This window comes from Teleopsis dalmanni, chromosome 1, assembly GCF_002237135.1.
Source record: "Teleopsis dalmanni isolate 2A chromosome 1, ASM223713v2, whole genome shotgun sequence".
Taxonomy (NCBI): Eukaryota; Metazoa; Arthropoda; class Insecta; order Diptera; family Diopsidae; genus Teleopsis; species Teleopsis dalmanni.
Window position 1 is genome coordinate 19,380,211 of NC_051846.1, and position 72,089 is coordinate 19,452,299.

At 29.3% G+C, this 72,089-nt stretch overlaps 1 long non-coding RNA gene across 1 annotated transcript; it reads left to right on the forward strand.

Annotated features, from left to right (window-relative positions):
• The first annotated feature begins 25,607 nt into the window (after positions 1–25,607).
• On the forward strand, positions 25,608–26,146 carry LOC119673041. The gene is made up of 3 exons (XR_005251994.1): positions 25,608–25,647; positions 25,771–25,919; positions 25,978–26,146. It is a non-coding gene; the product is annotated as an uncharacterized LOC119673041 (long non-coding RNA).
• The last annotated feature ends 45,943 nt before the right edge of the window (positions 26,147–72,089 follow it).

Sequence of the window (72,089 nt, forward strand, 5' to 3'; positions counted from 1 at the left end):
TGGTGCAGTAATACAAAAATTTATTTAGTGTGGAGAATAAAACAGTATAATAATAAACACCCAACCATTTAACAAAGAATATTCTACTGCATTTTAACGTCAGTTATGATGGCAGTGACGATTTTAGTTAATAGAAACTACTGTATAGAAAGAATAGACAGAAAGAATAGACAGAAAGAATAGAGAGTGAATTTGTTAATGAACTTTCACAGCAAATTAATTAAACTCTAAGACTTTGGGTCAGTTGTCTAATAACACCTAATGAGTCTGAGTTTCAAATTTGGCAGGATACGGGTTCAACTCTTGGTACTTGAATTTAAAAAAAATTATATAAAAATAATTCAATACAAAAAATAATTCCAAGAACACTAATGATAATGGGTATTTGGCAATACTCGAAACATTCTAAAATTCAATTAATTAAAATAATAAAAATTTTTGTTGTTGTAATTCACTACTGTTCGAAAGTTCTCTGAAGAATATTCTATAAATATATTAATTTTTAACTATTACTAATAATAAACTAACATAATAGCAGTCTCTAACAAATAATGTATTGGACCTAATATAGAATTGGGTTCGATTATGGATATCTTTCGCCTCTTCAATCAGTTGTGGTATTTAATCAGCTGTTTTCCTTATTTTTCCGAAAAAATAAATTTTTGTATTATTGCAAAATAGTAAATTTATGACACAATACTAAATAAATAATATTCTATAATTTCGGAAATATTAAACGTATCACTTTTTTTTTAATATTATTATAAAACTAACAATAATAATCTCTAACAAATACATAGACCTGGGTTAGATTCGAATTTCTTTCGTTCTTAAATGGCTTTTGTTATTCATTTAATCTTCCAAAAAAAAAACTTTTTAGTCTGAAGGATAATAGGATATTTAGATCTTAAAATCCAATAAGAATTAACTATGAGTACTCTCTTAATTCGAAATCTATTCTTTTACTTGTTATTAAGAAATGCATGTGTATGACTCCAAAATCCAAACAATTCAAATATCATTCAAAAAATACATTTTTTTAAGGTAAATATGACTTTATTTATCGATAAATTCTACTTTATTACCATTAATGCTTGTGAAGACAAAGGCAGAGTGTACCGCAATAGCTTCTACAGTTTTACAAAGTTCACTCCGCACAATTTTTAGGTTTCCTGAAAGTTGCTATATGTTTTAATAACATATGCAAATGATATTCACTTACTGAATGCTATTATCTACGTGGTTCATAATATCGAATTTACCGATTTTGTAATACTTTTACATTTCTCTTATACAACTATTAATCAAGTTTTGTAGAAACGTTTCTGTTTCTATAATTAGTTGCCCATACGAGTTAAAAATCACTTTATATTTCCGAAATATTAACTTCCGGGAGTTAATATAAAAAGCAAGTCCCCAGCATCCATATTTTGTTCTGTGTTTCTATCGAAACATGTCAGGGTGTGTTATCTGTATATAAAATCAATTTTTTTATTCATATTTTATTTCTTTAAGACTTTATTCTTTAAATTCAGAAATAACATATCGATTGACTGGTCCATCTTTGTTTGGCCTTCACCGGTTGCCAAAAATTTTGTTTCTACTTACTATACCGCGCACACAAAAAATTGCTTGAGTCATAAACATGAATTTGTAAACAGCAAGCAAAAGAATAGTTTTCGAATGGTGTGAGTGCTCATAGTTAAAAAAAAAGGAGTGTATGATTTGAATGCAAACAAAAAATTGAAAAATCAATTGTCTGGTTAGTTTAGTACTTTGCTTAAAATCTTTGGCGTTTATGGTTTTAGTAATTTAAATAATTAATTTTTCAATTTCTATTTGAGACAAGATTTTGTAGATTTGATAAGTTTATTTCATTATTTACTTATTAATTATAATTAGAGGTTGCATTAGTGTTTACATTTCATTTGATTTCTTTGTGATTTCGTATTAATATGAACTAAATTTGTATTATACGAGTATTATCGCATTAGTATATAGTTGTAGGCATCACTAAATGAATTATTATTTACAGACCTAACTTTGGAATGTTGCAGAACTTATTTTTAGTTGATTTTTACTAGACAAAATGTTATCATTTCTATAAATGACTTTGATGAGTCATACGAAAGGTGTTGTAAAATTGCATGATATTCCAAATCAAAGAAGAAAATGTCATCATCCGATAACCTTATGAACATGACTGTATCAGTGCACAAAATAAAAAAATTGATTTATATTTTAAAATTATTATTTGTGAACTTTCGTTTGAAAAAGTTAATATTCGACTCCTACGACTTGTTAGATGAATTTGTATTTTTGTTCTAGTTTAATTAAAATAACTTCATTCAATAATATGAACTTAAGAAAATTTGTGCAAAATAATTACAAATTTCAAAAATTCGCAAAATATACTTTATTTCAAACATATGAATAAATAAATAATTGCAAAATCTTAGATAACATATATCCAAAGACAAATATCCATCTGTCTTTGTTTATTATTTATCATCAGTGGCGTCTCTAGGCGTCAGCGATGTCGGCGACCGCCGACGGTCTCGCGCCCGCAGGGGCCTCGCAAAAAGTTAACGACTGTGGATTCTAAGCACTTAATAAATATTTTGAGCAATTTGGTTTGATAATGGCATTAACTATATTCGAAGTATTCCCTAATGTTTATATAGAAATCAGATTCATGTTCACAGTTCCAGTCAGTATAGCTTCGACGAAAAGAAAGAAGCAAAGTTAAAATTGTTTAAGACGTACTAGAAAAGTATGATGGTCCAAGAGAGACTATCTTCATTATGATATAATTTAAAAAAAAATAGGTTGATACTAAAAGTAGGAAAATTCATTTATTTTAATTTGTGTTTATATTAAATTGATTAGCAATAAAACTTTCAATCATGCTTTGTCGTATTAGTGAATGTAACTTATTTACTTTTACAACTGGGTTATAAGGGGGCCTCGCAATTCTGATGTCGCCGACGTGCAGAGTTGGTCTAGCTCCGCCACTGTTTATCATATATACATATTCTGCTAACCCTAACATCAAGTTTCAGTTAATGTCGTCTTGATGTTTAATTAGATTTCTTGAGTGATGTTTGCATGTCTGAAATATAATATATGTGTTGATTTCAATACAAAATATGAGATTAACTTAAAGACTTTTTCTAATTTTAGCACAAGTTTAAAAAAATATTTTTTTTTTTTAGAATTTTTAAGCTTCTTGATGCTATCAAAAAAATAAATGACGACATGAAAAGTAAAGTAACTGCCACAAAGTTGTGTCGTTAGTGTACTAAACTTAAGAGGTATGTGACTAAAAATAAAGTCCGTGGGTAACGCCTACAGATTGCATATCTTGTTAAGCACTAACAATGTAAACAATTTTAATATTGTCTAGAGATTTTTCTAATTAAGTAATACTCATAATTAAATATACACTTAGAACATTATATACACTTCACACTTACGTATATACATATGTAGACATACAGGGCAATTCTGGCGAATATCGTTAAAAGTCTTTTGTAAGATCGAACGAAAGATTTTTGCTATTCTAGTAAAAAAAAGTCTTTTAAAAACGAGCTTTATCATTTGTAATTCGTGGTAGAAAGTTGCTTTGTATTTTATTTCTTTCGTGGTGAAATCAAAAACAGCTGTTAATTGCTATCATCGCATGCAAGTAAATCATTGAATTTTACCACAAGTCATATGTATTTTATTTTTATTATTATTTATACATAAATAATTATTTACTAATTTTAACTCTTATCATGAAAGAAATAGTAACAGCTATACTGTGCTGCATTAGCAGAGCAAAGGTAAAAAAATATTAATTACTTTTAAAACTATACCTTAAATATATATAACTAAATAAATCAATGTTAAATAAATACTAAAATTTAAATATATAAAAAATATATACCATATATAAAATATATATTTTAAAATTATTTATTAGGCCAGTACGTAAACACGTTACGTTTGCGTCATATAAGAAATGAAGTTAGAAATAATTTAGTATCAATCATACGACATCGATATAACGATATTATTGAACCACGATATTCGGTCAACGATATCCTTTATACATTCTATATCCTTCATATCGTTGTATAATCATATTCTTATTCTTATATGATCTTAAAATGATCATATTCTTATTAGGGGCGAATTGGTGACGTTAAAAACTATAAATCTAAAATGCTTGTATGTGTAATTTTTAACATACACCACTGTGTTATATACGATTAGTGGAAGATCTAACTCCTTTATGATATATAAATAAAGTCTACTATGCAAGGTGAAAGTTCGCACTATTCCGGCTTAAGCTACCAGAGTTTCGTAAGATGTACTCGTAAAAGAACTTCAGTTTTTTCAATTTCAACAGGTTATCATTGTATGTTACATATCTAACACGTTTATAGGGAATTTCTCGAGCCATGCTGATTGAATTTTTATTTTCATACAGCGTTTCCATACAGCGCGCTTAACAATTATGATTATTGCGAAATCATTTTGTTACCAACTTTATTTCCAGGAGTGATCCTATTAACTGGTACCCTCGATCGTACCATTTAACGTCTCTCGATTATTTTTTATGGTGCTATATTAAGTCATTGGTTTATGGTGTCAACCGACAAACCAGCAACTGTTGAAGCATTGATATATGATCACATTTATTGTAAAAAATAGTCAACAATTGAATTGATTAAATGCACCATATTACTTATAGCCGCAGTGGAAATCATATTCAAAAAATAAACGTCATGAAATTATCTATAATAAAAATATTTCATTCTAACAATATTTTTAGTTTTCACGCTGTTAAAAAAACACCTAATATAATTATTACTTAAACCCATTTATACTCGACAGCTATAAACTTCATATTATCATCTGTCACATACGTGCAACTCGACATAATGGTGAAGTTGAAAAACGTGTGTTATACACCATATATTATGTTAGAATTAAATAAAGAATATAATAATAAACAGTCAGTCATAAATTATACCTAGACTCGCGTGTTTCACACGAACAAAACAGTCATTCATCTGTTTAATTACCACAAAACGCAATTAATTTATAAATTTACACTGATGAGGTGGCAATTGTTCGGATTCTTGATATATGTTAGATTTATTCTTTCCTCGTACTTTATTGCATACAATATGAAATACTATCATTCATTCCAATTTCCCAACACGTACAGGTAGTCAGAGCCTGCATTCTGGTTACTTGGGACTGAAAATTAATAGGGGCTTATAACGTGTTACCCTAACAACAATATCAACTATAGATAAATTACTAAATATATCTATATGCAATAAAATCTGTGATAAAAGATTTATATTTCTACTTAAGAAAGATTTTATGTTGTTATAATATTTATATAATACATAAAGTGTAGACATCCGAACCAAAATGAAAGCTCTAGACCTTTTTTCAACTATTTTTCACAAGTAATTGTTTTTAATATTATTAAGTTTTAAAAAAGAGGTTCTCGAACTACAACAACAAAAATTCTTTTTTATATTATTTTAATTAATTGAATTTTTGGCTGACCATACAGCTGTTTTGAGTATTGCTAAATACCCATCATCAGTGGTCTTGGAGTTATTTCTTGTGTTTAATTATTCGTAAATAATTTTTTTGAGACTGGAATCGAATTCGTGCCCTGCCAAAGCTCAGAGCTCAGAGTCAGGACTCCTTAACCAACTGACATAAAGTTTCAATAAATTAAACTAAATAATTTATGTCTTTTCAGTGCGGAAAATATATTAACTAATAATTTAACTGCATACATACATATACATATATAAACACCTCACTTACATATATTTTGTTAAAAATATAATATTTTTCATAGAATTACAAAAAGTAATTTAATAGTGCAATAATGATGTAATAAATATTGTAATTTATGTAAACGATTCGATTATCAGATATAAGTGGTTGCAATTCTTGTTCCCAAGGCATTGATTGATTGTTGTAGTTGTTGTTGTTGTAATAATCCGTAATTTGAACTGAAGGCAGAACTACAAACGATTTGAGGTCATTAAGTACGTCAGTTAAATTAACTGTAATTTTGCAAGTAAATAAGAAAAATATAATAAAATAAAATATTAAAGAAAATTACTACCATAGCTCCGCAAAGGCAAGCCAACGACGACTATGGTTTCTAAAAGGCATTCACTTCACTTATAAGCCGGATTTGTCTCTACTTAAATAGCAGACACTTCAAGTAATCGGTTAAGTGTTTGAATTCCGGTAAGTTGGGAATAAAAACAAAATTCAAATGCTTCTTAACAGGTTCGTGACGTACTCACGACAGACAACAAAAAAAAAAAAAAAAAAAAAAAAAAAAAAAAAAAAAAAAAAAAAAAAAAAAAAAAAAAAAAAAAAAAAAAAAAAAAAAAAAAAAATTATTATTATTAAAAAAAAAAAATAAAACAAAAGAGGAGTAAAAACAGAGAGAATCACATAAAAAATAAATTAGGAAAAAATACTTGTACTTCAAAAACCAGATTTGCGTCAAAAGATATTTTTTTTTTGCTGATTTTCTTCAAATAAACCAGTTGACAAAGCTAAGCGATAGTAAATCATGAGAAAACATGAAAATACAGGGTACACCAATTGAACTGGGCTATACAAATATTTGTCCTTATTTGACAAAAATTAGTGAATTGTAAACATTTTCGTAACGAACTTTTTCAACACAAAGACACTGTCAGTTGCAAAATAGCAAAATTTCCAGAGAAGCCCGCCCTGTAAATCAGATGATAAATATTTGCTTAAAGCGGTTTTAACTTGAGTAAGCCAAACAGAAATGTCTAAAAGAGAAAATAAAAAAGTATTTAAGGCTTTGATGTGGTTATTTGGTTGGCTTACTGCATTCCTAGTCAACAAATAAACTGAAATAGAGTTCAGCCTAGCCTAACGTTGGCAAAGAGCAACTTTCGCTGAAATTGAAAACCAGACAACGACGAGCTGTACAAACGAACCAACGAACCAACCAGCCCTTGAAGCAAATTAAATTACACTCTAAACTCCTCTGTACATGTCACAACGCACAGCGGTGTATAGTAGCATTCATAATGGGTGAAATGTGCTCACCATGTGTTTGGTTCAGTTTTGAAAAGGAAGTGCTTGAACACAGCATTATTTTCCTATGGTGATAGAAGTTGAGTATATTTGTTCAATTTAATTTGCACGCAATCCGCAGCAGCACAAAGGCGTCGTAAATGTAAGATTTGCAGTTAATGTCACATTAAATGGATCCATGTGCTCCATAGTATTAGAGAGACATCGTATGTGTGTGGATTTGCATATATAAAAGCAACACATCCATTCACTATTCTAATTTGCATATGTCTTGCAATGTGAGAAGCGGGAGCGGTTACTGCAAGAGACTAGCATAAGAAATGAGGTCAATATGATGAACATTTAATTGAGATATTGTAATATTAATTTAAGGCGAGTGTGCCTTATTGTTGGTTAGTTAAATGTCACTAATGCCTGCAAGATATTACACGAATCATCACAGTAGATTTTCTAGTGAATGTATATTTTGAGCACGATTTCCTAATTTAAGATACAAATTATTTTTTATTGAAACTAAACTCAATCATATATAAAAAAACGACTTAAGCGATTTTTTCTTAATTTAAAGATATTAAAAGAAATATCAATTTTTTCCTTTTAATTTAAAGATAAAATTATAAATGGAAGATATAATATTGCTCAATGATGACTTTGCTTTTAATCCATCATATACAAGCAAAAGAGAACCCCTTCTTGACAACCATGATTCCTTGGAACCAAGGAATGAAAAATAAACCTGCCCCTACTATTTCTAGATTTCATTTTGCTGGCTAATGTTCTAACTGCGATAGAACAGTACGCATTAATATTCTTTTATATAATGAATCATAATTTTGAATATTGATCAGGATAATTTCTTATCATTGATTATACAAGAAGAAGAGAAGAATGATATTTCTCGACTAGAACAAAACGTTGTTTTCTGATTTTTTTGGCGCACAAACTATTCTTAACATTTGTTGTTGTTGTACCTTGCAAAGGTCTACAAAACAGACAACATGAAAGGAATACAACATAAAAAAGTATACATGGGTTAGGATTGTGGATAGGTGTTGGTAGTGTGAGAGGGGAGACGATTGTTAAGGAGTAAGAATGCATTGAAAATGATTCGGGTATTTAAATTGAAATCAACCACTTCAATGAGGCTAGCTTAAAGATCGATTGGATTCAAGTTAGTGTGCACATTAAGTCAGGAAAATAGATGGAAGGTAGAGCTGCAGTTCGGGCTCTCATTGGGAAATGACACTTTTATGAGTGCTAAGTAACTGTTCAACACAAGATTATATTCTGATCTCAATTCAGTTAGAAAAGTTATTTTTGTACGCGATAAGCTTTGTTTTTCCCAGGAGATTTTAGGCGAGTGCCTATTCAGAACTTTATTGCAGCGTAACAGTGCTTTCGAAGAGGTTATTGCATATGATGTTAGCTTCATCGCAATCAGTGTCGATATATCTATGTTATGAAGAAAGAGATCAACAAATCTATGTTTGAGGGAGGGCGCTACTGAACATAATGCCATTGGGAGTGCCCAGCTGTGGTGGAAGGTATTTAAAGAGGTATTGTTTGGACCGTAAGAAGCATTTTAGATACTACAAGAAGATGTACAAAATACGACATGTGACATGCCGTAAGAATCACATGTAATCCTTTTGGGTGTCTTTGAGTTAAAGCTTTAAAAACGACTATTATGACAGCAAAATAAAAACTGGTGAATAAAAGTGCCGTTATGGTTAAAGATTTTGACAGATAGCCTCTGTAAAAATATTTTAAACAGTGAGGAAAATGTCATTAATTGTAGTTACAATTGGAAGTTTAATTTTACCTTCGTCGACTACTGCATCCGCGTAATATTTTAACTACTTTAAGGCTTTTTCACTGTTTTACTCGTCACACAATACATCCTCTTTCATCCTTCCTTCTTTTCATCTCGTATCACTTTTGCTTTAAGGCATTAATGCCAGATATTTCAAAATGTTCTACTATTTTCCTGTTTCTTTCTCTTCAATTTCTTAAATAAATATAAGAGCGTCAAATTCAATCTACTGTGTTGGAAAGGAAATGGGATCATCTCCAGATGTTTTAAAACGTTTATCCGTATTCACCTTTTTCACTTTGTTAAATGAATAAATATAAGTACACCTAATCACATCTATTTGAATGAAAAGAAAATGCGATAAAAATAAATTTTCCATTACGTTGAAGCTTTTCTTGTCGAAATAAAATCCATTGAAAAATTTAAAATAAATTTTAATTTTCTACCAGGAACAAAACTTTAAATTATTATTTAATCATATTAACCCATTAGGTTCGAGTAAATTGAGGTAAAATAAATTGAAATTTTTTTGAATTTATTTATTCATTTATTAAACACCTAATAAAATTTTTACAATGGTAATACTTAATTTACCTAAACATCAACGTTCGCTGCCATACCGACATAATTTACTGTTTCCCTCAATTTACCATCAATTTACTCTAACTCGCACACGGCCTAAATACCAGGCAATTGTAGACTTGAAATTTTGCGGTGACATTTCCATAGTAAAAAGTAAAATAAATGAAAAAAGTTTAATATTTATTTGAAATATTTAATATTTACTTTTATTTTATCTTTACCTGAAATATGTAAAATATTCTTTGAATATTAAAAAATATTCTTTGAATATTAAAAAATATTCTTTGAATATTAAAAAATATTCTTTAAATATTAAAAAATATTCAAAACTAGTCTTGGTGGTCCGAAATGGGTTAAAGTTTATTATGGAATATTTTACAATTAGAATGCATTTAGTTTTCTCAGTAGTTACTTTTCTTAAATGCTTGTTTTTTCTGCAGAATTAAATAAAACCACTGAAGTTAAAAGACCAACAATAACAATTCCAACAACAACCATAAGAATAACAACGTGCAATTGAAATCTTCTGAGATGAAACACAATAGAAGCAAATAAATTTCATAATTTTTTTATTATTCTTGTCGTGTTAGTTGCTGTTGCTGTTGTTGTTGTTACATCAGCAGAATGACAGTAAAAGCAACAAGTGGAAAATATTTGAAATCAACTGAACCAAAAACTCAAACAATAACATTAAGAAGAATAACAATAACAATAACAACAACGAAGAAAACAATGAAGAAAAGAACAACAATTAAAAATTATAGTTTGGTCTCTGCTTTGCCTGTATGTATGTAAAATATTTGAATAGTAATTTATGGCGCTATGACGTCAGAGTTAGTTAAAAAAAAAAAAAAAAGTAAAGCTGCTGGCATTTGTTTGCGTGACAGCGCTGCTCGGCGGTTTGCACAAAAAGTGTCGGCCTAACTTTCAACCTTCTGTGCAAACAGCTGAAGTGTTTTTGGGATTTACGCTTTTTGTTGTTGTTTGAAGTGTCTGACGTGCCTAATTGCATTTACGTTGCTTGGGTTTAAGTCTTCTAAGTGGAGACTAAGCAAAAGTTTAATGAGATAATTAAAAGATAAAATGTTTTAGTAAAGTAAAGAAAATAAAACAAAAATTATTAAAGAAAATTAAAACAAAAATATTAAAGAAAAAACAAAAATATTAAAGAAAAAACAAAAATATTAAAGAAAGAAAAAATAAAATTATTAAAACAAAATATTTAAGAAAAAAAAAAAATATTAAAGAAAAAAAAATATTAAAGAAAAAACAAAAATATTAAAAAAAATATTAAGAAAAAAAAAAAGAAAAATATTAAAGGAAAAAAAAGACAAAATGAAAATAATTAAATTAAATTTTTTAACAAATAAAAACTGCAAAAAGTTTAATGAAAAAAATAAAATAAAAAATTTCATTAACGCGAATAAATCATGTTTTCAATTATTTTATATTTCCAGTTTCGTGCTTAAAAGCGATTAAATCAAAATAAGAAAAAAAAATGTATTTTAATAAATGAAAAGCTTCTATTTATTTAAAATGCTATGTAGAAATATAATATGGAAGTAGCCTTGGGCATAGTTCTAACATTTACCTTTGTACTATTTTTGTTGTTAAAATAATTTATGTATTTAAAATTGCTTTTATAAAATTATAAACTTAATTATAAATTATCGGGTGAGGAAAAGCAGCAAAGCAACACCGGTAAAAAGGAAAATTTGCCTTTTTCAAATTAATTTCATCAAAAACTTCCAATGCCACGTTGAGAGTACCGACCGATATGCGTCTATTACACGCATTACCTATTTACAGCTCACTTCTCCTATCCTATCCTACCCTATCCAATCCAAACCCAGCACACATTTCATGCGAAATAATCAAGCAAGCAGCAGAGTAAACATTTTTCGGCATATGTCGAAATTAAAACAACAAATGTACACGCTATGTTTGTGTACATAGAAAATATTAAAAACAGAAGAAGCAGCAGCAAGAAATATTGTACAAAAAAGCAACAACAAAAAAAAAAAAAACAAAAATAGAAGATACGCAAAAATTAAATTCAGCCACAAGGTCTTCGGCATTCTCTACTAAAATATTCTACACAAGACAAAATCTAATAAGAATTTTCTTAAAGCGGATTTCCAATTTGATTATTAATGAATTATGTGCGCTTGGTTCGTTCGAACAGCACCAGCAGCACAGCAGCAGAGTACCCTACATGCCAGCCTACCTAACCTACCTACTCACATAGAATTCGTTGAACATCAATTACGTGTACTTTTGTGGCATTAAATATTTTAAATATTTATTTGCTACGTAATCGAAAGTTTTATTTTATTTTATTTCATTTTTTTTTGTTTTTTTTTGTTTTTGAAATGTTTGAAATTTTCAATTGGAAAAATAAGTAACGAGATTAACCAAGGAGTTCGGTGAGTTCAAGTGCAAAAATTTCTAAGAAAATGGAAGCAAATGCTTTGAAGCGTTACGGTAGAGTTTTTAATACATATATAGATTTAAACTTAAGCTTCATTAAATCTATAAATTCGGTTTTATTTCATTTGCAGATATTTATTTTAAAGTCTAACTTTATTGCTCTTAAATATTTAGCAAAAGTATTCAACTTCATCTAGCAATGACCTGGAGAAGGGCAGTTCAGCAGGAGACGGGCAAATCGTTTAACGAGAATGGAAATAATATAATATATATATTTAACTTCATAACGTCGTAGTATTAAGAATGCTAGATTAAGGTATTTAATTTGCACAGCTGTGACTGTTTTCACACAAATACATGCGATTCAGATGGAATTAGATTGAAAACATATTTAATTTCACATTCCATGACGTACCAACCAAGAAGTCTTTCACAATCAATCGAATGCGTAAATGAATCCGAGTGTTTGCTAGATTTCTTCCATTGAGATATTGTGGAGTGACTTAAAGAAGAGTACGCATATACCGGGTGTAAACTGTAAAAGTTACGACTTCATCAGATGTTTGTTTAGCTTTTTGCAAATAATTGAAATAGTGCATATTGGTGATTTTTTATACAAGGGAAAAAATTTAGTAGCGTTCAGTAAAGCAATGAACAATGATGATGCAATCAAATGGGCAATGGATTCTGTTTACAGCAGGCAACCCAACCTTGCCCCATCATTAATAACAATAAAATATTGGAAAGCTGAATTTAAACATGGTCGTACGAGTGTTTTTGATGAAGAGCGTTCGGGTCATCCAAAAGAGGTCATAATTGAAAAAAAACATTCATTCATTACTTTACACCTAAAGAGAAAAAGGGTTAGAGCCCGGGCGTAATGCTCCCAAACGACCACGAACTCAACAATCAGCTGGAAAAGTTATGACTTTCCTATTTTGGGCTTCAAATGGAACAATTATCATAGACTATTTGGTAAAAGGAAAAACAATAACACGAGTCTACTATTGCATATTATTGGATCGATTGAATAAAGAAAAACAAGAAAAAACGTCTACATTTGTCGAAGAAAAAAATTTTGTTTTGTAGGATAACAAACCCGCTCACACGTCAATGAAAACCATGGCAAAATTAAAGGAATTATGGTACGAATTGCTTCCTATCCCACTGTATTATACAGATTTGACTCCCAGTGAGTATTACCTGTTTCCAAACTTGAAAAAATGCCTCCAGGAAAAGAGATGTGCTTCAAATGATAAAATTGAATGAAAAACTGAGGTATATTTTGGAGGATTTGATAAATCGTATTATTTAAAGGTCTCCAAATTCTGAAAGGTTGTTGGACTCGGTGTGTCGATCTAAAAAGGGACTATATTAAAACATAAAATATAATTTTCCAAAAAAGCTGCATTTTTATTACTTAGGACGGGTATTTATCAGTCCACCTATTTGGATTGAATCGGAATTAGATGAGATAAATGTTGACAAGAGCATAACAAGTGTTTTTCGAACATGACCTACAGATATTGTAAAGTGGTTAGCATAGTTTATTTTCAATTTGTTTAATACAGCTCATTATACTGTTCAGATTGATATTATTTAAAAAACTATTCATTTATATTAAAAACTTTCATCTTGTTCGAATATATAAAATTTTTAAATTTAAATTTAAAGTATGTGGGCAATGTTTTCTTGGATCTGACTTTCAGGCCTGTTGCTTCACATTTTTTAAGTAGAGTAAAATTTCAAAGTAATATTAAGTTGTTAGGCGAGGGTAGATTTGACTGGCGACATTGTGCCAAAAGCCTATTGTGCTCAGACTAGATACCAGACCTCTTAGTTGAAGCAGTTGACAGGTATGTTTCTTGTACTGTTTGGACCAAGTCGATCTTGAGAACTGACAGAAGGGTTCGTCTGCCTAATTTTGGTTTGAATGCCAACTGGCCATAGTAGATGGGACACAAATATCTGAAAAATTAATATCAAGTACCAGAGTGCTTATCTTGGTAAGCTCGTTTGTCCTGCAGTTGCCCGTGATGTCCCTGTGTGCAGGCACCCATGAAAATTATATAATGATACGCTTAGCTAACTAATTAAGAGAAGTTAGGCATTCTTGAGCTGTTAAGAATGTGGCTATAGCGCTTACCAACAAAGATTTGATGTCAACTGGGCTATCCGAAAAAGTAGGACTGGTATTTGGTGGCATTTGATGACCGGTAATTATATGATATAACATATTATTATTAAAAAATTAAGTTGTTTAAATGGAGACAAGCGTTATAATCTAAATATTTCTAAACTTAGAATTCTAATTGGTCTCATAACTAAACATAATAACACTTTTCCGGATTCAAACAGGTATTTTGTGTAAACAGCAATAATGTTCAAAAGTTTCGTAGTCAAAGCAGTTCCGGAACAATATTTTTTGTTGTCTAATAGAAAGAACGTTTTAACAGTTTCTAAATATAGGCTTGAAATGTAATGACCACTTAAATTCAGACAAGACATACACTAATCTATTTTCTACCTGTTTTGAGAATATTTTCATTATACAGCCAACAACGCAAAAGACCCTGAACGTGTGCAGCTAATACTTTTATTTGTCAATAGTCTTGAAGAGATCTAGCACCCTGATCTAAAGAATAATATAAGGCTTACGAATAACCTCAAATATTATTTATCTTAGATAAGGTAAGAGATCATTTAAGTCGATGCCTTTTATTTTTTTATAATATAATAGAATGTTTTCTCAGTTTACTCTACTTTTAATAGAATAAAATTTTCATGGCAACATTTTGGATTAATCTATTCACTTCAAATATATTGATATATTTTTTTGATAAAAATATTTTAAAATTTTATTATAAAAATGGATGTAAAACAATTTCAACTCTCTGGGGGAGAATTAGTTGAAGCAATAAAATTTTTTCACACTATAAACTATAAGTGGTGTTTAAGAAGTCTATTGACAACTCAAGAAAATTTTTACCTCATGTATGTTAAGACTGTTGGTTGTTATGTTCAAAAATAAATTATATATATTTTTGTTTTAATTTTAACTCAAACATAAGCAAATAATTAGAGCATAAAATCTAATTATACATAAAAAATTTGTACACAATTTAAATGATTCATTGTGTTGGTGCGATGAAACATTGCGTTTAATATTCTCTATTAACATATTAAGACCGTACTTTTTTTATAAATAATTTTTAAAATTTAAGTTAAAAATATTAAAAACAAAACTCAATTACAAAAATTGTTAAGTTAGCGAGAATAATGAGAAAATTTTCATTTGCTAACTTTTAAAATGGCACTTTTATTCTACAAAAAAAAAAAAGAATTTGATTTCAAGAGCTTAAAAGTGTGAGAACTGAAAAAGTGTTTTGATAAATTAAAATATTTTCAGGGAATTTATTTTTTAGTTTACATTAGGAATTCAGAGAATATTTCATTGAAGTTCTACGCCAGTTATGGCTTATCAGTTATCATTTAAAGAATATTAAATGATTCATTATAATTCCAGTCGTCAGATTTCAGTTTTTAATTTGACTAAGACAATTTCTTTTGAATCTGATACTCACATATGGTGATATGTGTAAGTAGAGTTGCATAGAGAACTTGACCATTATTTAAGGAAAAAAAACAAATATTTTAATAGCATAATTTCAAAAAATAAAGTTTATTACCTTTAGAAACAACAGCAAAGAATTCTTCATGGACCTTAAAAGACTTAGAAATCAGTACAGTGCATTCTATTATTATTTAAGTAATAGGCTATTGAAGCACGCCGACCTAAAAGATCTATTGTGCGCCTAAAGGCCCAACTAGGACAATTTTAGAATATTTATAAATCTTGTAATTGCTGTGGGCTTAATTTTACCTATTTGACTTGGGGCTAATATCCCGCTTCCAAGGTAATCGATTCTACGTCTTGCCACCGCTGGGCAGTTGCATAGAACATGTTCTGATGTTTCCTTCTCCTCATGACAGAGTCGACAGGAGTCACTTTCTACCACACCTATAATCTTCATGTGGTAATTAAGTCTACAGTGACCTTTAAGAAGTTCAGTGTAGATTTTAATATCGTTTCTGCTAAGGCCAAGGATAGCATCAACTTTGATGTGATCAGGATCAATGAGTCTTTTTGACTGTCGCATGCCTGTTTGGGCTCTCCAGTGTTCAAGTAGATGTTGTTTCTCCCGTTCACATAAGCTATTTGTGTTTAGAATGCTATATCAGTGCATTCTAAACTAAACACTTTATTCAAAAAAAAAAAAAAAAAAAATATTTATGGTCACGCTATCTATTGACAATTAATTGTTTTGGAGAAGTAGAACCAAAACCTGGTCTTTCTTTAAAACGAACTGTGACTTGCAAAATAAAACCTTCACTGGCTCTAAGCGGAAAGTAGTACTGTGTCCATTGCTTCCTTTTGAATAAAAACCAAAATCTTAGACATAGAGAACATTTTAATATCAGACAGAGGTAGAAATTTTCGGCAAATTAATCTCTTTTCGGTCCAGATAAAAGCTGGATATTCACAGAGAATATAACTAGAGCTTTCATCGGTCCTAAAACAGAGTCGACCCTCTGTTTCTTTAGACAGAGCCGCCCTGACAAGATGAATTATCTTTATCTTTAGTTGTTAAATAAATTTTTCGCCTTTTGTCAACAATAACAACTTTGTTCTATTGTTAGAAGACTCCTTTCGGAAATTAACGGAATAACTAATTCTATAGACTGACAGTTGCCTGAAGTTTCGATTTCAAATCACTTTGTTATCATAAACTTTGTTGTAATGCGAGTTATTTTACAATAAGGTTCTGGTTCACAGAATTCTACACTGACTTATTAGACATATTTCATTTAAATAATAGAAGCAAGTTATTATGGCTGAACTATAATCTTTCAGGACAGCGGTACAATTCCTTTGAATTGCTTTTCATCCTTAAAATGCTTCATTTTCATTTGCATATGATTCTTTTTTAATAAACTCTTAATACTCTTTATTTACAGTTAAAATAGGTTTAAAGTCAAATGTTTTAGTTTAAAAAAAAATAAATAAATATAGATAAGTTAGTGTGAACCGAACCATGCAGTTGTCCAATTATTCGGTCAAAATGCGGCCAAATTATGGTCTATTTCTATTTTCATGAATTTCAATTGATTAATAAAATTAATGTCCATTCCCATTTCCATGAAGATTCTGAAATTTGTGAAATCTGTACATCGTTTACCTCGACCCTATCATATATTATTTTTCTTTAAATAGAAACATTTTTGAAAATAACATCTATAAAAATTCTAATAATATTGTAATTATGAAATGTAATAACTTTTTATCTCTGAACATGTCACGAGCAACAGTTCTGTGTATCAATACACCATGCATGTACCACTCTATATAGGAAATACATATCATTTTAATTTACCAAGTATCATAAAACATGAAAGAGGAATATTATATACAGGGTATTACAATTTATTTGTTGAATAATTCTTGAAAGTGTAATAAACGTAATATTTTTCAATGTACAATGTATGGATTTTAACACGAAAACGATTTTATGCATGTAGACCTATTAGAGACCTATTACGGAATTATTTTAAACTATAAAGGATATAACGAGCTGGTTTGTTCATATAAATTAATTAATAGATTAATTGTTAATCAAGTGAGCGATGGTACTGAATTTACACTAACATACATATATAACCTGGATTCTACGAAGAGCATTGTCTATGAATATATAATCTCAGTCGATCTTTGCCTAATTTAGAAATTATTTTAGACTTAGTTGAAAATAGCACAAGGTTAAGCTATTTTTGTTTTTCTTTTTTTTGTGCTATTCCCTGACGAGTTTCGGTAGAGATTATAGGGGATACGTAATGTATATCCTAGGTATCTTTATTACCTTCTTTTTTTTTTATTAGTGTTTATATTCTCTTATTGCGTTAATCACAATTTTCTTAGGGTACGTCGCAGCTGTTATCAAAATGTGGTAGTTTTTGATTGATGTTACTGAACTACGTTTCAGATCATACTAGAAAACCATTTCATCGGATATATATTTATATAGATTTTAATTACTGTTGGTTGCCCATACACTGACTAAGGATACAAATACTATATTATGAATGGTCTGGGATATCATCTTCGGTTGAAAAGATTTTAGACTGTATTTTTAAATATATTAAATATTGGTGATGTATTGAACACTCAGACTTTAATTTTCGCAGTATAAATGTACAATCCAATACTTGCTTGTTTCTGTCTTTGTTCAAATCTTTAGTCTTATTCTGCATATACTTTTCTTACTAAGAACCATTACGTTGTTAAATCCAAATATATTATATGAGAATTAATTCATCAAAGAATCTTTTCATGTCTTACAGTCCCATTTCTTCAACATTGAATTTATTGACACCGCAAATAAAAATAGGGTGTCAATACCTACTATGCGTGTAGTAGGTACAACAGTACCGACTCTGTTCAAGGTAAAAAAAGGTTTTGTTGACATGCGTACCGTATAGAACTTTTAGGTTTTATTCATTTTATTCTATTCTAATTAGGTCAGAAATTTTTCTGTACGTCCTTTACCTTTCATTACTTCATTAAAATGTGATAGGGACAGTCTTTAAATCATTAAGTGGAATTGAAGAAATTAGAGTATGAATTGAAGATAAATAATAAAAAACAAAAAGTGACTAAAAATAATAGATAGAATAAGAGATAGTAATAATATATTATTGATAAATTGTATGTAGACTATATATCTTCAATATTAAAATAAGCTATAGTATGTCGGAGAGCAGATACTGACGCTTTTTAACATGATACTTCCCATAATTCTTCCAAGGTATATTTTATTTTTTGAGCATCCGAGCTAAGACGTTGAAAGGTTGTATATAAAAGATCTTTTGCATAAACTATCTTTAATATTAAAAAAATTATATGCTGGAGAGTAGATGGAGAGAAATTGATTTTTTTAAAATCAATTTAATTACTCAATAAAATCCATAATCAGTAAATTAGTGGAATTACAGCGCATTACAATTACTGAACTTTTATGTTAATTTGTAAACGTGATTCAATTTTTAAAAAAATGCGAAAGTTGAAGTTGTCTAACCCTTTATATGGAATCTAACTGAGCCTGAACAAACTCATTTGGTATGCATACTCATGTTCCCATCATTACAACTTAAGACATAATACTCAAGAGCTGCTGACGAATAAGAGCATTACAAATCTTCCAACAAGCTTAAGTGCTACAAAGACATAAAAATCACTGCCGCCGAAATTGTTTCCACAAAATACTTGTATCTACGCATATATGAATATATGAATACAGATAGATATGTAGTATATGAGTATGCCAGCGTAAAGATACATATATTTATGAGGCATTGTATACATACAGTATTGTGTATTGTATATGCGGAACGCAATAATAGCTTCTATAAACAATAAAAATTTATTATCAGCTCGCGCACAGTAAACGTAATCGTCGGGCAAATAAAATCGAATTTGAATTTGGGTGTTGCGGTAGGTTGGACCCTCGGGCACGCAAGTGTCAATAAAATTTTTTGGTGTTTTAGCTTCGATCTCTTATCGGCGATGGAAGTGACAATAAAATGCATAAAAAATAATAAAACACCGATAAGGAAAATAATAACCAATATTGTCACTTTAGATATTAAATATTTATTCACTGAACACTCCAATTAGGGTGAAATGATGGTCGAGTGTGGGGGTGAGGAAGGATGACAAACGAGAAGTTCGTGTTTACAGAGCTAACAAGTGGAATTTCTTTTGAAATTGCAGCGGTTCACTCAGTAATAACCTTAATCAAATGCTACGGTTTGCATGATGAGGGAATTGCATTGCAACCGTTTGCGAAATCTAATTTGAAAGCCTTTCGCAATTGCAGAGGAGATTTTCATTGAGATTTCAAAACACTTTACCGGAACATGCAATGGCAATTGCATTTCAAATGTTGTTCAGGGTGCGGTCACTCAAACGGAAGTATTTGTATAATATTTTCTTGTTAACTTCGCTTTAAGTGAACGAAATTATGGGAATTTTTACCTCCCTACGTTTAGGTATGCTCTAATATTGTGAGAAAAATTTAATAATCTCAATTCCGGAATAAATTTGACAACAAAGTGGATACAAGATACTATTCAAAGTCAAAAATGTCATTGTCGTTCATGAATTTTGTTGAAGTTTTGCCTTACGATTAACACAGAAGTATGAACCTAAAATCAGAAAACAAAACCCATAATGAATTCTTAGGGGGCACATGAGAACAAAACTGATTATTTAAACTGCTTTAAACTGCTTGTACCGATATATGCACAGAACGGAACACTGGTCACAACTGACTCTATAAATTTACTAGAGATTTGTGTCTTGAAGTTGATGACTCAGGTCTTGTAACAAATGTAATTTATAATTTAAAATCATAAAGCTCATATACCTTAAAATTATAATGAAGGTATGACACGTTAACCTAACGTTCTTCATAAATCATAAATCATAAAACTTAGGACTATAATGAAGAAATGACACCTAGCGGAAGTATGTGAAAAACTTAAGAGAGTTGGTTGGTTGCAGTGGCAGACAATTAGATAACTTTTATGTACCTCAATTAGCGATTTTTCGGCGTTTTGTTACCACAGTCCTCGCAAGAAGAGTAGAGACTAAATCCATCACGCCGAATTTAGATAATTTAATAGAACTTTTGTCTTCACCGATGAACAGTCTGATAAACTATCAAAGAAGTATCTTCCTATTTATGTTGAGGCTAGTTGAGTTGAGTCAGTGCACCTGAGCACTTTTACTCTCTATTAACTGCGAGGTTTCTACAAAACCCCTCTTTGCGCCTTGACTGGATTATTGTTTATCACTTCATTAGACTAAGTAATAATTGACCTCAGATCTGCATATCTCCCCGAGGAGCCTGTAACCATTTTGAGATTTGATAATGCGGTGTTAGTAAGTCTGTCAGATTTCGCAAATAATTTCAGGGCTCTATCCTTTATGTATTTTTTGATGGGATCAATCTTGAGGTCCCTGAGGATGTCATTCGTCCAGTATCTTCCTAAGAACCTATATCTTTTGCACGCCAAAGCCGGGTATTGACAGAGAAAATGTATTAGTAGTAACCCTTTCAGTGTTAAAACGGTCTCTTTTGATGGGATCCGAGAAGAGTAGTATGGATTAAATAATAATAAATACTAAAATCATTTAAATATTGTTAAATAATGCAAATAGACATTAAAAAACTACATTATTATTTTTAATTATAATTAAAATCTTTTTCCTAAATAATGAAATATAAATTGTGGTATTAAAAAAATTGTTAATTAATGATGACGATCGTCGAATGATCTTGAGAAGAATACTGTTAAGATATAATACATTCAACACAACCTGCTAAATGTTTATTGTTTAACAAATTTAATATAATTAATAACTTTTTAATAATAATAATTATTGAATAAAAAAATAAATAATTTTTTATTCAACTTTAAGATTTTATTGAAATATTCGAGTTGAGTTCGATATGAGAAAATAAATCCAATATTGCAGCGAAAGATGAATTCACAAGCCTTTAAGTTCGGACACTTTAGGTCGTTGCGTCGTCTGTCTCCATAAACCAAATTCTATTGAACGTAAACGATTGAGATCAGACGATTTTATGGTTGCGATTTTAGATAGAAAAAAAATTAAAATTAAAATCAAAAAAATCTGCTAACATTAGAAGCAGCCGTGCCAGATGTGAACTGTGTGACAAGATCGTAGCATTCACACACATACGTACACACACACATACTTAAGCCACTTATAAGAAAATAAACAATGACGTACCGCTAAAGAAGAATAAAGAAAAACACAAAAATTTTTAATTTATTTTTGCTTTTCTTTTTGATTTTGCAAAAGTGGATAAAATTTTTAAAAAAAATTATGAAAATTTTTTATATAAAAAGATATGTGTCGATTGCTTATGGTTAGCAGTAATGTAGCACATCTATGACGTCATAAATGCACACTTAAAGGAGAAACTCGTAGAACGTGTGTTGGCGCATAAATTAATTTTGGACAACTTTTAACTTGAACTCTTCCAAATAAAAAAAAAAAAATAAATAAAAATTTCGTATTCATGGCGCACAAAAGGCGCGTTATAATAGAACGTTTTTTTTAAAGAAAAAAAAGAAATTTATATAAAATATGCATGCGATTACACAATTAACAATATTTACATATATGGAAATGCAATAATATATAAATAAATTATTATTAATAATAAATTAATTTAAAAACCTGATTCTTGGTTCCAGTCAATTTTATGTTGTGTTTTGCAGAAATTTTTTAATTATTCCAATGAATGAGCACAATTTAAAAAAAATTTTTTTTATTTACTTTTTGTTAAAATAAACACACATCCACTGTTTGGTAAATAATTTTTTTTTTTTGCCTAACAAGCGAATTTCACCGAACGACAATATTAACTGCGAAAACGACTACCAACAACGAAAACAGAAAATCAACTAAAAATTCAAATTGTAGCAAATTTTTTCTCATCTTTTCTTTCTCTCTCTTTTTAAATGCCAACAAAAAAGCAACGAAGTGTGCACTTTTGTTTGTATGGATGACTGAGAAAAAATTCTGCTTAAGAGTTGCTTTGTGATAAAATATAAAAGGAACAAAATTATTATTGCTATCATTATTATTAATTCTTTTTGTACCATGTTCAGACAGCCAAATTACGTTAATTTCGTAAAAATGAAATTAAGTTAATTTCAAAAGTGTTTATACTGCCCCAAATTAAGGAAATCATATGTTTTTTGTTTACTAATCGTATATTAAAAATTACATGCTCCAAACACCATTTGTATCTGGGAATTTTTAAAAGTTGTTTATTTTAATTATAAAGGATGGCATTCAGTAGTTTTATTAGCTTTAGTGGATTTCAGGGATGCAAATTATTATTTTTCACTCTATTTTAAATTAATAACAGTTTTTTCGGTTTTATTAAAATCAACTGTCACTGATATTTATTTAATAAACATGTCACTTTATCGTTATCTCAATTTTATCTTTTGCTTAAAATTTATCTTACACATAGTTGCATTTGAAATGTTCATTAATTTCAGACTTCGTGAAAATAAAAGATTTATAGACAGCGGAGTTAGGAAAGTGTCTGCCTTCGGGTCTTCGCTTGTAGATAACAAGTCTGTAGATGACGACTTTCAAATTTTATATAAACAAATAGTAGTTATGATTTCTAATTGGGTCTGGTATATGAAATTTTTACATTCATTGTTATGAATGAATATATGTATATGTAGATAAAGTAGAGTAATAGGGGATAAAAGGCAGTGAAATAAAAGCAAAGATTGAAATTAAAGCAAGATAAGAAGAAGAGAAAAAGTAAAAAATAGGAGAGTTTGATAAATTTGATAAGTTTGCAAAGTTAAAGTTAAACATAAATTCATAAAGACTAAATTTTATTTTTTGACTGAAGTAGTTTTTAATTTAATAAAAGTTTGAAGTTTAATAAAAATATTAAGAAACATTGCGTTTTTTTTTGTTTAAATAACTATATTTATATATATAACATAATAACATATACATATATATATATATATATATATATATATATATATATATTAACAATAAACGATTAACAATAATAAACTTTTATAAGTGTTATTTATGTGAAGTAGGAAGGTCGTGTGCGAGTTAGGCTAAGTTGATGCTAAACCAAATGGGAGTTTTTTTGGGATTTTTTGCACTGCACACATTTAGCCATTTATCAACACGTATCGACACATCACTACATTATCGGCTCAACTTAGAATTTCCCTCATTTAGAACGCAACTTAGCCTAACTCGCACACGACCGAAATACTTCATTCTTCAACTTCAATATCAACATACAGTGTAGCGGAGAAAGTTACTTGAAACAGTTGAGTTCACTAATATTCTTCATAGAATCAAAGCTAAATATCGTTATAGTGTCCAAAGAATGGTAACCATGAACTTCGTGGCTGAAAATACAGTTTTTGCCATTTTACGGTCTAAACAGCTGGTCAGTCAAAAATTTAATTAATTAATATAATAACTTAAAACAAAATCATTGATAAATATGAATACCCGTACTCAATAGCATAAATGTTATTTTTTTAAGGTACGCAAAATTATTGTAAATTTCTATTTAGAAAAATACAATAAATAAACCAACGAAAAAAAAATTAATATAATATAAAAAGAATTTTTAGTGTTGTAGCTCACTACTTCTTGAAATCTCTTTATTAAACACATTAGTTTATATTAAGTACTATAGTCGCTACTGTCGTATTCACGTTAAAATCTAATCTAATATAATAAATATTAAAATAAATACAATTAATATTGTTACGTCCCTTAAGTTTGGCAATGCTAAACTTACATTTTCAATTACTCCCAAATGGTTCATGTCTGTAATTATATCTGCCGGTGTTTAAAAACGTTTTTTTATGTTTAACGGAGAATCATTAAAAATATTTCATAAAATGTTTTGTTTTTCAAGTTATGAATTTAGTTTTTTAATAATTTTTAAAAGTAATTTAAACAAAGTGAATTTAATTATATTTATAATTTTTAGAGTACTAAAATTGAAGCTTACTAGTTAGTGTTAAGGATGTATACAATAGAATATTTAAAAAAATTCTCAAAATGTGATTTTGGTATAAAAACAAAAAAAACTGTGAAAAAGGTTTGTGTATTTAATAAAGCAAATTTGATTGAAGTTTCATAAAGCCACGTCCACATCAAAGCGAATATGAGCGAACGAACGTTTGCACATGTACGTCCTTATAGCAAACTAAGCGAACGAATGAAAACTTGCAAGGCTGCGGTTATATTGCATGCTAATTTTGTCTTGCGTATTCGTACATATGTTTTCTCATTCTAACAAATCGCATGTTGCGGTTACATTGCTTGCGAATTGACAGTTCTGTTTGGTTTGCTTTGAGAACAAAATGGATAGTAAAGACAAAATATATTTAGCTGAAAACTCATTATCAAGTTACTTATTAATTCCAAATAGGAAATATTAATTTGGGAGCACGATTTTTGTTCTTCAAGGTAAAAAATGGAAAGTTTGTCAATTCCTCAAACAAAGAAATTAGAAAATCGCAAAGACAATTCATCGCGCGAATTGTTCTTAAGTACTGTAATCACTCACATACGATTAATACATTTGATTTGTTCGTACGAACACGCAAGACAAAATTCGCATGCAATGTAACCACAGTCTAATAAAATTGTGCGAACATCCTATTGTGTTTAGTAATCGTCAGATCACCTAGCAAATGTAAGCAAATCATGCTAAATACTAATAAACACTACAAATCGATTCGTTCGCGTTTGCTTCGTCGTATGTTACACCTGCAAATGTTCATTTCTTCGTTCGCATGTGTTCGCTTTGGTGTGGATGTACCTTGATATATTTTTAAAAAAAAAAACAATTTCAGTATATATGACGTTTTAAAAAAAAACAATCTAGTTTACTCTTCAAAAATTGTTAATTATATGAAATTTTTAGGAATTGCGTCAATTATATTTTGTAAAAATATATATTTGGTCCTTCTTTTAAAATTTCAAATTATGCTAATATTTTTGGTTTTATTAAACTTTATATGCAAAAATGCGTATCGTAAGTAATATTTTAATATTTTTAACAAATATTTCATTAAAACACGAAACATTGTTATCACTTTTAAAGCACAATTAAAATGTGAATTCCCTTATTTAATTTTTTTTTTGTTTTTCACCACAGCTGAAATCTGCAGTGATGAATTTAGGCAATTTCTTACGTGCAAATTATGGGTTTATGTCTTCACTTTAACATTCTTTACAAGGGTTTTAGTTGTTATATACCACAACCGCTTCCATTTGCTCAATATTTAAATGATTTTCCGCCACGAGGTGAGTTTTTAATTTATTTTTAAATAATTGATATTATTTTTATCATACAACAATTTAGGTGATTAGGTGAGTTGGGCTCAAATTAACTGAGACGCCAATCTCAAGTAGATTTAATTTTGATAAATGACTTAAAGCTTAAAATTAAATATTTTGCATGCTACTTTTGGACTCCAGCCGGGATTTGCAGATATCAAGGTCAACCCATATTTATTTTTATATCAACAAAATGCTCGTATATGAGTATTAACAAAAATAAATAAAAAAAGTTTATGTAAAGAATTTGTTTTGCAACTTTTTGTGGTTCTAAGTCGCTCGAACGATGATGTATTGATCGCTTCTGGCTGTTTCTAATAATGGACGCACACGTCTGTCCACCTTTTGCAAGTCGCAAGTCACTCAGTTTTGGACTCTAAAAATAATAAATTAAATCATTTTCTCTGTTTGTTCTGCGATTAACAAGAAGATTATGGATTGGCAAGTGTATTCGGTTCGGTGGAGTTGAAATTGATCGGCTTAAATCATTTTTATGAAACATTTTATTAAAAAAAAAGTAATTGATTTCTTGGCAGTGGGCGTAGAAATAATTTATTTACTTTAATTTTCAATTTGTATTGCAAATATTCTTTTGAATGCGAAGAATACAGGAAGGGAATATTAAGGTTTTTATATAGTAAAACGGACAAGAGTTATATGAAAGTTTTAATACTTATTGAGCATTTGTTTAATGGGTCATTGTCCGGTTGTTGTTTTTTTACAATAATCTCAGGAACGAGGTGAAAAAGAAGCATTTAATGAGAGGGCTATCCATACAAGTGTATGTAAAGTTATATTTCATAATGAAAAGATAACCATGAACCCATGAGATAATAGTTGCTTAGTCAAATAATGGGTTTATACCCACTGTCAGTGAAGAGATTACATATACGGTAACACAATGGGTCAATAAGCGTAAGAAGATTCACCAGGGATCGTTATATTTCATAATGAAAAGAGACCCTATGAGATAACAGTTGCTTAGTCAAATAAAGGGTTTATAGCCACTGTCAGTAAAGAGATTATGTCAAAAAATAATTAACTAAAAAATTATAACACCTTATATTGTACATATTTTGGCTTCGCTAAAGGTTCTAGGTGATTTCAAACCCTGAGTTTTTCCTACATATACGGTAACACAATGGGCCAATAAGCGTAAGTAGATTCACCAGGGATCACCGATAAAACCTAACTTAACGTGAACTATATTCTATATTCTATATATGGGCATAACCAAGGTGATGTTTGCACTTTTAAATGTGTGAAGCAACATTTCATAACGAAAACAAATCTCATTCGGTAATGGTCCCTTCGTCAAGAGGGACATTAATAAAGAGGTGGTATCTGTGGTGAGTGGGAGTTTTGATGATATTAAAGCAGGGCACTATTAACAGGTATAAAAGAAGTTGAATCATAATTGGGCAAATTTTTCCAAATCAAAAAGAGATTATGTGGAAGAATAAGCAACAACAAAAAATTTAAAAACTATTTGGTGAGATGATTATTCCTATAAGAACGTGTGGAGTAATGTTCTATAATGAAAAGAGAGCTTCTCTTTTTTTGAAAACGATACAATAGTAGATCATAAGTAGGACATTGATTATTTCTATTTTAGTTTAAGATAGTGGCCAATTAAAAGTGGTGAGCACTTTAATGTTAATAATTGAACCATCACTTCTTGAACAAAAATATTGAGAGCATATTCTGTGGCGATATGCTCTACTTAGGAGAGAAGGACAGCAGTAAGTACGTAATGTTCCGGTATGTGGTGCAGATCGTTAAATAGCGTTAAACGGTTCTGCAATAAAGCACTTTATTAAGATATTTGCTATTGACTTTATGAATAAATTCGAGTCATTTCAATAATAAATTCATGTTATAGGAAAATCACGATCTATTGTGGCAAATTTTCCGAATGACAAATCCTAGAAAAACTAGACTTTGACATACTAACTTCAAGCAATTATGCTCAAGTAAAAAAAAATAATTTCTTCGTAGAATCTTATTTTGATGACATTTACATTTCTAACTTCCGTTTTGGGATGCATTGACAAGCAGTAAGTCAGTTGAAGTTTGGGAAATATCCAAAGAGTTTTAGTCAAAACAAAATATTTTGTTGTAAATAAAATGTATTTTTATCTTTCAATCCAAGTAACTTAAGCCAAACGTGTTTAGATTCACACGCTCAGTTTCGGTGCACAGCTGGCAAATCCATAAACTCTCATTCGCTACGTCGCTACGTTCTTACGTATGCGGATGTGTTGCGCATCGGTAAGAATCTCTGCGGTGAAGGTGCCAAGGTAATTAATGGCTCAATTTGCTACATTTATTAAAATCAATTAAGCAATGACGCTGAAGTGTCTGTGATTATCTCTCCAACTCTGTTTTATTAATAACCAGTGACATTGCGTAGCGATGTCAACTGCTGCAGGGTCTTAGCTTTCAAGAGACAGCTTTGACTCATTAATTCATTGTCTTCGCTGTTTGCTGCTTCTGAAATAAATTTTAATAATAAAATTAGTATTTTAGAAATAAGATTTTTGTTGAGTTTTATTTGAAATAATATTTAAAAGATGTTTTTAAAATACACTGTTACATAGATACATAGCTACACAGTTATATACTCATAGATAAATAATGGTAGATTATCAGAGTATAGTCTTATCTGTGCCTCTTCTTCTTTTTAACTGATAAAGAAAAGAAAATTGGTTCCGATGTACCAGTTTTCAGACACGTAAAAAGCATTTCATTACAGGCAATTTTAAACTGATCTTAAGTCTCATACGTGATTATTTGGGACCAAGTCGTAACTGTCTTTTCGTCATCTATTGAAAATGAAAAGTCTTGATTGCTGAGTTGCTATGAGTTAGGATAGTTAATACTGGATTGTAATAGTTACGCTGAACATTGGAATGAACATATCTGTATATAGCGTAGATATTTCGCTTGAAAGATTCTTATGTTTTTGTTAAGCGTTTTCGATTGTTTCAACTGCGGCCCATAAATTTCTACCCTGTTAAATATGGCGTATATCTTCTTTGCTAGTCTTTGATGGACGCGCTTAAACAAAACTGAATAAACCAATTATGCAACTGTCAAAAGATTTTTTTACTGCGAAATCTCAACTTTCCAACGCCATGCTTTTCCGCGTTGTATAAGTCCGAGCAGCAACAATTAACTAAAACTATGTATTGGGATAATAGATTTTTTTTACGACAAATAACAATGACACGTCGTGTGAATTGATATTTTTGCCTTTTGATATCAGATGTCAGTTTAAAATCTTTAGCAGCAAAAATTGCAATCAAAACTCTTGTGTGAGTCCAGTATTAACTTTATATCGAAAATAGTATTGCCATATTTTCTGACACAATGTTTATAGAACTTAACTTTTTATGTTATCATACCAAAAATATGAGTAAATAGATTTAAGCGAGATGCAGATTATCTACGCAACCAATATGTTGGCGTGCTGACCAAAATTTTGGTCATTCAGCTTCTCGCCAACATGTTGTGAATGATAGTCTGTCACCCAAAAACTTACATTCGTCATTCAATAGCATATTTTTGTTTGCACTAACACACTTAGAGCGCGCGAAACATACTTAGAGCGTGCGAAACACACTTTCAGAGTGCGAAACACACTTACAGCGTGCGTAAACACCCTTATTCTTCAAAAATTTTGCTTGAATGATAATTTTTGAATGTGAACATTGTTCGGTCGCTAGATTAAATTTGAGCAAGAGAGAGCGCAACTTGAATGACAATTTGCCACAGTTTTTTTTTATAAAAATGTAGGTTTACAAACAAATAAAATAAAAACTTAATTTTACATGTAACATATTTTAATTGTAAATAAAGTTATCAATATTATATGTATCAAAAACTAAATTCTATTATTTTCTGTCAAATTGTTGCAATGCTTTAAAACAATGATGCCACCTTATTTCAAATTAAGATGTCATTTATTCATCCATCCAATATTTTTACATATATCAACTTTTAAAATTTTATGCGTTTAAGTCAAGACGAGACTAATTTATTGTCATGAGCTCATCTTTAACTCATGAAGCTTACGGCTTATATTGCTAAATAATATAATGATTGCGAAATAAATCAGTACAGATTATTACCAAAAAGAGCACGTCGAATCAAATCTATTAGTGGTTTTCATAGTTTCCCATAAAAATCACTTATTGTCCGTCCATCACAAGAGATCAGCTTTGGTTTTTGGAGTGCAAATGCCACTAAAAAGTGAACAAAAAATATTTAACATTTTCGTTGTGGTCTTTAAGTTGGTTGAAACCCGAAGAGCCATGTGTGATGGCTGAAGTGTTAAGCTGATGCCACGGAATTGAGTAATTGACTGACAGAAATTTGAAATATTTTTGTCGATTTTAGTGGAAAATCATAGTATCGCAGACAGGTTGAAGCCTCCTATGGGTGTGTGCAAAATTGTGCTATAAATCATTGCAACGAATAATTTTAATACCAAGCTTCAATTTTTACACTTCACATTTTGGAGATGCCATCCTAAAAATGAAATTAAAAAATAGAAAAAAAATTACTATATTATTTAACAAGTATTGGAATAAAATGAGATGTAAATTTTTTAAGTAATAAGATGCAATACTTCAAACTGAAGTTTTTGAAAATGGTTAACGAAATAGATTATAGCCATCCAAAAAGATGGAAGAAACCAGAAACCTGTACTCGTAGATCGCTACTTGTGTAGATCGGTTTGCACTAAGCGCTTTTAGAGGAGCAGGAGAGTGAAAATATGATATGCGACTGGGTAATTTGAGAAGTGGCATTTGAATATAAATAAATTATATACTATAAACTGAATATTGGAATGCTTTATATAAAAAGTATCTGCGGTTTTTTCATACAAAAAATTTTTTTATTGGAGATAAGTTTTATTCAAGTAATTATTGGTCATTCTTACTTATGACCTCTTGCCATTTTTTGGGTAGTTTTATAATTCTATGGATGTGAAACTACTGTGGTTTATTAACGGATAAATTAGACAAGCGATTTCAGTGGCTCGCTCTGCTGTCAATCAATTTTGTACCTTTAAAAGAGTTTTGCAGAGAATGAAAGAAATCATTGTTATGCGATTTATGGGGAGTCTGGGCTAAATACTGGATGCATTAAAATTTCTAAAACAAGTTCCATTATTTTCTTGCGAGTCATCAAAGATGTGTGTGGATTGGCATTGTAATGAACACATGTCTTTTTCTGTTGGCTAATTCTAGTCGCTTTTACTTGATTGTCTTGTTGTTTGAATGATCGAGTTCGGATCAGTAGTGGATTAAATTAATCCTTGCACTAGATTGTTGCCTCTGTCGTAATAGAAAATTTTCTTTTGTCCAAATACTCAACGTTATCTTGTATGCCGTTAATCCACAGTTTGAAGTCCTTTATGAAGGGTCACCGGTTTTTAACCATATTTGTTTGTTTATTTTTCATCGCCCATAATCATTCGATTTCGTTGCAATTTAGCAAGTTTTCACTCATGGTGTTTCGGTCAATCAAATTCTTTTGCGTTAATTTATGTGGTACTCACGCATCAAGGGTTATTGCATGGCCTGTTCGTTTCAAATGATTTCAAACTGTCATTTCGTTGATGTTTAGTGTCTCTGCTATCCCTTGACAGCTTGTGAGTCGGTTTTGCTCTACCAGTTGTAAATATTTATCGTCTTTTTTAGCGATTGCTGACCGGAGGAGCTTAGTGCTTAACACATGAATTTTCCAAAATGCAATCCAGTAAACCACTATTGGATCTGGCGTTCACTCACCTTATTCGCCCCGGGAACTGCATAAATTGTTTGGTAGTTTCATCTTTTTTATAATAAAAGAGCACCTCATAATGTATTTCTTCAGATATTCTTGAGAATATATTAAGAAATTATATTTTTAGCCTTATAATATCTAATTCACGATTAAACTATAATAGCAACTTACTATTCTCAGTATTGTTCAACTTTATAGAATATAGTAGCCAGCAGTAAAAATGCTCTGTTACATATTTGATATTTACCTAAAGCTAATATCGCCAGAAAGTGAAGTTTAATCGAGGGTTGGGTTTAAAGGAATTTAGCCATATCCTTTTGCTGCTTTGGTTATCGGACTTTTCTCTTACTAAATATTTCATGAATCGCGTGTGGACCCACTCACTTCTGTCAGTCCCAATGCTACTAGTACATTTCTGTAAAAAGTCACTTAACCCGAAATGAACTTCATCGTTAAAGATGATTTTGCTATAATGTACTGAGTCTATTTGGTATTACTTTTTCATGGAACATATTGGACTTTTATTATATTATTCTTTTCGTCAGAAGACACGTCTTATTTCACAAAAAAATCTACGTTATATTGGATTTATTTCAAGTTGTATTTAAATCCAATATACAAAATTCCTAAAATTCCAAGAATGTCATTTATATGATTTGAAATGCTATTCTCAAGAAGAATATTTCATGTTGTGACACACAAAACTCAAAGTTCTTGAGAATGACGTCTAATTGATTGTCATTGTTTATGCCTAAAGTACACATATAAAGTTGGGATTTAAAAAATTGTAAAATAAATTAAATTTAAAATAACATGTGATTAGAATCTACATTTCTGGACTTTATTCTTTGCATTTTAAAAGATTTTTTCACTTGAAATTTTTTGCTATTTGCAGGGATCATTAACCTGATTTAGAGAACCTTGGCTATTATGGAATTATAGGTGTGAAATAATGAAAATGGCTATGGTCTTTAAGTTATTGTTTTAAGTTAAATAATTCATAAGATTATCTGCTAACCCTGTCCTAAGCTGCTGAATACATCCCAAGAAGTTCTAAAGTTACTAATATATATTCTATCTACTATTATTAATATTTATGAGTTTAAGTGGATTTCATGGTCAAAGTATAAATTGAGAATATTAATACTCTCAGTCGTAATTTCATTATTGTATTTTAATTAAAATTATTTAAATTTTAAACTAAACTGCAAAACAATATTTCAAGTAAAATGCAAAAATATACAAATTAAAACATTTTTTTCTATTTTAAAGTTAATGACTCAGTACTTGATTATTCCATTGGTGACCACAGCTCAAAGTGGTACAAGAATTGAAGAGCTGCATCTGGTGTCATTGTACGAAATATGAGATATGAATAGTAAAGTTGAAGTTTTTTTTAAAACAATTCTTTGATCTACCAGAATGATGTACCTACAGACATATATAAGTATATTTGAATCTTAGTGGATTGCAAAGAGAATTTATATATTTATGGAATATAAAACTTACAGTAATTTCGATGGATTATGATAAATATAATAAATGATAAATTATGATAAATAAATTTTAAATTTAAGGTAAAATATATTTAATTTATATTAAAATTTATATTTACAGTTATGTTTAATTTATATTTAATCTCAAACTCAAACTAAGTTATTTGACACTTTTCCAATATTAAAGTTTCTTTTCTAGATACGTTATCCTTTCGACTTAACGAATGTTAGTACTGTGAATAACACGATATGATATTGTATTCCTGTAGTAATAATTATCTTAAAGATTCTAGTTTAAATGTGTGAAAAGATTTCAATATATCGACAGTTTGAGGTATATTGGTTAATATGAGTGCATACAGAGGGGTGTTTTGAAAACTAATAACCTAAGAAGGGATTAGAAAACTGGTTTAGAGTTAACGTAAAATTATTTAATTGAAAATAAATCTATTTATTTAATCAGCATTCATTCAACATTTAATATGCAATACTCCTCTTGAACTGGAGTAGAAAGGGTCTGGCATATGATCGGGACCGTTTTTAGCCCACATTAGTTCGTGCAAATCGGGCCAAAAACAGTCCCCGATATAGTGACGATTCGTTATTTATTAAAATAAAATGTAAAATGTCCGAAATATTTTTGCAGGGTTTGATTCCTAAAACTCCCTTGTAAACGCGATGCCTCAATTACATGATAACATGAAAATGGAGGCTTATTTCAGTATGGTGGAGTTTTAATCTTAAAATATGTTAATTTCTATAAAACTATTCGTTTTAAAGATTAAAATAAGTGAAAAGGATTAAGTTACAGTAGTTTAGAAATAACAAACAATTACGACAGTTTGAAGTGTACTGGTTAGTGCCGAAATAAGGATACCTATTAGAACCTTAACCCGAAAATCCATTTATTGGACTATTTCAATATTAAAGTTCATTCTCTGTTACCAACTACTTGAGCTATTTAAAGGTGTTAAAAACTTGAACCCAACTAGTATTGAGTGATATGATATGAAAACTATCCGAGTTTCTTCACTAAATTTTTGAAAAACAAAAATTTATTTTATTAAGAATAAATTTTAAACAAGTTTATATTGTCCATTTTCTTTTTCTTATTTTTCGGTGGCTTTATAATTCGATCGGTATAAAACTTCTGTTTTTTATCGGCAAAAAATTTGGTCAATTGATTTTTAATTTTCGACCAACTTTTTACCATTAACTGAGTTTTGCAGACCCCGAAACAAATGCTAGTCAAAATGTGCAAGGTTGAGGCGGATGTATCAAAAAAACTTTAACAAACAAATAAAACGGCGGAAGTACAACTGGCTCGGGCACACATTAAGAAAATCCTGTGAAGAGGTCTATTATGCTGCCCTACAATGGAATTCTCAAAGCAATAGAAGACCCGGCAGGCCTCGTACTACCTGGAGAAAAGCAATCCGGCAGGAAACTAATAAATCATTTACCGCATTGGGACATTTAGAAGAACCTGGCGATTCTATGTAAATAGTTTATGTTCCTGATGGAATACGGTTTTATAATAATAGGTATTGGATCAATAAAATTTCTTAAGCCTGAAATGCCACTTCTCAACATGTGTTATTTTCACATTATCGGATTAGTATTACCTAATATATGAGTATCAACACCATCTATTGACAAAAAATCGCCGATACTTTTTATATTGTCATGTAAAAGGAATATTTTTGTGCTCTAGATTTTTTAGATAGATTTCCAATTAAAAAAAAGAGAAGATAACAAAAACTTAAAATAGTATAGATTATCAGAATTACCCTGTAATAAGAAAGCAAATACTAAAACTGTTTGATAAGTCAGTTAGTGTTAAGTAAAAGTAACTGAAATCCTTATACACTTAACGGTATTATAATATTTAGAATTCTTTAATGCATCAAAATATTCAGCAGTTGAGATTATGTACAAATTTAAAAGTGATACCAAGAAGCACTTTAATATATATTGTGTGCACTAAATAAATGGATGCATACGTTTTTCATTATAAATATGTTTATATTTATTTATTAAAATTAAAATATGATCTCTTATAAACAGAGTATCTTAAATTAATATAGAAGAATTTTTTGTAATTCATACATATATAAGTGTTGGATGTACATTTTCCTGGATATTATTTTATTAAACTTTACCGTAATGTGTATTTTAGGACATCGCAATCCCTTGCTGTCTATTTCAACGAAATAATTTGCATCCCACATGCGTAAATCAGTTATTGCCAATAGGAACGACCAAAAATTAAATTTAATTAACATAAGTAGTTTTGGCTGCAGTGGAAACATGATATAACTTTAATCATGTCATAAGTCTTTTGTAGAAACTTATTTTAGATTATAATCTTAGTGTAATTTTAATTGTTCATTTTAGTGCATTTAGCTAAATTTATTGATTTCTTTTTCTTGAAATTGTATATAATAAAAATTAAAAATAAATAATAGTTTAAACCGAAACAACAAACTGCGTAATTATACGTTAATTATTTGTTTAATGTAGGAAGTTGATTTAAACTTTAGAAAACATAAATAAAAGAAAAATAAAAATCATAGTTTTTACCAAGAATCGATGAAGTCAAATTTAATAATTGATCATTTATTTCATCAAAAGTTGTTCAAAGTACACAAAAGTATCTCGCCTAATGATATTTACGATATTTTCTTGCAAATTGTGTGAAAAAGATTAATGAGAAAGCAAATTTTGTTTATAAAAATTGCTTTGGAAACACAATTCCATAGCAACAATTCACATAATCACCAAAAAATATGATTTAAATAATTTTTAAAGTTTTTTTAAATAATTATAATTAACAAAAAACAAAAAAAAAAATCTGCAGAACAAAAAATATTAAATATAATAATTGCTGTATTTTAATCTTAAAATAATTTTAATTTTTAAGGCTGTTGTGTCATTGTTGGTTCATCATTAAACTAATCTCAGAAGCCTTTGAGCTGTTAATTATTTTAATTTTATTTAATTTTAACAAAAAAAAATCAAGACAAAAATAATAAGTAAATAAATAACAGCAATAAAAATATTAAAACAAAAAGTATTTGCATTTTTTATCACTTGGGTTTACAGTTAGAGATCTTACCTTTGCCGATTTGACCTTAATTTTGGGTAAACTAGTGACTTACTTCGCAAGTATCAAGTACAAGTCAAACTTGTGGAATGGTTGGATTGTCGTTAATTGAATTTTAGACTGCACTTTATCAAGGCCATCATATGAAACTTGGCCAAAAAGTAAAAAAACTCACGACATTTTGTGAATTCATAAGTGCAAATGGAACCGTGCCGTGCCACTGCATGCAATCGCAAAGTGAATGGATTGCACAAAGCAGATGCACTGGTTTTCTACTGAATTTGCAAAACCTTTAATAGTTTCTAGCGATAGTTACTCCATTTACAGGGTGTCGTTCGTGTGACAGTACTGAGTCGGCAAATACAACCGACTCTTTGGTTTATATGATTTATAATCAAAGAAAAGGGCAAACAACCTTGGATGATTTTTTGATATTGAGATTGATTCATGGTACATTGACTGTATATTCTAGATAAAAGCCATTCATATACTTTCGAGAATAGATATTACAATATACTGCACAAATATTTTTTACACATTTAATGACGCACAACAAATATATATTTGAGATATGCAGATCTGAGGTCAATTATTGGTTAGTCTGATGAAGTGATAAACAATAATCCAGTTAAGGCGTAAAGAGATACCTCGAGGTTATAAAGAGTAAAAGTGCTCAAGTGCACTGGCTCAAATAGCTTCAACATAATTTAAATTATTTTCTTTATTCTATAAATACTTACATTTAATTAGTTTTTGGTGCAATGCCACCTAAAGAATAGCTAGGATCATGTGTAGACACATATACGAGGAAAAGTACACGTTATCAAGGATGTTATATCGTCTAGCCGAAGAAACTGTAGAACATTAATTGGTGTATTGATTAAAGTCGGTGGACCTTAATAGTCTATGTGTGGCCTTTTTGATCTATTGCACAGGCATTGTCGCTTGTCCACAAATTTTAGTACAGTCAGCTATTTTGAGGGACCCTTTCCGATTCGCTGTATGGCGATACTTCTCGGTGGTTGAAATTGTAAACATTTACATATATTACCCTAACAAAAAATATTCATGTCATCTAGTGCTGACTATTATATGAAATTTTTAAATTAATTATCTAAGCAAGAAATCAGTACTCCAGAAAACTGATGATGTATAACTCTTTCATCAAATTGGAGCCTTAAGTAAAATGACCCCGACAAACAATTATTATGGAATGAGCATATAGATATTAGAAAGAAGGGAATTGCATGTAATTAAAAACTTCGAACTCGAAGACCTCTATAAGGCACTAATAATTTAACGATTAAAGCGTCCGATAGAATACGATTTAGATCGATTGTATAAGTCCTACATCAAATTGTGCAAAATTTTTAGAGCAATAATATAGTAAATTTTGCGATTTAAAACTTGATATTAATACTGTATTCTTAGAGATCAATTATAATATTTTCTGTATCAAAACTCTATCCGCCTCTTACTTATATACCATTTGCTGTTAGCAGTTGGACAATGAATAACAAATTTTTTTTCTATTTACTTAACGGGTGCATTATTAAGTTTTATTTATTTTTTTTAATGTGTATATTAATACAGATTTGATATGGGTCTTATAGTTTATGTTATTTTGTTCCGTATTATTATTTTAAAAAAATATAGTAAATATTAAAGGTACTTTAAAGAAATCTTGTCAACCGTTTCAGTTCTTAAAAAGTTAATTACTCGTAAAAGCTTCATTGGATTTTTCAGATAGTTCATAATGTGAAAAAGACGATGTCTGAAATCATTTATTATAAGTTATGTATAGTTTGTGATATTTGTCTGTGTTATTCGATTGATAAAAAACTAATTAATTGTATATTATACCCTTCACATTATTGAGATAAAAGGGCATATTAAGTTTGTCAATTTATTTGTAACACAATAAAAGAGATATAAACCTTATATTTATTTTTGATCAGTATGAAAAGAAGAATCGATTCATAATGTCTACTTATCTATTCCTCTGAATATTATGGATTCAGTAACTATTTTATAACATTCATACTATTATGAATAGGCTATATTTATATAGTCTATATATAGTCCCATATTCTCACCCGATCTTTTGGAAATACATTGTAATTGGCGGCGAAACATTGGTTGACGACTATCGCACACAAGCAAGTCAGCAAGTTTCAGAATGGAGTTTCGAAAATGAGACGAAGTCAAAAAAATCGGACAGATTTTTGGAAGTATAATTCATGAATTTTGCATCACAGAGAAAACAGAGAAAAATGGAAGACTGTTGTTAGACAAGCTTAGGTCATACATGGACTGTACAGTCACGGATGATGATGATGGTTAAGTAAAAGAGTAACTGTCGTCATAACTGCCGTTAAAATGCAATTTAATAGAATTTATATAAAGAGGTTTTTTCGAACAGTAGTGAACTACAACAACAAAAACTTTTTTTATATTATTTTTTGAATTTAATTTTTGGCAAACCATACCAATCAGAATTTTTATATAAAAATAATTAACTAAAATTAACTTTTTTATATAAACTTAACAGAAATAAATTAAATTAAAAAATGAAGCTCTAAATCTAAATCAGTATTAATTATTAGTTACTAACTTACATTCTAACTATATGTGTGTAGGGTATTGAAGTTTCGTCAAAGCCAAAATTTATGTATTTTTATTTGATTTTAATTTTGTTATCCATTATAAAAAGGTTAAAAGTTGTTTCTTTAAATTATTTTCAGTTTGTTAATATTCTTTTTTTATTATTATTATTATTTTTCAGCAGCTCATGTTTCAGACAAGCGCGGAAATATTAACACTTAAAGGCTTTTAAAATGCAATTAAATGCAGAAAATTACGCTGATCGGCGGCGAAACGAAAAAATTTATTAATGAATAGAAAAATGTGAATACGTTTAGGTAAAATATTGTGACAAACAAAGTATCTAAGTCGATTAACTAGATTTAAACTACAGTAAATGGTGAGTTATTGTATTTCCTCTTTTGTAGTTTTGTTGTTGCGCCGTCTCGAAGTCAATGAGGACGGCCTTGTTTTGAAGTTGTCAAACTTTGGTTCGCACAGATTCTTAGTGTCCCTGAGGTGCGACTAAGATCGGAACATGTACGATTAGCCATGCTTCGATTATTGTTGATATCGCATTGTTTCCTTCATTGCATATTGTTTCTCTCCAGCCATAAATTGTGCGTATGGGTATTGTTTGGGGTTGGCCACTGGAAACGCATGTCTCCTTATCACAATGATTTAATCTGATCTGCTTTAAATAAGCCATACCGTGCGGCGGTCTTAAAAGTTTTAAATGAATTTAAAACAAAAAAATTGTTCAAAAAGAATGGCTTAAAGCAGTTGTTGACACAATCTTTTTTTGCCACTTGAAAATTGGCTCAGATTATTGCTACTTAAGCAGTTTGAAACAATGCTGCCATATATTTGCATTATTTTTTTTTTTCGTTACTTTGAATTATGCGTAGATCAGGAACTGAGATTGAATTGCTGATTTGCTATGATTTAATTGACACTTGAGTGTGTAATTCAGTGCCAAATCGTGCTTGTCCAATTGTGATTACAACATAAAATTACGAGTTTTAGTCGTTGTATGGACAGCTGAAGCAGAGTGCCAAGAGATTTGCAATTATTATTTCTTGAATTGAATAAAAAATAAACTCAATTAGGTTTTGTTTAAATAATTTTTTTAATTAATTTTACTTCCCACGCACTTTTGTATTTAAACTTGTTTGCTGAGGCTTTGTTTCATCTCGTATGTTCACTGCAAAATAAGAAATCAATTTTGATTTAATTTTAAAATTTTTTGTTAGTTAACATATCGTTTTACTTAAAAGAAAACTAATTTACTTTCAGTAAAGAATTTGGTTTATTTTAAGAATTTAATCTGATTTCTCATACTGTGTGACGCCCGAAGGCTTCACAGCATCACAGCTTAGCAGCTTCACGTTTCATTTTTACACTTTTTTGACTAATTAAGGAATTTTATGAAGTCATTAATTTTAAAGTACTTTTAATTATTTTTAATTTATGCGAATCACTGCAAAATTGAAAGAATATCGTACAAAAGCAACCACTAATAATAAGTGAAAGACTGAGATAAAAGTGAAAATCATAAACACATATATGTTGAAGACTTTAGCTCTTTTTGAAGAACTTGTATTTCAGCACTGTCACTTTCATTATTTCCTGCTACCAGTAAGTGGGCCTTATTAAATTTAATGTATGCTAATGAGCTCAACATCCTTAGAGATCTTAGTCGACGCCAAAGTTATTTTCATTAATTCCTTCTGGTTCAAAACGAATACGATAAAGAGCTTATTTTCTTGATGCCCTGCGTCATTATCACTGTTATTTTCATTATTTTCTGCTGGTTGGAAGTGGGCCTTATTGAAATTAATATATGCGATTGACCTCAGCATCCTTAGAGACCTTAATCGTCATCAAAATTATTTTCAATATATACTTCTGGTGCAAATTGCATATCATAAAGAGCTTATTTTATTAATAATCTTTATCACTGTTATATTCATTGCTTATGATTTAAAGTGATTATCATCATTTATAATATGTTCGCTCACAAGCTTAATTTCTTCAGGAAGATGCACCATAAAAACTGTTATTCTCATTAGCATTCAGAGGATTTTCTTTACCTTCAACTTGTTCGATTTAAAAATCATAAATCAATTTTTTTATATTTTATATTCTCATCAGTTTATTTAAAATCGAACGGCATCGAATACATATTCACTAGAATCAAGTATTTCCAAATCAAAAATTGAACTGAATGCCATATTTCATTCAAAAAGATCACTAAGTACTTTAGAAATCAAGTAGTATAGGTTAGAGATACAGAAATACAGAGCAAAATAGGACAGTTTTCTAGGAGTAAGCTGATAATTAGTACCTGACCACAAAAACATCTCAAGTTACTGCAGGACAAACGAGTTTGCTAAAGGAAGTATTTTCATTTCTAACATTGATTTATCGGATATTAGTGACATATTTCCAATGATAATGCTCAGAATTAAATAAAAATATTTAAGTATAGCTAAAAATATTCCTTTCAGAACTTTATAACGTCTCGATTCAAATTGGAGTGAAAAGTTACCATTCAGGGGGTCTGAAATGATGTCCTACCTGTCGTGTTTGTGGCTCTGAAGATGAGGAAGAATTTGAGCTTCAATTGTAAATGCTCATCTTTGGCAAATAGAAGATTTAAAATCTTTTAGAATAAACAAAGAAGATTAAAAATTTCCTTTTTCATTTTAAAAACTAGTAAAGTTTATGGACTTATCAGTTCATAACTTATCAGTTATTCGATTAATCTGATTGCAATGGAGTCTCCGGAGTTGAACATATAATCTGATATTTTTGTAAATCCGGAGTCTTCGAATATTCGATTTTGCGGTTATTATTCGCAGTGAAATTATTTGGAGGTCATGAGCAAATGTTGAGGGAGAGCACAAAATGCAAACGAACGTGCATCACACAATTAACATGAATTTTTTTAGGGATTAGTGTACAACGTCGACACTTTAACCTTACCTAACCTAAGGGGACTATTAGCAGCACATGGCAGCATAGTGAACTTCATTGGTGTAAACAATATAGATTTATATACATATATACCAGTAGTACACTTAGATAATCTAGTACAAATGCATAAAGCATTCATACGAATTGAATAGAATATCGTGAATTTTTCATTGGATTTGTTTAAAAATTGAGTTATCTGCAGTGGAGTGCCCAAGAGAAAAGGAGTCGATTAGGGGATAGATTGGACCCTCGAAAATATAATCTACAGATAATGCACTGCAAAAAATACACTACTAAAAATTGTTTTTGGCATATCCTTTGTTGGTACAATTCTGGTTAAACCTCTAATAGTCTGGCCAGTTGATAATTTAATTTAAACAATATAATTCTTTTGGTTTCTGTTAAATTTTATTTCATTTTGAAAATATATTTTTGCTCCTTGTCTTAATTTTTTTGTTTTTTTATCATCTATTGAAATGCTTTCTATACTCTGTGAAATTAGAAATCCATTTTTTTTATCTAGATAGTACAGTATTTCTGGAAAGCGGTTTTTCCGGTAACTTTAATGTAAATATCAAACGCTTAAATGAAATTATTTCATCATCACAGTTAATAACTGTACCCGAATTATCTTTGACATATCAACAAATTGGAACTGCTTGTATATATACTACAATACACTTTCCGGATTATATTTCAATCGAGTATTACAAATAAAAATTGTTATTAAACTCTAATAAAATCCGAATTAAATTCTAATGAAGCTTTAGAGGAACAGTAGTCGCTTTCAAAAAAAATCTTTTTTAAGTATAGAATACTCAATGTATTGACTATTTTTTATTGTTGTGTCTGACGACGAGTAATAAATTTGCAATTTTTATTAAGAGTTTTTTATTAAAATAATAATATCATATTAATTAATATTAACACTCTTGATTTTATAGGTTTTTTTTTTTTTTAAAGCCAATAGTTTAATCCGCAATTAATGTTCAACTATAAACTGTCGCGGCTAAAATTAAATCTTTGCCATTATCACTTTAATTACTCATATGTATAAGTTGAACTAGGCGTTAACTACATACTAAAAATCTAATACATCCTCCTTCACAAGTAACTAAAAGAATACATTTTTCTTACTGAAGCTGAATAATTAAGTTTTATTAAAAAGCATGCAGCTAACAACCTCATCACATACGATGGTTGCCACTTTCGGATGCAGGTTTTGTTTGAAAAACCCTCAAACAGGTAATTAAAATAACAACAAATTATAGTAACAAATGTAAATAAAAACAAAAAAAAAATTTAATTAATTATTTGCTATGTTGTAATTAATTTTGTATTTGTTGTAAGCCAAGTTGCGAGTGTTGCGTTTGGTACGCATCCATTAAGGTTTCTTGGTTAGTAGTTTTCAGTTATTTGGCCCGGCAGCTGCAGTGAGCAATGTTTGTTGTCTTAACTACAATTAAATCAAGAAACGAGAAATTTACTGGACTCAATAGTGGACTTAATAATAATTTAACGATTTTAAAATGTCAACAACAAGACAAAAAATTAATAATAATGTTAAAATATTTAATGATTTTAACTTCCTCATTGGAGTGCTAGGGCCAGTATGAGGAATTTAATTGGCTGTTTATAAATAAAGTCTTAGATAAATATTTTTATAATATTGAACATTAAAAGTAATTGAACTTTGAGAAATCAATTACGTGAATAAATATTTGGCAAATATAATTTTATTTTTTTTAATAGATTTTATGGCCATGAAGTTGAAATTGATATTGACTTTGGTGTTTATGTTATAAGAAGAACATGTTGCCGACACATGTTGAGAGGTTGGGAGCATAAACATAATTTTATTCAAGTCATATCTTATATACAAGATCATTTAGATAGTTATAAATAATAATTAAAATAAATAAAAAATTATGCAAAATTTAATATATTTTAATAATAAATTAAATTCTATATAACAAAATAACATATAATAATTCTGTTATTGATATACAGATGTCTGAGTTGGTGATATAACACCTTAACTCTATTTTATCTGTGAACAGTTTTAAGTCACACTAATAATAAGAATAACGAGGCTTTATAATATAATGGGTCTGATGTCTTTGTATATAAAAAATATATATAAGGGGAAGTTGTGTTTATTTATCGAAATAAAAATTTATTTATTACTTATTTTAATCTTTAAATATTTGAAGTGATACTTTTATTATTATTAAAATATTCTTATGATGTTAATTTTAAATAATTTACAAATAAAAAAAAGGAAAGAGTTTCTGTATTCTACAATATATAATTAAAATTCAACTAACATACTACTGGTAAAAAACGAAATTTGGATTAATGGATGGTTTACAAAAACTATTATATTAGTACCATTAATTAAACACATAATGTTAGAAAAGACATTGTGGAATAGTAGAAAAAAATAATTTCGTATTTGTTTCTTAAAAAAGGAAATAAGAATTAAAAATAAAAAATTTCTTTGATATAATAAAATTTAATAATTGGCTAAATAACGCCAAATACTTTTTGGCTAGCCTGGTGTAATTATAAGATATAGAATTAACTTATATTAATTACTAACATAATTATTTATACACATTTTTTGATAACAACATAAAATAAAAATAATAAATAATAATATATTATTAATTATTAATAAATAATTAACTGATTAATTAATTAATTAATTAAAAATAAAATTTAATCAATAAAAAAAATAATTTTTATTTTCAACATAATTTGACTGCGAACTCCCGCACATGAATCTAAGCATTTTTCTGTTTATATACATGTTGCACACACATAACCGGCTTTTCGTTTTCACGTAATACAAATACAATTTGATTTTAATTTTTGTTTACATATTTTTTATTCTTTCATTTACTCAAATCAAAACAACAAGCGTAGACACCTCTTTAAGCTATAGAGTTACTTATCAACATCTCAATAAGCAATATTTTTCTCCTAGCAAATACAAAACTAAACAATAACAAAAAGTAAACAAAGTAAAAGTAAAACAAAATATTTACTATCATCAAATGTTGCCAACGAAATGCGATCAACAAAGTTGAGAAGCTCGCCAACGATCTCAACATCATCACCAAAGACTTTATGTTGATGCGGTTGCGTTCAGTGCTTTCAGTGTGGCTCGTGTCTCCAACGTGTTTTGTCTTGCCTTATTGTTGCGTGCTTATTGCGGTTTCGAATTAATTCATTCACTGAGAAAATAATTTAATTTTCAAACAATTTCGTGGTTTTGAGCCATTAACCTTAGTGTTAAATATTTTAATGTAATATAAAATTTGTTTTGAATATTTGCTGAAGTAACTCTTGAACAACAAACAATTCGGATTTCAAGCAACTATTTAGAAAACTTCAATTATATGTTGATTAATTAAAACAAAAAAAAAAAAAGAATTTTTAGAATATGCAAAATAAATTGCAAGTGTTTATTTAAAGCAAAATTCAACTGCGATTGCCTAATACTGAACTGCGAAATAATTATTTATTGCACTCGCGTTTCAAGCCTCATTAACCAAGAAATTGTATATGAAATGAGTTTGTGTCTTAAGTCTTTTGATTTGCATTAAAGAGCAAGAAAGGTTGAGGTGTTTAGTGTTAAGATAGGAAAAATTAGTGAATTTAATTGTATATAAAAATATAAAAAAAAACAATTAAGGAATAAATATGATATTAATTAAATGTTTCAAAAATTGTGAATATATCAAAATAACACTATACATATTTATATTAAAGATATATTTTGTCATGTTAGAAATCTTTTTATGTATTTCCATTCAGAAGCAACGAAAATTAATTCGTTATGTGGAAATTAATATAGGCGTCATCCATTAAATTTGTTATAAAATTAGAATAAAAAATTTATTCTTAAAATTTAAATTATTCTAATCTATTTTGAATGCAATTGTTTTGCAAATTAATAATTCAAATGAAAATGAAATCAGAGGCCTCAAAATGTCTGTTTTTATTGAGTTGTATTTTTTTTTCGATGTGTCTCAATTTACATATGTATAACTATAAATGTCATATGGAAATATATTACGTCGCCACAGAACTTAGCATTGTTTAATAATTTATGCTAATATGAAATATGAAATACAAAAAAAAATGTTTATGTTAGTTTCTATATTGGATTATGATAAAGATTATGCACAATAGTTTTGTGATTTAATAAAAAATTCTTGACATAATCGAAGAACCTTGATTATTAAGTCATGAAGATTACACAGTTTGTTACGAAAATTACTTTTACTACAACAAATTCTAGAAATGTTGAGATATAATATTATTAATATTTCAAATTTTATTTGAATGTAATTGTAAAATAAATATAAATATTAAAATATTTGAAGAATATTATTTGTTTATCGTTTCGCGGTTAAGAGAAAAATATTCTTAAAAATATATAATTTGCAATTTGAAACATTCAGATGATGTTCTTCCTTAGGTCTTTTTTGGAAGTATTAAAAACACTAATGAATTTTGATTAATTGTTTTATTAATGTGGATATTTTATTATTATGTTATTATGTTGTGGATATTTCTAATATTAACTAAATTTAAAGAAACACTAAAGAAAATGTGAACTACCTGTAAGAACGTTGACAATCTGGTTATACATCAGATATTTATAGAAGTAAATTATAGTTCATTAGTTCCTATTTTTGATGAAATGGTTGTCCATTTCTACAGATAGAAATAGGTGGTCTCTACTGGAATTACATATTATTTAGTTACAATAAACATTACTTTATTTAAATTATGGTTAAGTTATAATTTGTAAGCATTTTTAACTTCACTAATATTATCTAGAATGTTCACTGCCAGTTTAATTATTTGATTTGCAACAAGCTTCCATAGATATTCATAATCATAGGAATAGCTGATCTCTGGTAGGTTTATTAATCTTTTCTGTTTATCTTTTTTAAGAATTTTCTTCTCCATAATTATGACTATTATAAGATCCAAATGAATACTGTAGTTTGATGTATACCACAAGCACTACACTGTATAATACTTCTAGATATGTTAAATTGGTATCTAGAGTAATGTGTATTTCTATATTATATATATGAGGTACTTAGAGAACCCAAAACTTATACAGCATACATTTAATTCGACTTTAGTGTGACTTTTTATAACAGAGTTTTTTACTCAAAATCCAATTAAGAATTTGATTTGATTTCTTATTTTTAATAATAACGAAAACTAATATACAATGAGCAAGGATATATTTACACTATATTAAAGTTAATAATACATATGAGACTTGTGTCTTTCAGGAACACATATTTTTTTTTAAAATAATAATAACAGATCCTATATAAACAAGACAATATGATTACGATTAATATACCACAAATGATCGAAGAGTGTAAAATAGTTTTAATTAAGTATTTATTTTAAATTATTTTTTAATGTCACTTGGTTGATAATTTAGGCTCTTAGTAATTAAAAATATTGTGGCTAGATAACAGCAATTTAAAAGAATGTTTATATCTACTGATTTTGAATAATTTTTTAATTTCATTTAGTTGATCATTTGGTCTCGTAGTACCTGAAAATTCTTTATCCAAATTAAAATATTATATGAAAAATCTTTACTGATAATTTCTTCAAAAGGACTTTACTAGGTATCTCATTGATAAGTAACAATATTATTATTATTAATATTGTACATTATAATATTAATATAGAATTATAACAATATTAAAATAATTTTATATATTATATATTATACTATATATAGTATATATATATACTATATATTATAATAATATTATAATATTTATAACAAAATCCAAGCAATTTAAGTTTTTGAATGTCGATACTTAAATTATATTTAGACTGATATGTCCGTCAATCTTATTTGCTTGAGCGACTGTCACGATACAGTTCTAATACATATAGTTTTTTTTTGAATCGGAGAGTGTAGAGGCTTAAACTAAATATTGTCCAGTTTATCAAATAACTTAAATAATACTCTCTCTTGCGCAATTATATATGATTTTTATTGAATCACATGAGGTAAAACCAAAGAATATTGTTGCGTCTATCAATGTCCTTTATTTGTATGGGTTGCCTTAAGAAACTATCTCTAGTAGATAGAGCGCTAGAATAGTTCACATAAAAAGAAACTTCTCTTAAAAAGTTTTAAGAAACTATATTAAACTATATGCAATCAAACTTAGCTATATATATAAATTAATAATTGTTTAAGTAAAATATAATTTTTTATGCCTGCTGAAATTTTCATTCATTTATATATATATTTTTTTTTATAATTTGTTAACTAATATTTAAATAAAAAGTGTAAATTTTCAATGTTTCGTCAAATTTTATTTTAACGATTTTTTAACTTTAAAATTTCCTGGAAACGAGGGAAAAAAACAATTAAATTTGAACTACTGAGTAAAAGTAGTACACAAATATATATATTGGCTTCATAAATGACTAATTATAATTACTAAATTTTCCTCATAAGTAGATACGAGCAAGTAACAAATCCAATTTAACACGTAACCAAATTAAATCGAGATAATGTAAATCTTTTAATGGCCCCTTAAGCTTGCTAATATAATAATATAATAACTATATTTTTTCAAATTATTTTGAAGTAATATTCATTTCCTTTATTAGTACTAACTATTTTGTAATATATTTTGAAAATCACATAATAAATACATACATTTATTTAACAATTTTATATATTCAAGTTAAATTGGGTTTTGTCTAGTTTATTTTTAAGCTGTGCTTTTTAACCCTAAAACGATTATTTTTTAAACAAATTTAATGGTTGGTGCAACGTGTGTAAAATAATAAGAGATAAGCTTTAGTTTATTATATACCCGTAAGACCGCAAACATCTCCAGATCATTATTCTCTGATAAGAGCAGTCGAGTGACTGCATTAAGTGCACATTTGTAAACAACTTGCCTTATGCCTCATTCATAATTCAACGTCGAGTAACTCACAAACTCACATCTTTCGTTATTTATGATCATCAGAAAACCACATTTGGTATGAGCTTCACGTTTCGCAATGCAAAATTAGTTATTTTTATTAAAATTTATGAAAAACAAATTCAGCTTTCGTTTTACTGAGACTTAGAAGTCTCTCTAAACTTAACAGGATTTAGATTTTGAGAAAATGTGTAAAGGTTTTAATATGAGACTTAGAATCAGCTCAGCATAAAGTATGAGAATTACTTAAGAACTCGTATGAAACGATATATATCTTTGCTGGTGATGGACTCAGTTCAGTTTTGTATGAAATAATTTATACTAAAGAGAGGGATTAATGATTTAAACGAAATTTGTATCTTTAGCATTATGTAGGTCAATACATTATTAAATGATATTAAATGATTCATGATGTTATTTATTTTATCGTTCTAAACATAAATGCGAATAATTCTGATTAGAATCTTAATTAGTTTATTTTTTCATATAATAACTGTATCTTCCTACTAACCTAATAGAAGTATCCAACTAAATTTATATGCCACACACCTTATATTATGTTTCCACTGCAGCTAAATCAACTTATGTTAATGTAATTGATATTTGGGCGTTTCCATTAACATAAGCTAATCAGCTTATTCTTGTGAAATAGCTTGTTTGTTTACATTTCATATATAAAACATGTGACAAAGAAATATATGAAATTTTGGTAATTTCTTTTGTGGGAAATTTATTTTTAAGGGTTGCATTCGACATTTTTCGTCTTGAATTAGTTGATTTATTTATAATGAGCTTTTTAATATGAAAGGTCTTTGTTCGGTAAGTTATTCTCATTAGCGACTTTAATGAACAAAACTGCCTAAATAAGAGTAGTGGAAATATGGTATTATAGTGCTGGATCCAATTGAGATAATTTGCTTCGACTTGCCGGCATAGATATGGTAACATTTTTGTTATAACTTGATGAATATCTGTTTTTAAAAAGTCGAAAACCTTAGAACTATCTACATAAACACCATTTCTATGGAAATCCCATAAAAAAAAGTCGATTTGCATGATTTTGGTAGCGAGTTTCTTGTAGAATGTTTCTTATAGGTTTTTATTACTCCAGATATGACAAATTTGTTTGTTCACATGTTCATCAAGTAAAAATTAGTGTCATTACTGAAGGAAAATAATTGTCGTAATGTGGGCCTAAGTACAATTTTGCTAATACAATATTTTTCTATTATCATTTTGCGTATTAGAAAAATGAAGTCCTGAAGTATAATTCCCTAACAATAATACATTATCTCTTATAGCATTATTTTCGAAGAAATATGGTTGTTGGTAGGTCTACTGCCAGAATATGGAATACTAAACAGAAACATTAAGTTTAAAATGGATTGAGTTTTGGGATTATGTTGATTGTTCCAAATTAAAGTAAACATTGTTCCTCATCATTACTTTTTCTTCAATTGTTGGTTGTTCTTGAAGAGATTTAGGTTAGCTTTAGAGTATTTCATGCTTAAAGATGGATGCGTGGTTTGTTCTTCTATATTGAAATGTAAAAGGTTTTATCTATCAAGCAAAAAAAATATATTTCTATTTTTTTTAAAAATTAATTATTTTTGAAATCGGAGAGAGTTTTCTGTCCACCTAGTATAATATTTAGGCTATTACGTGGTAAATGCTTGGTTGGATGGTTAGTTACATGAGGTACCACATTCATCGCTAGAAACGCTTGTATAGAATATTATAGATTAAATCCATCCCGTCGAATTTATATAATTTACTACGACTTACGTCTTTGCCGATGAACACTCTAATAAACTGTCATAGAAGTATCTCTCTAAAAACCTATTTCTGTGGGTATTATACCATGGTAATTGTTATTGTTATAATCTTTGTAGCTTTGTCATATAATTCGAATATGAGAAGATTTGTTAGTGTATTCTAGATACTTTATTATTATTTTATTCGAATTTCCTTAAAAAACAATGCTAACTATTTTTCTTAGCAAACTATCTTTTATAGCTTTTATTTTTAGCTGTTTAAATGTTTAAAAAATAATTAGACTACAGATACTGTAGAGAAGAGAGAGAAACTGTATACCATGTGCTTGGGGAGCGCTCGGCTCTGATGCACAAGCGGCAGAAACACCTACGAGGGTATTTCATTGATTATAAGGATCCAGAAGTAGGAAAAATAGGCCCTCTACTGTCATTTACTCTAATCCGCCTAAGGGGCACCATATATCCTTTAGGTCGCAGTGCACGATCCCTTCTTTTTAAATTGAACCCATTGATCCAAATATTTGACATTTGCTATATAAAAGAAAATATAATAAGATTTTTAAGTGAGAGAAAACTATAAATACTGAAGTAATTATTTAAAAATTTTGTTGACGCACTGTTGAAATAAAATATCTTCAGGTCAACTGTCTCATTAATTATGAACTGATAAATTTACAGCTAATTTTACACTAAAACTCATTAAAATTGTTAACACAATTAACAAAAAAGCCAACGACAAGTGACGTTGGCAAACCTTGTCAAAAATACTTAAATTTGGTCAAATATATGTACCAGCCTGGCGCAAGGTGTGACTAGGTCGTTGGTTTTGGTTTCATTACCGAACATGCCAAAATGGCTTGGTGGTGGCATTTAATGTTGCTCCATCGCGTTTGGCCAAACGACAACAAGCGGTAACGCTGCAGACCACATCATGAATGGAGCGGACAAGACAACTGCACTGGTAATCGATCAGCGCTGAGTGTTTGACTGCATTGAATGCATGTCAAAATTCAATTAAATTTGCCGAGCGCTAAGCAACGGCGGTACGTGTGCCACGAAATTCAGAAAATTTTACACAATTTGCGATAAATCAGTTTGAAACTATTTTCTTGGTATTTTGTTGAAGTTTTTGGCAAATCAGTTGCATTTATTTAACTTGTAAAACTGAAGAAATTTAGGTATTATTTCAACATTAAAAAAAACAATAAAAACTACAAACTACGAACACAGGCAGAAGATGAATTATTTAAGATATTTTCTTGAAGTATTTACAGCTTCTTCTCTGTTACGAGCATCTCCAAGTCTGCTAAGTAGGGCGTCCAAATGAGTCAATCGTTTACTAACATTCGCCGAGTATTATGCTCTACTTAATGCAAAAGTTAATTATTTCCTTTATTTTATTATTGAAACTTAATAGTTTATAGATAATATAAAACCTTTATAATGAAACTTAAGACAAAGCCGTTCATATGCAGTTTCACTTAATTCCTGTACGTCATCGAATCGAATAATCAAACAATGAGTTTAATAAATTAAATTTATATTGTTCAATAAAAAAGTGATTGTTTTAATTGTTATTTTATAATTTTTTTAGTAAAAAAGGGCTTAAGACATATACTAATTTGTAGCGTTGTATATACGTACAACTCGTGAAAAGTGAATGTGTATTAAGTGATGATTTAAATATAAGTAAATTTTAAAATTATATCATACAATTAATAATATTATTACATATAAAATAAAAATTTATAAAATTATATACAATTTGAGTGAACTGTCTAGTATTTCTGATAAAAAAATACATACAATTTCAAAACTTAAACGGATATTTAATAGAGTCATAAAAAACATATAAAAATGGTAAGAAATAAATAAATATGATTTATGTATTTATATTAAATAAATTATTGCTTAAAAAAAAAATTAAAAAAACATCTCAATAGAATATATTTATAAACTTATATAAAAAATTGTTATACATAATTAATTTACAATATTCTTAATCAAATCACTTACCAAATCATAAACTTTTAACTGACTTTGAAAGGAGGACTTTGATCAAAATGGAAAGAAAAATCTTTGAAAATTGTTAAATTAAATATATATATATATATAATATATAAAGAGGTTCTTTCGAACTACAATAACAAAAATTAATTTTATATTATTCTAATTAATCAAATTTTTGGCTGACCATACAGCTGTGTCGAGTATTGCCCCAAGTACCCATCATATATATATTATATATATATATATATATATATATATATAATATATATATATTCTTATCAATGGCGTTATTAGGATTGTGTTAGAGGGGAAAGAGATATACTAGAAAATATTTTTTCTCGAAGTTTTTCTGTAGTACACTAAATTATTTATAAGAGAGTTAAGAACAATTTTGTTAATATATATTATATATATATTATTATGATTATAAATATATACATATATGTAGAAAAGAATATTCTTTGTGGGATTATTTTCAAGACCTGCATTTAAACATACTCGTTTTCGAAAATTAATACTTGCTTAGGTTAGGTTATATCGGTGATTCAAAAGGATTCACTTATGCCTATTAGCCCATTATGTTACAGTATACGTAAAAAGGCGGAGGCTTAAAAACCAAATTGAACTTTTGGCAAAGCTTAAGATGTTATTTAATCGAAAGACTTGTTGTTGAACAAGATCCTCAAAAAAGGAGGCCTCTAGAATTGTAAAGCGGTAGTGCGCATACGCTGAACAAAAACAAAGCAAATGTGAGGCACTTTCATCGCCTTCTTCACCGTAACTGCGACAGGAATGATTAAAAGGGAGAGTCAATATTCTGGAATAGTTCTATAATCTTCTAAGATCCATGAGGCTTACTCACACCTTACCACACCTTACTATGGTATGTGGCTTCATGATGTATAATGGTATTAGACTCGAAGTTGATGATCCAAACATGATCTTTCTTACATTGAAATCCACTTTTTCTTATGTGGGATAATGCAATATCCTCGTCATTACATTTTCCATCTGCGTTTCCATAATTATTTTTAGTTTTAAATTGTTTGCAATTTTTTCTTGATTTGATCCTCTAAAAGTAAAGCTATTTTCAATTATTAATAACAACTATTTTAGTATCAAAGAAAAAAAATTGTCAATTTTCATAGAAGTGAGAGGTAACTCTTGTAGTGTCTAGGTAAAAGAAACCTGAACTTACTGCGATAAAATAATGTATCTTTTTTATTTTACCATGGGGTGTTTACTATTGATCGGAGCACTTTATTCTGCAAGTGCTGTATAACTTCTATATTAGTTTTGTTTGCAGACTGGGGTCTGCATCCATAAATCCACCCTGGCTTTAATATTTGCTTATACGAGTATATCGTAAACTTGCATTAAACTGGCAGGTGTGAATTTCTGCCTAAAACTGAAAACTGACAGACTTACCAACACCGTGTTATCGAAACTCAGAATAGTTGCAGGCTCCTCGGAGAGGTATGCAGATCTGAGGTTAATTATTACTAAGTCTGGTGAAGTGATAAACACTAAACCAGGTAAGGCGTAGAGAAGAACACCAGTTAATAGAGAGTAAAAGTGCTCAAATGCACTGGCTCAACTTGTCTCACGTAATAATAAATATATATTAATATATGTAAACAACATTATGAATTAATACAAATTGATTATAATATGAAGTTGCATATTAACTTAACTCAATTTTTCATATATATTTCTAAGTCATATATATTAAATAATATATATAGGAGTTCATGAATATTGTATTCTCTAATATAATATTGTCTAAATAGTATTATTTCTAAGATCTAGTCCGTAAACTAAAAATATTTAAAATGCACTTAAAAAGGTTGTATGAAACTAATTGGAAGAGTAGATTATGATCGTTCATTACTTGGTTCATGCACGTAATTCCTTTACTAATAATTTTATTACATTGATAATTACATTAAAGCCGCCTACAATGTTAATGCGTGACTATTATTAAATGAAATCTAAATACTAAAATATCTATTAAATATCTTGTTTGTTTTTCGAAGAGCCAAAGATTTTCGGTTCAATAGATTTTAATAACTTTAAAGCAGAAAGCACGTATCTGGTAGCAAAGAGGTCAATTATACTGTGAGAAACTGATAGCCAAGTTAATAATGTACATTTTTTACGACTTTATCAATTCGAGTAGATGGGTTTAGATTTTAGCAAATGTAATTTAAATGTTTGAACTTTAGAAGAAAAACAACATAAAATTTAAAATATTAAACTATGAAGAAACACTAGAGTACGCAATCACAGCGACGGTTTGGAAAAAAATTGAAAATTACTACCATCAATTTTGCATTATAAATAATAAAATAAATGCCAGAAAGTTTAAAATATTCGACAAAAAAAAAAAATCAAAAAAAATGTAATAATAATTTCGTTAAAATAATTTTCTGAACATTTTTTTAAATTATGCAGTGCACCGAAAATGACTGACAACTCAATGAGTCTTGACAGCAATTCAAATCTGAGGATTAACGCGCCGCGTCAATAAAACTTTTTCTTAAGTGCAATCCGAAAAGTTGAAGACATAAATCAGAAGGCTTTAATTTAAATTTGAACAAGAAAATAATAATATTTAAATTTGCAGCAATTATAAGACATTTACATTTTCTTACTTTTCCGATTTTGGCATTTTGACATTTGACATTTCGATGCCATGTAAAAAATTTTGATTTAAAAAGTGCGAAGATAACGTTTCTAATTAACGAAACTGTCCTTCATGTCAACGAAATTCTTCCACATAATCATCTGACTTCACTTATTTTTAAATTAATACTCGTATATATAATTAAACAATACCTGCAATTATTCGATAATGTAATGTAAATTAGCTCATGTTTTCATCACATTATCAACTTTTTTATATATTAAAAATTTGATTAAATTCTGCATATTTTATTTTATTATTTATAAGATTTTTTACTTCATGGTCAATAACACTCACTGAACTTAGCAAGCTTATGATCCAATTAAATTAACAATATTGAATTAATTACTATTGACATTTTATTGACGAGAACAGAAAAATTCCACTTAACACAAAACTGATTTAAATATTAGGCAAATACTAATTAAATCTTTTAAACAATTAGTTAATAATAAAGATATAAGATGTCGCTGTCAACTGTTAATGTAAATTGAGATTTTGCTTATGCGGGGATTTTTATAATAAAATTTCGACAGATTAGTCTTATAAGGAAATTTATTTTAGCTATTCTCAAATGGTAGTTCTAATTATATCTAATTATCTAATTGATGGACGAATGACATCCTCAGGGACAACAAGGTCATCATCAAAGGATCTCATCATCAAAAAATACATAAAGGATAGAGCCCTGAAATTACGCGCGAAAACTGACAGACTTACCAACACCGTGTTATCAACTATCAGAATGGTTACAGGCTCCTCGGTGAGGTATGCAGATCTGAGGACAATTATTGCTTAGTCTGATGAAGTGATAAACAATAATTCAGTCAAGGTGTAAAGAGGGGTTTTGAAAATACCTCGAGTTAAGAAAGAGTAAAAGTGCTTAAGTGGACTGGCTCAAAACATAATAATTATATCTGAAGCACATAGTATCTGCCTGAGCTCTTTTATCTTAATGTCAGGTAACTGCAAGATCATCTATGGCTTGTATTCTAAACTACGAGACCTTTATCTTAAGATGCTTAAAGTGCGATTAATCTGTTTATTTTAAAATCTATAAATTGGTTACAATGCTTACATTTTACTTTTTCACCCAGTTGAAAAGTTGTATTAAGGAGCAATCTTCATGATAAAAACGTGTATATATGTACTAATATAAATAATTTATAAAATTATATATATACTAAATTATTTGGTTCGAACAGTTGTGAACTACAACAACAAAAATTTATTTTAGAATTATTTCTTATATATAATTATAATTATATTCGTTAATAATTTTTTAAGATTGCAAGTATTTAGCGTTGTACTCGAGCCCTGCCAAATTTTAAGCTCAGTGTCAGTGTGAGAGACCCAAAGCCGTACTTGACTTGTATGTTCCGATTTGAAGTTTTGTTAATTTGCTATTAAAGTTCATTAACAAATTCACTTGCTGTATTATATTAGAACGAAATCATAAACCAGTTGTAGATTAATTGAATTAATTAATTATATTTATATTTCTGATTGTTAAATTTCACTACTTTTCTTTTGTGTTATACTAGATTATATATTTTAAATATACATTATATATATATAGTTATAGGTATACATATATCTCTATCCATTTGGCTTTTAATTACCCCTATAAAGAAATAAACAGTTTTTGATAGCAAATAGGTTAAGGTTAGTAACATGCTGCTGTTTGTTGTATAAATTGGACGGGAGGTATCAGTGGACCATACTTTTTCTAAAATAAAGCTGATCAAGTAGTGAATGTTATTGGTACTCAATATCTTGTCTTAATAACACAGTTCTATTTGCGGGAATTGGATGACATTATTCTGAACGACAAGTCTTGGAAGACGATGCCACATACCATACAGCACGTGAAATAGTTTAGTTACTGCAAGAGATATTTCCTGCTTTTATTGTGTTGAGGTTTTTCCGAGTTAATGCAACTGGGTACTTTTACTGTTTCTTAGCTGTGTAGTTTCTACAGAGTCCCTACCTTTTCTTTTACCAATTTATGTATTCCTCACAAGCTTCGTTCATTATTCGATGACTGATCTAAGAACTGCATACCGCCCAGTACGGCTAGTGACTGCTCTGAGATTATGGTAGATAGTGCTATATAGGGCAGCCTGTCAGTTTTCACGTATAGCTTCAGGGATCTGTGCCTAATGTATTTTTTAACCGGGTAGTGTACTCTCTTGTTTTGGTGTTAAAAAGTGATTTGATAGATCATGTAATTGAACACTATTGGGTTTGTTTTAATTGGGTTATTTGAAATCAAAGAACTATATCGACAAGCAAGTGTGCATTGGAATAGAAAACTTAACCTGCATCAAGGAAATTCAGCCACATTTATATAGAATGTTAATACAAAATTTCGACGAAAGACTGCGTATGTTCAGCCACTTTCCGTGGGAGCTATTTGTTTTGTCTGTTTTTTCATACATGAACTTATCCTGTGTGCTTCACGATTCCATAACAAATAACAATAGAACAGAAGTTCTGTACATAGATATATCACAACAGTGATAGTAGTGATTCTGAACTTGAGTTTGATTTCTTTTAAAAATATTCTATCTGACTCTAAATATTCACCAATAATGCCTTTTTGCTTCAAAGGAATTCAAGTGTTTGATTTTCTTAGTAAATGAATAATTTATTTAAATATTTTCTTAATTAACATCACAACTCTGTATTGAAACTTAATTGTTCAGTTTGTGGTGCGATGGAACGCAGCATTTCTGAACTATTCACAGTTTGTTTCCAACTAGTATTAGCATTTGTTGGCCTTGAGCACCTCAGTTAGCCATCAATCAGTTGAGTTATCTTCATTAATAAAATAACGTATATTTGCTTTATGATTGCCATAACAAAGCAGAATCTATTAAAATATCTCAAGCTGATCACTTTGTTCTGGTATTTACAAAAGAAACCATTTTTTGTTCATTTGCCCAATGAAACTAAATTAAATGCTTAGTGATTTATAAATCGTACCAGAATTACTTTAATCAAAAACAAGCAAATGCATTAAAAATCTATTAAAACGTCAGCCCACATGTGTCCGACAAGTAATAATTACATTTAAGATACTTCTACGATTATGTGTTCCTGATAAAATCTTAATTTGTTCATTTGTTTTGTACATAAAAAAAAAAGTAATTCTAATTGCTACATATTTAAAATGTAACAAGCGTTACTGATATCGGAGTTATATCAGTTATTAACAGCAAATAACAAGGCGTTGATGCCGCCTTAAAATTTATGGCAAATTTATTAGTCCGAACTGTGATACCTTGAAGCACTTAAGCACTTAAGTGATATGTAAACTATTATCAGTACAGCTTAAATGTAGCTTAAAGAGCAGAATTAGCATAAATCTCATTATATGATAACAGAAATTTCATAAATCATAAAACTTAACTACTTAGAACGTGCTGGTCTTATGCACAATGGCCCGACCACCTGACCACCTAACCATACGGAAACACATTTGCAGACAATGGGTTATGACGAAGGAAAAAAATTTAATTGTAGGGCGTTGATTGTATATCATGTTTTATTGTTAATTGTATTAAAGTAACAATCAAAGTCATAAAGTAGTAAGCCATTTCTGACTATTTTCTAGTAATGTAAATACCTATGTTAATCTGGTAATAAAAGCAAAAGCAGCCATAGGAAAAATCAAAGACCACAACTTGTAAATGGCATAATTAAACTCTGCTATGTAACATACGACATTGGCAATGTAGAACTCTTAGGCAAACCTACCTACCACTCATTGATACCCATAAGTAGTTTTTATTGTATTTAGAGAATTTATATGTATTTTTACGACTTTATGTTCTGCACATTATGCGACTACGACGACTACGACGTCTACTACGACTGTTCACCTTAACAATGCTCTAAGCCTAATGTGATTTTTAAGACCAAATTTTAATGTTCCAATGTATGCCTTTTGTTCGCCTAAGTACGCTGGTTGGTTCGCTCGCTAATGGGCGTTGATGGTGGCTGGTCTTGTGGTTGACCATGAACTTGAATTTTATAAGTTTGAGATGTTTTTTATTGGATTTTGTACTCGTAAATACTTTTTCATGGTTTTTATTGTTGGCATTTTAATGTTGCCATTCGATTATTGTTGCGCTCATAATTTGTTAAAAACTACGAAGTTAATGATTTGCAAATATTTAAAGTAAACATTATTTTTTACTTAATTTTTAATGATATCATTAATTTTTTTATTATATGTTATTAACAATACACTATTTCTAAGAAAACAGTGTAATGAACTCATTTCACACCTCAACTTGCAAAATGTTGCTAAATTAGTTAAATTTTTTATTCTGCAGATTTTGTTGTTTTTAATTCGGGGCAAGTTTTTATAAATTTGTTTATAGCTAGAAATTTGTTTACTAGAAATTTGTTAAGTCACCTTTAAACTATTGCAATTAGAAAATATTTGTTCATTATTCAAATACCTCAAAAGGGTTCCTCTGTAATAAGTATACGGCATTATCACATAGAACAGGGGTGTACAGACAAGATAAGATCGCGGGCCAATACACATCACTAAATAGGTTGGAGCCCCGCAGTAATAAATATATACGTTATTAGTTTTATAGGAGAAAAATAAAAATATGGCGTAAATGGTAAATAAAATTAATTATTTATTTATTTCTATTTGAGTCAGTGCACTTGAGCACTTTTACTCTTTCTTAACTCGAGGTATTTTTAAAACCCCTCTTTACGCCTTGACTGGTTTATTGTTTATCACTTCATCAGACTAAGCAATAGTTGACCTCAGATCTGCATACCTCCCCGAGGAACCTGTAACCATTCTGAGATTTAATAACGCGGTGTTTGTAAAACTAATACATACCATATTATGTACTATATTATTTTACATACATATACATGCAACATATATACAATATATGTTATATACACATATTTATATGTATGTACAATAACATATAATGTATGTATATATATATACATTTTGTATTCGTATATATAATAAAATAATGTAATTTTACCAAAATACAATAAAAAAAATTCCCTAATTGCGCGGGCCGCATAAGGTCCATGTTACGTGCCTTGAACAGCCCTGACATAAAATAAAAAAAAATCAACAATCGATCAAAATATATTTTGTAGTTGTCAAATAGTAATCTTTTCGTTAACAAGAGTTGATTTTTATATATATTTTTTATTATTTTTTATTAAAACACTCAAAGCATTTCAAAACATAATTTATCTACAACATATTTTTTATTTGAACATACAATATACTGAAGCTCGAGGAAGAGATATCATAACAAGTATTGTATTATTGATCAAGTTTATTCAGATCCAAGCTTAAGGTTATGCGCGCCCCATTCTTTAAGTGATATGTCGTACTTTAAATTTGGTCAGATACTAGCATTCATCAATGGGTCAAGCTGGTTCTAATATGTCCAATCTTTTACTCATAATTACTAGAAATATGGAATTAAAACAACTTTCCTCGTTAGGTAAGGCGAATTCGATCCACCTTCTAATTCACCTACCTACATACCTAGCCACAGCACCACTTTCTATTTCTTTTAGCATGTGCGAACTCTACTCTTTCAAATAGTCAGGATCACGTATTGTGTGAACAATTCAGTTTCATTTATAACGAAAAATCGTCACTCTTTATGATTGCTGACTTGTTCTAAATCACAGGTCGTTATTGTTGCTATGGGTTCTTTCATAAATCCGCAATAGTTTCTAAAGCAAAGTTCGCATATTTTGTAATTTCCAGTATGTGAAGCTCTATGTTTTGTATTCAGCTTTACGACGGTGAATCCTTAATTCTATTAGTACCTGATTCGCTCTAAACCATAGCTCGTTACTGTTATTGTGGGTTGGCCAGTGAATTTGCCATATTATTGATAGCAAGGACTTATAAAGATTTGCTTTCTTCGATTCTTCGTGGTGGGATGTTCAATGTTGTGTGTTCAACTTTACGTATGTGTGATCAATTTAGATCCCCTTAAAACCGAGAAATGACAATACAATTGTACCTGATTTCTTCTAAGCCATAGCACGTTAGTAGTGTATCTACCAGTGAATCTGCCATATTTCTGAAAGCGATCGTTTACAATGACTTGAAAACTTTGAGTCTTAGTGAGATGATGTTCTAGGTTCTATAGTAAATATGAAAGCACGGATTTTGTAGTTTAATTTTAATTTTTTGTAATGTTATATGTTTTACTTTAGTTAATATTAGTCTAATTTTAGTGTTATAATGATTATACACTTTAATCATTAAATGTTATTTGGGGCTGTGGTTTTTTCAATCACTCTTATATTTGATTATTCTTTTTTGCGTATCTAGTTGATATAACTTTGCTCTCTAAGTAGCAAAACGAGATAATATCTTTGATAGATTTGCTCTACATGCTGAGTGGGGCATTATTGCTTTTTGTCTTTACATTATAAATACAAATTAAACAGAAAGATCACTTACATTTCGTTAGGTTTTTGTCCTCATACTTATGTGGAAGAAGAGAGATTTCGTCGGTTTGTTTAAAGCCATCCAAATATCCTTTACTTTATTACAGACGTTACTTAAAAGTCTATTGATAGAATATTTTAATCATGGAAAAGGTGAAACTATGTAAAGTAGGTGGGTAGGTGAAAAAGAAGAATGGATTGATGCAAAGATATGTAACCATTTAGGTTAAGTTAGGTTCGGAAGGCACTTCCATTCGGAGTCACATATTGTCCATTGTGATGCCCTTGGAAAAAATTTTTCTGGGAGAGGTTAGTTGCTAACCTTTGTAATTCTTATTAAACCATTTGGTTTTCCAGATGAAGTTGAGGAGATCCGATAAGTTTGCTTTCGTTATCTCTTCTAAGCCAGTGAAAAAGCGATCCCCATGACATTGAAGTCACCTTGTCTGAAGTCCTGGACAGAGGCACAGAAAGTGGTTGATAGATTCTACCTCCTCTTCATCTTGGCAACTCCTGCATAAACCACTTGTTCGCCATCGTTGGAGCATAGGCGCAATGGCACAGTACCCCGTTAGTACTCCAGTAAGCACACGAACTGCAGATTTGCTGAAACCTAAAAGGCTTTTCGTTTTATTTTTGTCCAACTTAGGCAATAAGGTTCTAGCGACCTAACAGTTTTCGAGGTTGACGTCTTGGTGATTTTCTCTATTATTCTTAACAGTTCACATATCGGTATATGTATTGAGAGGTCGGCCTCTCTTGTATGCAGATGTAGGCATATAAGTAAAAACTATAATACACAAATATTTGCGTTCAAGACTTGACGAATTTCACACAAAAATCAAATGTTATTTTTCATATTTGGGGAAGTGCGTTCACAAATTCTATTTGCAATAAAGGCATTAATATGGTAAGATGTAGTTTTCCGCATGAAATTTAGCAGCCAAAATTAAAAAAAAATAAAAGTTATCTTAACGTTTATATCATTTTATTCCTTTTTGGTCATTTCATTACGGTAAATTTAGTTACCAAAACAAATGTTAGCGTTGCACATATATTAACCTGGCCAATACCATAATTTTGGACAGATTCTATAGCTAAAACGTCGGTAAACGCTTACAAAATTGCCAACGCCAAATTTTTCGAATTAATTATATTTTTTTAAAAATTTTGCAATTTTATTGCTTGAAGTTAAATGCTGCCAACGGTTAACTCAGAAATTGAAAACCGGCAAAAAAGATTTATTAAAAGAAAATAAAAATATAAATAAAAAATTGCGAAAAATGTATTTTAAAATGTTTATTGTATCTGGTGTTCAAGTGCCAATTTCCATGGTTCGATTAAATATTTTTTGTGAGATTTGTCTTCTTTGACTTTCAATTTGTATGCAATCCAACCATGCGCACGACACACATTATATACAGATATGCGACTTCTGTTTAAGTTGCGCTTGAATGCACTTCGCTTGGAAAATTTCAGTAACTGTTTGCAAACCGCCTTCAGGCCTTTAATTAAATCAAAGATACAAATTTGATGTAATGAGAAATATAAAGTCAGAAATTTAGGATTGCATATACGTCACTTGCTTCACGCAAACGTTTTTGTTGAACTATCAAGCAAAAAAATCTCGCACAATGAGATACTTTTAGTCGTACTCTTATAATAATCATAAAAGGATCGAAGTACTCGTGTACCAGAAAATAAAAAAATGGAGTTCATATGTTCCGTTTCTGCTTAAGATGGTATCTGTAGGTTGTCATGAAAAAAAAACTATTGCATTTTAACTGACAAGAGCTTAAATCACATAGTATGGTATTTTGTCCTAAAGAGGCAATTGGTAAGACTTGAATTATTTAGCAAAATCAAGTACATGATATTAATACCTTTAAAAGTGTGATTTACTTACTGTTACTATTTATTATATGAGTATATGAAATATAAAAATAACAAACAACTAAATGTAGAAACGAAATGCAAAAATAATTAAAGATCTAAAATATTTTACCAAGATACCGCATCAAGAGTTATGGAATGCAGATCAGTCATCGTATATTTTTAAGAATATTATGAACAATCATCAAGAACGTGATCAGTTCTATGTTTCAAATGACCACATGGGTAGTTCAATTCGTTCTTAAGACTTCATTATATTATTGTTGCATTGTTTCTCGTAATTGGTATGGTTCATGATTTTCATTCCAGCTTGATTTGATTGAATAAAAATCTGGTAAAAACAATAATTTGGACCAATTATCTAGCGGAGTACTCTTTCTTAACTTAGAATACGGACTTTGACAGATTTTTAGCTAGAGCTATACGGCATCTTCAAGATTTTAGTCTTATATGTGGTTTATTGGCTAAGTCAACATTCTATTTTTTCTTTTTACTTCTGAGGGAGTACCCAGAGAAAGAGGAGTACCTTTCAAAGATCCTTCGACTATACTGATCGTCGATTTTGCTTACATATCAATATGCGGCTATAGAGACTGCACAATATGACAACTATAAAGAGTCATAGGTATACCATAGTCAGCTCTTAAGTAAAACCAAAGAGAAGGAGAGAGAGAGTGGGAGATGGAGAGAGAAAGAGTAAGAGAGAGTAAGAGACAGAGAGAAAGATATAGAGAGAGAAATATGTAGAGAGAGATAGAAGTAGAGAGAGTGATAGAGATAAAGATAAAGATAGAGAAATTGAGATGGAGAGAAAAAGAGAGCTTGGAAGTCTAGCGTTAAAATTAAAAATTAACATCTACTTCAAATGGTATTTAAAAAAAAAATACCGGATAATTATTTGGGTATTTGTAGTTATAGCTCAAAAGGGTTATAAATTCCGTTTTATAAAGTATATAAATTCTTGTTACCAAAAATGAATGTGAGCTATAGCCCAAGAAACTTTATTGGCTAAAAACTCTATAACTGACTTAAAAACTAACCGTCGCAGTATACATAAATAAAGTATATCTTATGAAATTTTTTTCATAATTTTCTAAAATATAATTCAGTCGTATGTAGATATATTATAAGCTTGGGTTAGAATTAATTTGAGACGGAAGGAGTTCATTATATCTTATTAAATTATAATAAACAATAATAAGGAAATATGTATCTTAAAGTTTTTGAAAGCTTTAGTATATTTAATGTTAAAAGCATTTCGAAGCATATTGTCAACTGATCTTTATATTCGGGGGACTAAGAAATAACTAAACCAAGAAAACAACTTTGCTTTATTTACTATTATCAGCCAACTTATTTTTTCAGCAGTTGTTAGATATCTGAATATATGGTATAAATTTAAATTCAATTTTTGCAGCAATATTGTATGGATAAAATACGTTCAAATACACGTTCAAATACATAATTTGATTAAAATCTTCAGTTATCAACTCAAAATAAAGATCAACAATATTATCGTTTTTTTATGGATTTAATTAATTTATTGAATTTGCTATCTTAAAGACTAACAATGACTAACTTACTACTAATAATTAAATTTTGAGGCTATTTACGATATTCTTAAATACTATAACATTTACATTTTAGTTTAAATTGTTTGAATCACTCCTAGATATATATATGTTATGATTTCTAAATCTGGTCTTAGTTAAGACTAAGCTAAATTTGCTTGGCGATTCAAATCAGGTGTCGATTCTTTGGTTACCGGGACATACTGGCGTATGTGGAAACGAATACGCGGACAAACTAGCCAGGAAAAGAGCAGCCATACTGATGATGGAGCCGGAACCTTTTTGCGGACAAGAACATACTACGCTTCTTTCTCTCATAAAAATAAAAGAGAACCAGAATAAAAAAGATTATTGGGATAATATACCAGGATTAACACAATCCAAATCACTTATTGGTACCTATAACAATAAGAGGCAACACCATTGTATGAACTTATCAAAAGAAAAACTTGGAATCATCAGAGGAATCCTAACAGGGCACTGTAAACTAAAATACCACGTTACAAGTCGGGGTATACTTACGGTTGAAACTGTAGATTCTGTGAAGAGAATTAGGAGTCGGCCACACATATGCTGTTAGAATGCCTGGCGCTAATGCACATACGGAATAGGCTATTGGAACTATATATTCTTACGGAGGAGGCATAAAATTCTGTAAAGTAGGTTTTATACTACTTTTTATTGACGCAACAGGGTTTAGAGAACTACTCTAAAGTCAGAAGGGGGCATAATAGAGCCGATGGTCGTAGTATCACATACCCTTACCATAACAATAATAATGTTAAGACTTGGATTCAAACAAGTTTGAATAAATAATAGTGAAAAAAACAGGTGAATCAATGTAAAAAGATACTTATTATTAATTTTTAGTTAATAATTCATAATTTTAAAGTACGATAATAAAGTTTCAACTACTTTATCTTGCATTGCATGATTGTAGAGATCTGATTGCTTCATTCGACTTACTTAAAAGTTGCATCATCACAATATCTGCCACTTTAGGCGAGTTTTGCTTTGCAAAGTTCCTATTCTGTCACACTTTAAGTGTTAATTACTATTGCAAACAAACTGTAAAACGACATAAGATTAATTAAAATTTACTTAAGTAATTGGAAATAATTATGATATTAAGTAAATGCTGCTAAGAGCCGTGCGTAAACATCTTAACGACTTATTAGCGCAGCTCATGTCAGCTAATTAAGCATAAAGAAGAGGTTTTTTTTTTATTTTTAGATATTGCAAAAATGTAAATAAATATTAACTTCAGCAGTTATAAGATACATATTATTAAGTGCAGGTAATTTCAGCTTAAATGCCAGTTAAATACATAAAATGCATTAAAAATCAAAAAAAAAAAAACAATAATAAGTTTGATGCAAAGCTTACAAAATTTTTTATTTTTCTTATTAAATACAATTACTCTATGGCTTGGGGCCAGATTCGATTGCCCGATATGAGAGATTTACTACTGCTCCTGCATTTGGTGGCTGCACTGCGGCAGTGAGTGTTTTGGGCAAGTTTCAGTGGCCAATTTTGGTGTTTCGGCGTTAATCTTGCCCAATAAAATTAGTATTAAATTAATTTTTCATTTCGCCTGCTCTGCTCCTAACCATGTTTCTATGTTAAATAAAGTTATCACAATTTATGAATTTTCATAAGTCTTCCATTTGAGGCGCATTGGCCTCATTGGCCGCATTTCGCATTAATTTGGGTCGCTGGCTTGGCATTCGGTATTCGACTGCTTTGATATCCACCAAATCATGCGGGCGTTACTGCATTTCTGCATTTTTGCAGTTTTGTTAAAATGCCATTGCACAACTTAAATAACAGAAATAGAAAAAAATTGATAAAAATAATTTGTTATTATTTCTTTGCACTTTTTAACTAATAAATTACGATTTAATAATTATTTTCAAAATTATTACAATTTAATACGGCGCACACTCGAATGGTTTAATTTGTTTAAAATGCACTTAATATTCTTGAAATTATGTTCGATTTGATTAAATTAACGTGAAATATGTTGGATTGAGTGCATGGAGCCATTATTTTTAAGAGGGACTTTCCGCACGTACCAAAAAGCTGCGGGTTGCCAATAAAAAAAATTAATATTTTAATAGATAAGCTTTTATTTTGATACATGAGTTTCTATGTAGTTTTGCACAATATCTCGTTATTAATAAAGCAAAAAAAAAAAATCATCGAATTACAGTAAAAAATATTAATATCTTAATAAAGATTGCGTTTACTTTAGTAAAGTTAGCGCTTAATATAACAGTTATTAAGAATATAAAAATTTATCTCTTTTTATGAATTAATATTTTACGCTTTTAAATATAAACGATTCAATAACAATTATTGTTAATATTTTAAAAAAATTGTGTTAATTAAAAGTGGTAATAATAATTTCGAAATGTTAAGCAATAATATAATAAATACAGAAAATTCGACAGAGGTTATGTTTGGAAGACATGACGACACAAGTTACTTGTATGATCTTAGATTACGCATAGGTCATCCAGAAATGGACTATGGTGATATATCTCATAATAGTAGTGTTCACATCAAACATATTATCACTTTAATATGGAACAAATTTACTTTTCGAACCAAACCCCTTAATATGGCAGACCATATATGGTATAGAAAAAACTTTCATTAAAGTACAAATGGCGCACCTACAACCACATAAAAAAAGAACCACTAGTTGTTCTAGATCAAAAAGGATTCTACCTTTTACCATGTTTTAAAATGTTTCATTTAGACAGTTTTGCTCATTAAAGCTACTAAGACTGCTTAGTAGCTTTGTTTTTACTGCTTATTTAGTGATTTACGTAAATGACTTTAAGATTTTGTCATTCCCATTGACTTAAGCTACTAATTGCATGTGCAAGAGCTTTTATGTGTCAAAAAGTTCTTTGAAAGTTCTAAGAGAGGTTCTGTTTGTTCAAATATACTTCACTTAGTAATAGGAATAAACGTGGTACTAGATCCCAACGGAGCAGAGCACTGCGACTATGATTGATCTTTTGTACTGCAATATACCCTAAACGAACAGAAGGCACTCCACCTTCCGAATGAAGGCCAGAAAGTCGCCCGTTGAGAACCTCCTAATGTCAGAATGGGAGAATAGTTCTCGACCCAGTGACCTTCTCCTGGCCCAGATCAAGGTTGGATTGTCACAGAAAATGAGACTGGAAGTCTCGTCTGCTTCTAAACACAGTTGACAATCTATCTCTTCGGGCAGACACATTTTGTTAAGGTGATAACATAGTCCTTGGTGACCCGTTAAATATTTCACCAGCAATCTCAACTTTGTTCTGCTGAAGAAGAATGCCTTACCACAACTGGTTAGGTATTCAGTGGTCGAAAAATTAAGCGAAATATTTAAAACTTGAGATATTTGTTATATATTTTGTATGTAAAGTGTAACTAAAAAAATTATGTCACATGTATAAATGAGTTTATGCAAAATAAAACGAATAAATCTTAATTTCATTGACATAAGTAGTTTCAGCTGCAGTGGAAACGTGATATTATTGACAGAGTATGCCGACCAGTTAATAGCAACTATTATGGTCTATAATCTGAGTAGTAGGAAAGGCATCAATTTAAAGACTAACTATTTCCACTTATAGGTATTTAGCTTTTTCTGGTTGACTAGAAAAGAAATTAAATATAACCTTTATAAGGTGCAGTTAAGAAATCTCTTCAATCATGTGTCACTAAATTAGTCACATCGATGATGCAGAAACCCATTATTGAGTTACTTATAGGAGTAAATTAACACTTGTGTGGACTTTAAAACACAAAGAACTCGACAGTAAAAAAAATAATTAAATTGTTAAGGAGGGCACTGTCTCACAGGTCTTTCAAATATTAAATACAAATTATTTATTAAGTTATTAGTCGATATACAAGGCTTGATACAATAATTCGTTCAGGTCATTAAATGAAATGAGTGTTTCCTATTTCAAACAATTTGAATACGGTTTAATTAGTAGTTTTTTAATTGTTGTTCTTAATTGCCGTTTTTCTAAGATGGAATAAAAGACTGCTGAACCTACGAATTTTGTAACATGTAGAGACAAGTATTTACTCATACTCTATGCTCATGTTTTGTAAACGTCAGAAAATAAGGTCAGTGTAGAAACTACACTCAAAAGGGTTTGTAGATCTCCCAAGCATATTTTCTATCTCCTATAGAAAATGTTGAAGTTTGCCATGTATCACCATCCTTTCCAATAATAATAATAGTTAAAGTGATATAATAATTTTTCTTCATGTGTCAAAGATATTTAAATATTATATCTTTGGAACTATATACTATTATTTAATTTATATTCATAAGATAGTAAACATATGTTTTCAGTTAGAGTTGTCGAACCTCTTTAGCATATTTTTATATAAATTTTGTATTGATTTTGTATGAAAAGTGGTGCGTATATCTGCATACTTGTAAAGTTATTTACAATAGTCTAAACGTAAAGTTTATCTTGACTGATATATTTGGTTTCAAATCAAGTTTTAACTATACAAAATAACATAAATCAAATCTGTATTTATTGGTGACTTAGGTTACTAACATTAAATAATACTAAATAACTGAATTATAACAATATTTCTTACCAAACACTTAAGTGGCGCCGCAGTATTCCAGTCCGCGTCAGTCATGACTTGAAAGAAAATAGTGGAATAAGAATTATTACAAATTGTTGATGGAACGACATTGTTTCATATTCCCACAATATAATTAGATTGAAACTACATCTAGAAGAACATAATCACATGCATACATTGTCAATCACTTTAGAAATTCTTCTTGTTTTATTCTGAATTTTATTCTTGGCCTATTTTATATAAGGGAGTCTTTTGCAGTGATTTTACCCATATTGGATAAGCAAATATAGGTATACAAACAAACTATGTTCCTAATTCCTATACCTAAGTAATTAACTCTCAATTTCTCTTAACCAATGATATGTATTTGACCTACAGGAAGAGTTCTTAAGCATTTTGAAAGGCGCATTGTGTTCTTCACTGAAGTTCGTATATTTAGTATATAGAAATAATTGATTGATATTGCATTTCCCTATAAAAACAAATTTTATAATTCATTAAAATTAATAAAATAGATAAAAAATTGATTAATTTTGATTGATTTTTTTGAAATGGATAACCTTTAAATTTTTATTGATTTTTCAATATTTATATATTTTTTTCGCAAACCATGAAGTCTTTAAAATGCAGAAAACAACTTAATTAGATTTTGAACTTTTATCTCTGTTGTCGATATACTCTTTAATTATTAATTATATTAAATTAATCATTAGCCTTCAGTCAGTTGTTTTAAAATTATTATTTATGAATTGATTGATTTAGTGGTTAAACTGATAATTGCAAAGAAGACAACGCAGGTAAAGCTTTAAATTGTTTTCCGTTCGCTATTCGACCATAATTCATTATCTGTAATAAGTTATGATCAATTCAATTTAAAATTTAGCTGAAACTAAGACTAAGCTGTCTTTAACTACTCACTTAAAGTTTTATTATGAAAGAGATGCATTGTTGAATGTTTTACATTGCAAGAAATGATATTTTGTTTATATACCATCCATGAGTTTTTATAACATTGATTATAATGGATATGATCAGATCTTTTTAGTATGAATCTAGAAATAGATCTGTTTTAATTGATATTTATTATTACTGACACTACATTTCATCGTGAATATTTCTCTTCGCTATAATGATAATTTCCTCAGTTATATGAATCATTATTAAACACATATGAAATAATACTTAGAGGACAGGAAGAGGCTGCCATTTGAATAGTTGTTGTAAATGGCAAATGAAGTTGATAAAACAGTATTACCCCGTCTTTTAGTTGGCTTTGAACGTTGCCGAACATAACTACCATACTCGATCAAATCACAGTTCACGAAAAAGTAATCACTTACCTATTTATTGTCATAAATTCACGTCTTTCTTTGATTCTGCTTACCGCAATGAATTTAAACACGCCAGACTTTTCTAGATGTTTTTAAATATGCTTATAGCACTCCAAATTTCTTTGCCGCATCATCCCACCGTCGCTAGTATTTCTTTTTTACTATTAATGTGTAAGATAACTACTGAAGTTGATTATTTGCTCAGTCCTACAGATTTCGAGATCGAGTCAAAAGTACCACAATTCGAAGGATTTAAATCTATTCTCAGACACAACAGCTATGATTCTGCACTGTGTAATAATATTTACGGTGCAAAAAATATCGCAGAACACATCGTCTCATTAATACATATATTCTCTTCTTTTCTTACTTTCATGTACTGTTTTCTTTTTGTATACCTTTCAATGAATCGGTAATAAGAACTGTATCATGGACTTATTTCAAAATCTTAATAAGTAATTTAACAACAGTAACTCTTGCCACAAATATTCGGGAAACGACAACGAGGAGAGCACTATCGCGGGCTAGCGTGTTTAGCAGAGATATTGTTCGGCTAAGATAGAATCCGTCTATGCAGCAAATCATAAAGGTAAAATAAAAACGTAGACGAATTACTGAGCAAAGATTGCTGGGCAAAATGAATAATACTACGAGATTTTTAACACTTATGATATTTTGCCGGAGTAGCTAGATTACCCTGAAATTAAGAGCTGTTTTAGCAATTAACAACTGTTTTAGCAGCTATAAGTGGATATATATATATTTAATCCTTTAATTCCTAGGAGGAGCATAGGGCCGCAACAACTATGTTCC